General features: G+C 46.6%; 3 protein-coding genes across 3 annotated transcripts; all 3 read right to left on the minus strand.

The window, feature by feature from the left end:
* Positions 1-14,343: 14,343 nt before the first annotated feature.
* On the minus strand, positions 14,344-15,309 carry LOC135886144 (olfactory receptor 52B2-like). The gene has a single exon (XM_065414015.1). It carries the CDS (start codon positions 15,307-15,309, stop codon positions 14,344-14,346), a length of 966 nt encoding a protein of 321 aa, XP_065270087.1.
* Positions 15,310-40,820: 25,511 nt separating this feature from the next.
* Positions 40,821-41,819, minus strand: LOC135895538 (olfactory receptor 52R1-like). Its single transcript, XM_065423654.1, has one exon. It carries the CDS (start codon positions 41,817-41,819, stop codon positions 40,821-40,823), a length of 999 nt encoding a protein of 332 aa, XP_065279726.1.
* A 22,681-nt stretch (positions 41,820-64,500) lies between these two features.
* LOC135885660 (olfactory receptor 52B2-like) lies at positions 64,501-65,466 on the minus strand. The gene has a single exon (XM_065413505.1). It carries the CDS (start codon positions 65,464-65,466, stop codon positions 64,501-64,503), a length of 966 nt encoding a protein of 321 aa, XP_065269577.1.
* Positions 65,467-72,089: the final 6,623 nt, after the last annotated feature.

Genomic DNA, 72,089 nt, shown 5'->3' on the forward strand with positions numbered 1-72,089 from the left:
AAGAAAAACAGTAAAAGAACTAAAAAAGAGCCACCGTGGCTTAACAACCATGTAAAAGAAGCAGTGAGAGATAAAAAGACTTCCTTTAAAAAGTGGAAGTCAAATCCTAGTGAGGCAAATAGAAAGGAGCACAAACACTGCCAACTTAAGTGCAAGAGTGTAATAAGAAAAGCCAAAGAGGAGTTTGAAGAACGGCTAGCCAAAAACTCCAAAGGTAATAACAAAATGTTTTTTAAGTACATCAGAAGCAGGAAGCCTGCTAAACAACCAGTGGGGCCCCTTGACGATGAAAATACAAAAGGAGCGCTTAAAGATGATAAAGTCATTGCGGAGAAACTAAATGGATTCTTTGCTTCAGTCTTCACGGCTGAGGATGTTAGGGAGATTCCCAAACCTGAGCTGGCTTTTGTAGGTGACAAATCTGGGGAACTGTCACAGATTGAAGTATCACTAGAGGAGGTTTTGGAATTAATTGATAAACTCAACATTAACAAGTCACCGGGACCAGATGGCATTCACCCAAGAGTTCTGAAAGAACTCAAATGTGAAGTTGCGGAACTATTAACTAAGGTTTGTAACCTGTCCTTTAAATCGGCTTCGGTACCCAATGACTGGAAGTTAGCTAATGTAACGCCAATATTTAAAAAGGGCTCTAGGGGTGATCCCGGCAATTACAGACCGGTAAGTCTAACGTCGGTACCGGGCAAATTAGTTGAAACAATAGTAAAGAACAAAATTGTCAGACACATAGAAAAACATAAACTCTTGAGCAATAGTCAACATGGTTTCTGTAAAGGGAAATCGTGTCTTACTAATCTATTAGAGTTCTTTGAAGGGGTCAACAAACATGTGGACAAGGGGGATCCGGTGGACATAGTGTACTTAGATTTCCAGAAAGCCTTTGACAAGGTCCCTCACCAAAGGCTCTTACGTAAATTAAGCTGTCATGGGATAAAAGGGAAGGTCCTTTCATGGATTGAGAACTGGTTAAAGGACAGGGAACAAAGGGTAGGAATTAATGGTAAATTCTCAGAATGGAGAGGGGTAACTAGTGGTGTTCCCCAAGGGTCAGTCCTAGGACCTATCCTATTCAATTTATTCATAAATGATCTGGAGAAAGGGGTAAACAGTGAGGTGGCAAAGTTTGCAGATGATACTAAACTACTCAAGATAGTTAAGACCAAAGCAGATTGTGAAGAACTTCAAAAAGATCTCACAAAACTAAGTGATTGGGCAACAAAATGGCAAATGAAATTTAATGTGGATAAATGTAAAGTAATGCACATTGGAAAAAATAACCCCAACTATACATACAACATGATGGGGGCTAATTTAGCTACAACGAGTCAGGAAAAAGATCTTGGCGTCATCGTGGATAGTTCTCTAAAGATGTCCACGCAGTGTGCAGAGGCGGTCAAAAAAGCAAACAGGATGTTAGGAATCATTAAAAAGGGGATAGAGAATAAGACTGAGAATATATTATTGCCCTTATATAAATCCATGGTTCGCCCACATCTCGAATACTGTGTACAGATGTGGTCTCCTCACCTCAAAAAAGATATTCCAGCACTAGAAAAGGTTCAGAAAAGAGCAACTAAAATGATTAAGGGTTTAGAGAGGGTCCCATATGAGGAAAGATTAAAGAGGCTAGGACTCTTCAGTTTGGAAAAGAGAAGACTAAGGGGGGACATGATAGAGGTATATAAAATCATGAGTGATGTTGAGAAAGTGGATAAGGAAAAGTTATTTACTTATTCCCATAATACAAGAACTAGGGGTCACCAAAAGAAATTAATAGGCAGCAGGTTTAAAACAAATAAAAGGAAGTTCTTCTTCACGCAGCGCACAGTCAACTTGTGGAACTCCTTACCTGAGGAGGTTGTGAAGGCTAGGACTATAACAATGTTTAAAAGGGGACTGGATAAATTCATGGTGGCTAAGTCCATAAATGGCTATTAGCCAGGATGGGTAAGAATGGTGTCCCTAGCCTCTGTTCGTCAGAGGATGGAGATGGATGGCAGGAGAGAGATCACTTGATCATTGCCTGTTAGGTTCACTCCCTCTGGGGCACCTGGCATTGGCCACTGTCGGTAGACAGATACTGGGCTAGATGGACCTTTGGTCTGACCCAGTACGGCCTTTCTTATGTTCTTATGTTCTTATGTTCTTATGTTCTTATTCTGTACATAGTTTAGTCCTATTCAGTGTCTACTCGGCGCTTCTTGGCTTGTCTCTTGTATTCATTAAATGGAGCATCTCTTGTCACTGTCCAGCAATAGTCTGCAAGCATTGATGGGCTCCATTTGCCCTGATAGCGTTTCTCCATTGTTGCAATGTCCTGGTGAAATCGCTCGCCGTGCTCGTCGCTCACTGCTCCGCAGTTGGGTGGAAAAAAATCTAGATGAGAGTGCAAAAAATGTATCTTTAGTGACATGTTGCAACCAAGGCTTTTGTATGCCTTGAGGAGGTTTTCCACCAACAACCTGTAGTTGTCTGCCTTGTTGTTTCCGAGAAAATTTATTGCCACTAACTGGAAGGCTTTCCATGCCATCTTTTACTTGCCACGCAGTGCATGGTCGAATGCATCATCTCGAAGAAGTTCACGAATCTGAGGACCAACAAAGACACCTTCCTTTATCTTAGCTTCACTTAACCTTGGAAATTTTCCACGGAGGTACTTGAAAGCTGCTTGTGTTTTGTCAATGGCCTTGACTAAGTTCTTCATCAGACCCAGCTTGATGTGTAAGGGTGGGAACAAAAACTTCCTTGATTCAACAAGTGGTGGATGCTGAACACTTTTCCTCCCAGGCTCCAATGACTGTCGGAGTGTCCAATCTTTCTTGATGTAGTGGGAATCTCTTGCACGACTATCCCATTCGCAGAGAAAACAGCAGTACTTTGTGTATCCAGTCTGCAGACCAAGCAAGAGAGCAACAACCTTCAAATCGCCACAAAGCTGCTACTGATGTTGCTCATAGTTCATGCACCTCAAAAGTTGTTTCATGTTGTCATAGGTTTCCTTCATATGGACTGCATGACCAACTGGAATTGATGGCAAAACATTGCCATTATGCAGTAAAACAGCTTTAAGACTCGTCTTCGATGAATCAATGAACAGTCTCCACTCATCTGGATCATGAACGATGTTGAGGGCTGCCATCACACCATCGATGTTGTTGCAGGCTACAAGATCACCTTCCATGAAGAAGAATGGGACAAGATCCTTTTGACGGTCACGGAACATGAAAACCCTAACATCACCTGCCAGCAGATTCCACGGCTGTAGTCTGGAGCCCAACAGCTCTGCCTTACTCTTGGGTAGTTCCAAATCCCTGACAAGGTCATTCAGTTCACCTTGTGTTATGAGGTGTGGTTCAGAGGAGGAGGATGGGAGAAAATGTGGGTCCTGTGACATTGGTGGTTCAGGACCAGAAGTTTCATCCTCTTCCTCTTCCTCATCTGACTCAAGTGAGAATGATTCTGGTGCATCAGGAACCGGCAGTCCTTCTCCGTGGGTTACTGGGCGTATAGCTGATGGAATGTTTGGATAATGAACAGTCCACTTTTTCTTCTTTGACACACCTTTCCCAACTGGAGGCACCATGCAGAAGTAACAATTGCTGGTATGATCTGTTGGCTCTCTCCAAATTATTGGCACTGCAAAAGGCATAGATTTCCTTTTCCTGTTCAACCACTGGCGAAGATTTGTTGCACAACTGTTGCAGCATATGTGTGGGGCCCACCTCTTGTCCTGATCTCCAATTTTGCAGCCAAAAGAAAGGTGATAGGCTTTCTTAACCATAGTGGTTATACTGCGCTTTTGTGATGCAAAAGTCACTTCACCACAAACATAGCAGAAGTTATCTGCACTGTTCACACAAGTACGAGGCATCTCTGCTCACTTTGGCTAAACAGAAATGTGTCCCTTTGCAAAATCAAACACTGACAAATAAGAGAGCACGACACTGTATGATTTCTAGAGCTGATATAGGGCAATTTGTTCAGCAGAGTGATGTAAGCTTCGTTATGATTGCATCATCCATGACTTCTAGGAATAACATGATGCAATTCATATCATGTATGACGCAATACCAGCTTCAGATTGCATCATTCATTGTTTTGCCTAAAAAGCAAGTACTGTCCAAACCCAGTCATAGATTTATTCATAGATCCAGTCAAAGATGTATTTTAGTCATTTCTGGTTTAAATTGAGATCCCTTCCCTTTATAACTCACTTATCCTCCGCCATTCCCAAGTCAAGGGTCGTATATACTGACCCAATAGCATATCTTGAAAACTAGAGCCAATCAACAATTTTAAGCATCATTTTCGTTCTCAGTTATCCAGAATTAGTAAAGTTTGACTACATTTATTTCAGAAGCATTTGGCTTTAGAGCAGTGATATTAGAGAGACAAGGTAGGGGAGGGAATATCTTTTATTGGACCAACTTCTGCCTGTTCACCTTGAATGGTCTCTTAGAATAGGTGCAAACTACTCACACTAAACTATCTGTTCCACGTTTTTATAGCTGGGACACTCTGAGTACCTTTCCCACACCTGAAGAACTGCTCCATGTAGCTCGAAAGCTTGTCGCTCTATCCACCAGAAGTTGGTCCAATAAAAGATATCTTGCCCCCAAATTGTCTCTCTCTCTGTGTATATGTAAGACAGTAGGTGGTAGAGAGAGGGGGAATCAGGAGCTGCTCTTCCTCTCACTACACTAAAACAAGGGACATGCAAGGAAGTGAAAGGTGGCAAATAAAAACAAGGAAATACTTTCCCACAAAACAAGTAATTAAACTGTGGAACTCACCGCGGCAGGATTTTGTTGAGGCCAAAACCTTAGCAAAATTCAAAAAGGGTTTGGACATTTTTCTTGGTATCAAAAGCACCCAGAGTTACCAGAGTTAATGACCACACACATTTTGGAAGGGAGAGTGTCCCCCATGGCTCGGGGTTTAAGCCAATCTCTGTTAGAGATAAGGATGGGACACAGGGTGTGAGGGGAAGATTATCCCATATCCCCCTCATGAGAGATTCTCACAGCTTCTTCTGAAGCATCTGGTGCCGGCAACTGCTGGAGACAGGTTACTGGGCTAGATGGACCCGGCTCTGATCCAGTCTGGTGGTTCCCATGTTCCTCTACCAAGGAGCAGAGTTGACCTGCTGCACAGCCCCTATGTACTGTGAGAATTGACGTTTAACCACGAATGGAGCTGGCACTTTCCAAAAGTGAGCTGCTGATTTGGGAGGCCTCTTTTCTCTAGCCCCCACCTGGGACACACCTCAGCCAAGATTTCAAGAGGTGCTGAGCACTCGCAGGTACCACTCTCTGCCACTGGAGTGGCGGGAGCTCAGCAGCTGTGAAAATCCAGACCCTGGATGACTCAAGCTCAGCATCCAAACAGGAGCGGCGGATAGGGATGCCAACTTTCCGATTGCGGAGAACTGAACACCCTTGCCCTGCCCCTCCCCTTCTCCGAGGCCCAGCACCCCGCTCCCTCCATCCCTGCTCCCTCCCTCGCTCGCTCTCCCCCGCCCTTGCTCACTCGCTCATTTTCACCAGTCATGGCAGGAGGTTGGAGGTGCAGAAGGAGGTGAGGGCTCTGGCTGGGGGTGCTGGCTCCGGGGTGGGGCCAGGAATGAAGGGCTTGGAGTATGGGAGGGGACTCTGGGCTGAGGTAGGGGGTTGAGGTGCAGGACAAGTTTTGGGGTGCAGGCGGCACTTACCTCAGACGGCTCCTGGAAACGGCCCGCATGTCCCTCTGGCTCCTAGGTGGAGGCACAGCCAGGAGGCTCTGCCTGGTGTCTACTGTCCCAGTCCAGAGGCGCCAACCCCACAGCTCCCATTGGCCATGGTTCCCGGCCAATGGGAGCTATGGAGCTGGTGCTTGGGGCGGGGAGAACGCGGGGAGCCCCCTGGCCATCTCCCGCCTGTGGCCGGACATGCTGGCGGCTTCTGGAAGCCCTGCAGAGCCAGCGTAGGCAGGGAGCCCGCCTTAACCCTGCTGCACCGCCATCCAGATTTTTAATGGCCCGGTCAGAGGTGCTGACCGGAGCCACCAGATGGGCTGTCCTGATTGCTTCTGTCAGCGAGGGGCTAAGTCAGGTGTGTTGGAAGTCAGGCCCCTGGAAGCTGGGCAATCTGTTGTGGGGGACTCAGAGGGAGGGGAGTCTGGGGTGTCCGGCCTGGAGTCCTCCCAAGGTGGAGTTTGCTGAAAGTCACTGATTTCTGTGCTAACAAGTTCTGTTCTACATTCTGTTCTTTCGACAAATAAACCTGCTGATTTACACGCTGGCTGAGAGTTACGGCTGACTGCCGAGTCGGGGAACAGGGCCCTCTGGCTTCCCCACAAATGCCTCCTTCACCGTGGGGGTTTTCACCATGACCCGGATGATGCGGGGGTTGGCAGCGATCACTGGGCAGGCGAGGCTGATCTCTCAGGTAATGAAAGGCGTCGGCCATCACTTATGTGCAGGCAGCTGGAACAGCCTCACCTGGCCCCGAAGGCCTCAGCAAAAGTCACACACCCATATTCCTACCACCTAGGCATTGGTGCAGCACACGGGGAAACTGAGGCATACACAGTATTCATGCAAAACTGTAAGACTCAAATAGGCTCGCGTACAACATAATAAGGAGGAAAAACCCACTTTGTCTCTCTCCTGTCAGTCATGCTTTGTGAGGCTCAGGGAGGGCAAAGGAGAGCTGGAGTGCGGGGGGCCTGGGTTTGTTTCACTGTGGTGATATTTTTAGTATTGTTCTTGCTGCTGTGATCACAGATCTATGGGTGGTGGAGCAAGGTTCTCTAGCAGGCCCTTGGCAGAGCTTGGGGATAAAACCCAGATGTCCTGAGTCACAGTCCTGATTCAGAGCCTGTGGATTTTGCGGCATTTTATACCTTGAGGGAGCATCCTGTAACCCCCATATTCCTCATTTATATTTAATTGTGATCTTCCGTAAAAATCATGCCATGTGAGCTATCAAGGGAAAGGTTATGAACTGCTGAAAGCCACTGTTCTAGCTAAATATGCAGCTCTTTTGTGCATATGAAGTTAAGAGAATTGTGTTGTATGGTTGGGACTAAAACATGCTGTAAGTTGGGGAATGAGCCAGATATTAGCTCCCCAGAGACAACAACAAGGAAAGTAACCAACACATGGGCGGGGTGTGAAATAGCCCATCAATAGCCATTGTACAGCAAGGGAGCTACAATTCAATGACTCACCGGCATGACGCCACACCAGGGGAATTGCTCAACCTTGCCTGCTGGAAACCAATGCCCCCCAGACATGCCTGGACTTGTGTTCTCCAAGCACATGGGACTGAGGGTATAAAACAGGACACAGGGGCCCCATGCTTGGCCTTTCTCCTGCCCCCACCTATGCTACAAGAAACAAGGGCACTGAGAAGAATGAAGATGCCCACAGAGGGGACTGGGCCAGGTTTCAAGGGTGAAAACCTTTTCAAGGGTGGGCTGTATAAGTAGGAGAATTGCCAGCAGATGGAGGGACGTGATCATCCCCCTCTATTCAGCATTGGTAAGGCCTCATCTGGAGTACTGTGTCCAATTTTGGGCCCACACTACAAGAAGGATGTGGAAAAATTGGCGAGAGTCCAGCAGAGGGCAACAAAAATGATTAGGGGGCTGGAGCACATGACTTATGAGGACAGGCTGAGGGAACTGGGATTATTTAGTCTGCATAAGAGAAGAATGAGGGGGGATTTGATAGCAGCCTTCAACTACCTGAAAGGGGATTCCAAAGAGGATGGATCTAGACTGTTCTCAGTGGTTCCAGATGACAGAACAAGGAGTAATGGTCTCAAGTTGCAGTTGGGAGGTCTAGGTTGGATATTAGGAAAAACTTTTTCACTAGAAGGGTGGTGAAGCACTGGAATGGGTTACCTAGGGAGGTGGTGGAATCTCCTTCTTTAGAGGTTTTTAAGGTCAGGCTTGACAAAGCCCTGGCTGGGATGATTTAGTTGGGGTTAGTCCTGCTTTGAGCAGGGGGTTGGACTAGATGACCTCCTGAGGTCTCTTCCAACCCTAATATTCTATGATTGTGTGATTCTATGATCTGTGTATTATGAACTGCAATATCCAGTGGGGTGAGAAAAACTGCTTAATCTAGACGTTGCCCAGTCTAATAGGGTTGAGAATTTAGACAGTGTGCTTATATTTTATTTTATTTTGGTAACCAATCTGACTTTTTGCCTATCACTTAATATTACTTAAAATCTATCTTTTGTAGTAAATACATTTGTTTTACTGTTTATCTTTACCATTGAATTTGTATGAAGTGTGTGGCAAAACTGTCCACTTTCCATTGATGAAGTGGTGAACCAATTAATAAATTTGCACTGCTCATCTTGAGCAGTACAAGACAGTATATTCCTGAGGTGGAAGGCTGGGAGCTGGGGGGATCTGGCTGGTCCCTTTCCCTGTGTGATTCATGAGTGGCTCTGGGAGCATTCATGCAATCTAGCTGGGTGTGGGGCTCCACATGCAGTTGTGCTGAGTGATAACACCTGGGGGGGTTTCCTGCTGGTCAATAGCAAAGCATTGTGAGAGACCGGGGGCACAGCCTGACCAACCTGATTGCCTTCTATAATGAGATAACTGGCTCTGTGGATTTGGGGAAAATGGTGGATGAGATATATCTTTCAGAGGGGTAGCCGTGTTAGTCTGTATCAGCAAAAACAACGAGGAGTCCTTGTTACACCTTAGAGACTAACAAAGTTATCTGGGCATAAGCTTTCATGGGCTAGCACCCACTTCATCAGATGCATGGAGTGGAAAACACAGTAGCAGGTATATTTATACACAGCATATAAAAGGATGGGAGTTGCCTTACCAGGTGGGGGGTCAGTCTAATGAGACAATTTAATTATCAGTAGAATACCAAGGGAGGAAAAATCACTTTCGTAGTGGTAATGAGAGTGGCCCATTTCAAACAGTTGACAAGAAGATTTGAGTAACCGTAGGGGGAAATTAGTAAGGTAAAATTAGGTTTTGTAATGACCCATCTGTGTAGGGTTGGATCACAGAAACCCCCTTGGAAACTGCCAACTGATGTGCCAAGACTACTTCTGCCCCTGCTTTCCCTGCCTTCCCAGCTTGGGACCTCAGTGCCCTGTCTGGTTTGAGCCAGACCCACTAGCCTGCTGCAAGCCCAGACCCAGGTCTGAACCACATCCCCTAACAGCTTCAGGCTTAATTGAAAGCAGGTTAAGAAATGTTCCTGTCTTTAACACTCAGGCTAGGTCTACACTACAGCGGGGGTCCGACCTAAGATACGCAACTTCAGCTACGTGAATACCGTAGCTGAAGTTGCGTATTTTAGGTCGGCTTACCTGGCGGTGAGGACGCGGGAAAGTCGACCGCTGCCGCGCTGCCGCCGACTCCGCTGCCGCCTCTTGCCGAGGTGGATTTCCGGAGTCGACGGCAGAGCGATCAGGGATCGATTTTACCGCGTCTTCACTAGACGCGGTAAGTCGATCCCCGATAGACCGATTGCTACCCGCCGGATCGGCGGGTAGTGAAGACAAAGCCTCAGATGCTCAACTCCCAATGGGGTCCAAACCCCAAATAAATCCGTTTTACTCATAAATTTTTCGCCCTCTATAACACTGATAGAGAGATATGCACAGCTGTTTGCACCCCCCCCCCAGTATTAATACATACTCTGGGTTAATTAATAAGTAAAAAGTGATTTTATTAAATACAGAAAGTAGGATTTAAGTGGTTCCAATTAGTAACAGGCAGAACAAAGTGAATTACCAAGCAAAATAAAATAAAACACGCAGGTCTAAGCCTAGTACAGTAAGAAAACTGAATACAGATAAAATCTCACCCTCAGAGATGTTTCAATAAGTTTCTATCACAGACTGGACGCCTTCCTAGTCTGGGCACAATCCTTTCCCCTGGTACCGTCCTTGTTCCAGCTCAGGTGGTCGCTAGGGGATTTCTCATGACTGCAGCCCCCTTTGTTCTGTTCCACTCACTTATATATCTTTTGCATAAGGCAGGGATCCTTTGTCGCTCTCTGGGTTCCCACCCCTCCTTCTCAATGGAAAAGCACCAGGTTAAAGATGGATTCCAGTTCAGGTGACATGATCACATGTCACTGTAAGACTTCATTACCCACTTGCCAGCACACATATATACAGGAAGACTTACAAGTAAACAGAGCCATCTACAGTCAATTGTCCTGGTTAATGGGAGACATTAAGATTCCAAATCACCATTAATGGCCCACACTTTGCATAACTACAATAAGACCTCAGAGTTATCTTTCATATTTCTAGTTTCAGATACAAGAATGATACATTTATACAAATAGGATGAACACACTCAGTAGATTATAAGCTTTGTAATGATACCTTACAAGAGACCTTTTGCATGAAGCATATTTTAGTTACCTTATATTCACACTCATCAGCATACTTTCATAAAATCACATAGATTGAAACGTCACACAATCCATTGCCAGTCTTTATTCAGGCCTAATTTGATGGTGTCCAGTTTGCAAATTAATTCCAGTTCTGCAGTTTCACATTGGAGTCTGTTTTTGAAGTTTTTGTTGTTGCAGAATTGCCACTTTTAAGTCCGTTATTGAATGACCAGGGAGGCTGAAGTGTTCTCCTACTGGTTTTTGAATGTTGTAATTCCTGATGTCAGATTTGTGTCCATTTATTCTTTTGCGTAGAGACTGTCCGGTTTGGCCAATGTACATGGCAGAGGGGCATTGCTGGCACATGATGGCATATATCACGTTGGTAGATGTGCAGGTGAACAACCCCTGATGGTGTGGCTGATGTGGTTAGGTCCTATGATGGTGTCCCTTGAATAGTTATGCAGACAGAGTTGGCACCGGGGTTTGTTGCAGGGTTTTGTTCCTGGATTAGTGTTTTTGTTGTGTGGTGCGTAGTTGCTGGTGAGTATTTGTTTCATGTTGTGGGGCTGTCTGTAAGCGAGGACTGGCCTGTCTCACAAGATCTGTGAGAATAAGGGATCGTCCTTCAGGATAGGTTGTAGATCCTTAATGATGCGCTGGAGAGGTTTATTTGGGGGCTGTAGGTGACGGCTAGTGGCTTTAGATATCTTGACTTTAGAAAAGCTTTTGATACGGTCTCCCACGGTATTCTACCCAGCAAGTTAAAAAAGTATGGATTGGATGAATGGACTATAAGGTGGATATAAAGCTGGCTAGATCGTTGGGCTCAATGGGTTGTGATCTACGGCTCAATGTCTGGTTGGCAGCTGGTATCAAGCGGAGTGCCCCAGGTGTCTGTCCTGGGGCTGGTTTTGTTTAACATCTTCATTAATGATCTGGATCATGGGATGGATTGCACCCTCAGCAAGTTTGCAGATAGCACTAAGCTGGGGGGAGAGGTAGATACGGTGGAGGAGTAGGGTCCAGAGTGACCTAGACAAATTAGAGGATTGGGCCAAAAGAAATCTGATGAGGTTCAACAAGGACAAGTGCAGAGTCCTGCACTTAGGACGTAAGAATCCCATGAACGCTACAGGCTGGGGACAGACTGGCTAAGCAGCAGTTCTGCAGAAAAGGACCTGGGGATTACAGTGGACGAGAAGCTGGATATGAGTCAGCACTGTGCCCTTGTTTCCAAGAAGGCTAACGGCATATTGGGCTGCTTTAGTAGGAGCATTGCTAGCAGATCGAGGGAAGTGATTATTCCCCTCTATTCGGCACTGGTAAGGGCACATCTGGAGTAAGGGGTCCAATTTTGGGCCTCCCACTACAGAACAGATGTGGACAAATTGGAGAGAATCCAGCGGAGAGCAACAGAAATGATTAGGGGGCTGGGGCACATGATTTATGAGGAGAGGCTGGTTTGATAGCAGCCTTCAACTACCTGAAAGCGGGTTCCAAAGAGGATGGAGCTCGGCTGTTCTCAGTGGTGGCAGATGACAGGACAAGGAGCAATGGTCTCAAGTTGCAGTGGGGGAGGTCTAGGTTGGATATTAGGAAAAAATATTTCACCAGGAGGGAGGTGAAGCACTGGAATGGGATACCTGGGGAGGTGGTAAAATCTCTATCCTTAGAGGTTTATAAGGCCCGGTTTGACAAAGCCCTGGCTGGGATGATTTAGTTGGGGTTGGTCCTGCTTTGAGCAGGTGGTTGGATTAGATGACCTCCTGAGGTCCCTTCCAACCCTAATCTTCGAAACAAAGGGTAGGAATTAATGGTCCGTTTTCACAATAGAGTAAGGTAAACAGCGGGGTCCCTCATGGATCTGTATTGGGACCAGTGCTGTTCAACACATTCCTTAATGATCTGGAAAAGGGAGTGAACAGTGAAGTAGCAAAGTTTGCAAGGATACACAATTTTTCAAGATAGTTAAATCCAAAGTTGACTGAGAAAAGTTACAAAGGGATCTCACAAAACTGGATGACTGGGCAATGAAATGGACGATGAAATTCAGCATTGATAAGTGCAAAATGATGCAAACTGGAAAAAATCATCCTAACTACACATATATAAGGATGGGGTCTAAATTAGCTGATACCACCCAATAAAGAGATTGTGGAGTCGTCATGGGTAGTTCTTTGAAAACTTCTGCTCTATGCACAGCAGTGGTCAAAAAGGCTAACAGATTGTTAAGAACCATTAGGAAATGGATAGAAAATGTTATACTGCCACTATATAAATCCATGGAACACCCACACCTTCAATAGTGTGTCCAGTTCTGGTAGCCCCACCTCAAAAAGACATAGTATAATTTGGAAAGGGTCAGAGAAGGGTAACAAAGATGATTAAGGGTATAGAATGGCTTCCATCTGAGGAGAGACTAAAAAGACTTGGATTGTTCAGCTTAGAAAAGAAAGAGACAACTAAGGGAGGATATGACAGAGGTCTATAAAATCATGACTGTTGTGGAGAAAGTGAATAGAGAAATGTTATTTACTTATGCACACAATGCAAAAGCCAAGGGTTACCTGATGAAATAAATAGACAGTATATTTAATAAATACAAGAGAAAGTATTTTTTCATGGAGCACAGAGCTAACCTGTGGAACTCATTGCCAGGGGATGTTGTGATGGCCAAAGGATTAAAAAAGAATTAGATAAGTTAATGGAGGATAGGTCCATCAATGGCTATAAGCTGAGATGATTGGGGATGCAAACCCATGCTGCTGGTGTCCCAAAACCTCTGACCGCCAGAATCCAGGATGGGACGAGAGGGGATGGATCACTTGATGATTGTCCTGTTCTGTTCACCCCCATGAAGCACCTGGCACTGGCCACTGTTGGAAAACGGGACACTGGGCTAGGTGGACCTTTGGCCTGACCAAGTATATACCGTTCTTATGTTCTTATGAGACATTTCTTCTCAACAGCTGCAGGAATGGAAGGTGAGTATAAAAGGAAAGAAGATTCCCACAGCATTTCTGCTGGATGTTGTGTGACGTTAGCAGAAGGTCAAACAAGCCTCCAAGCCCCAGAAGGAGTCGTCATGTTATCCTCAGCATCAAAACATTCCTTTAGCACAGAGTAAGACACAGCTCATCACACACACATGATTCTATTCTCCCTCTCTCTCCCACAGTCGGGAGGACTGAAGAGCACGTGTAAATGAGCCGCTCGCCCAATGCACCAGGCCACAGCACCCCCGATCTCTCTCCCACCCAGCCACCCCTTTGAAGCCCCGAGTGTAGGGAAGAGTGCGAGATCAGCATGGGGAAGCCGGGCTCATCCATGCAAAATGTGTCATAAGGCAGCAAAACACAAGGTCCATGGGACGCAGGCCTTGGCTACGGAATGGGGGACTGAGGCCGGCAAAGCAGTGACCCTGAGAAGGATTTAGGAGTTTGAGAAGGAAAGAAAGTAACCCAAGGTGACACAGCAGGTCGGTGGCAGAACCAAGACTAGAGACCGTGTCTCTCAATGTGCAGCCCAGTGCACTTCCCACTGGCCTTTGGCATGGCCCCCTTGGCTGCTGCTTTCTGTTGCCATTAAGAGTCCAGCTCAGATGCAGCTTGTCAGACAGGAGATACACACACGGTGCTCTCTCTCATGCTGATGTTTACCTTTGTTCTTTCTTGTTTTTCTGTTTCCCTTCAACTTAGAACAAGATTCACTCGGTCTGGCTGCCTTCTGTGGCAGTGCGCAGTGCTGTTGTAGCCATGTCAATCCCAGGATACTAGACAGACGAAGTGGGGGAGTAAATAGCTTTCATTGGACCCAAATTCTGTTGGTGAGAAAGACCAGCTTTTGAGCTTACACAGTGTAAGTACATAGTAAAAACACCCCTAGAGTTCCAATGAAAACCTGGCTTTAATTTCCAAGTCCCAAAGCATTTTCTGTTGCCTCCTTTAGCTCAGCAGGGAGCTTCTGCTACAGCATCGATAAAACACATTGATCACCCGTTTCAGGATCTCTTTTGTTGTCACCCCATAAACAATGGGATTTAACATGGGGGGAATGAGCACATAGAGGTTGGCCAGTAGGTTGACAATATAACCTGGGATGATGTGCCCAAACTGGTGTGCTAAAGAGGAGAGAACAGCCGGCACGTAGAACATCAGTATGACACAGACATGGGAGCCGCAGGTGCGGAGAGCCTTGAGCCGGGCTTCCTTGGAGGGGAGCAGGAAGACGGCCCTGAGAATCAACCCATATGATACAGCAATGAGCACAATATCTAAACAAATTACTAAAATAGCCACAGCTACACCATACCAAACGTTGACGGTGATGTCGTCGCAGGCCAGCCGGGCTATGGCCATGTAGTCACAATAGGCGTGAGGCAGGAGGTTGGTTCTGCAGAACTTCAGCTGCTTCATGAGAACGATGAGAGGAAAAATGATACAGAAACTTCTTGTGACAACTGCCAGCCCCATCTTCCCGACCGCAGACTTGGTTAGTATGATGGTGTATCTCAGGGGATCGCAGATGGCAACGTACCGATCAAACGCCATGGCGAGCAGGATGGCCGACTCGGCAATAAAACTGACATGGATGAAAAACATCTGGGTCAGGCAGGCAGCAAAAGAAATTTCTCCCGCTCTAAACCAGAATACAGCCAGCATCTTGGGCACCGTAGTGGTAGATAACAGCAGATCAGCAGCGGCCAGCATGGACACTAATAGATACATGGGCTCATGGAGGCTTCGTTCTGTTAGTATGATGAATAGTAGGAGAGAGTTCCCAAAAAGTGATGCAACGTAAATCAGACAGAAGGGGATGGCAATCCAGAAATGAGAGTCCTCCGTACCCGGGATGCCGGTCAGGATGTAACTAACAGGGTCAAAAACAGTGTGATTGTCAGCTGGCATCATGTACTATCACTTGGATCTTCTATTCATTTTCCTGTAACTCACAGCAAAAGAGAAAATCAGTGAGAATTGTAGTGTCAGCTAGGACTGGAATGCATTTGTTGAGAGAATCATAGCTACCATCAAAAACTTCATTGTGTGACAACTGCCTGTTGTGTGTGACCGTAAATCCAGAAACACTCTCATACTGCGGAACTGTAGTAGGAAGAAACCCTGAGACATAAGCCCTTGTATTAGAGGCCTAGCATGAGGCCTGAGGCCTGGGCTAAAGTAACGGTCAAAGGCTTGTAGATATAAAACAAAATTAGTCTGGTAGCTAGAGGCAGGCCCTGCTCACAGAATCTGGCAAGCACAGGGCTGATATTTCAAAATCACACATTACTACGAGGTGCTGGGCACAGAGAACTCACGCAAACACAATTTCAGAAGGGTTGTATCAGAACAGCGCGATATAAGCACATTCCCTAAAGATAACAGGAAAATGGTTACCCATCCTAAAGATATGGTCAGGTTGACAGTGTGATGGATAGAGGTGTACGAGGTGATGGGTGGTAACCGGCTACGTCAGAGGGTGTCAATTAACTGCATTAGAGGGTCAGTATGTAACTTGTTTGTATTGATGTATAAAATGGAGCCTGAAAGTGAGTTTCTCTGTCTAGCCTACGGAGGAACGGAAAGTCCCACTGTTCACTGAGCTGGTTCATTATTACTGGCATACATGTATTTGTGTTCGTCTATAGTCTTCAGGATACTAGTACTGTGCTTCATCGACAATAAACCTGGCTGGGTGCCTTCGTACCTTAACGGATCTTGTGGTCATTGTGTGGTTCACTCGAGGTCTGCTATGCCAACTGTCTGTTCAGAGCTGGGACAGGACACAGAGAGAACACACACACACGCAGCTGAACATATTACCACACTGGTGACCCACAATAAGTTACGTACTGCCCATATGACATAACATCTCCATTCCAGAAGAGGGAAGATGGTTTGGATGGTTCTGGCCCCAGGTGAAGCAGGGCACGCCCTCCTGGTGTTGCTGTCCACAGCAGAATCTCTCCTCCGCACATTTGCTACAGTCGCTCTCAGGGCTCAAGCAGTGACTGTGAAAGTGAGTTAAAGCAGCTATATGACTGGTTCTTCTGGCACTTACACTGGTTTCACACTCACTACTGCGCAGTCACTCCCAGTTAGTAATGATGTGAGAGCAGAACCTCTTTCAGTCACAATCCCCCCGCTGGATCCTACTGGCTCTGAGGCCTTGACCCAACCAACACTCAAGCACACGAGTAAATTCATTCACAAGCAACTCCCACTGACTTTTATGAAAATACTCACCTGAGTAAAGTTGTAAGATTTTTCAGAATTTGGTCCTAAATATGTGGGACAATCTCAATTAAGCTCTGGTATACACTACAGACCTATATCGGGATAACTACGTTGCTCTGTGTTGTGAAAAATCCACACCCGTGAGCGACATAGATATACCGACCTGACTCCCTGTGTAGACATAGCTACCTCCTCTCGGGGAGGAGGATTAACTAATCTGCCGGGGGAGCTCTCCGCCGTCAGCACAGAGCATCTCCAGTAACGCACCACAGCGGTGCAGCTGCGCGGACGCAGTATTTTAAGCCTAGCCGAGCTGGTAGCTCTGCTCCAGAGAATTACAGCTGCAGTAGGTGGAGGGGGGCCAAACTTCCCATTTTTAAAGGGGCAGTCCCATATTTAAGCCCCCGTGCAGGTGTCCCAACTTTTTCTTCAAGCAGGCAACTTGTCCCGTATTTTCTATCTCCCCCCATCCGTACTCTCAGGTCCTGATGCTGGCCAGATCCCTCCTTCCCAGATGCCCGCCTACCAACGGTGAGTGGGGGAGTCTAGGCCCAACGATGGGTGTGGGTGTGGAAGGATGGTGGCAGAGCAAAGATGCAGCATACGGGGCCGGCTGCTCCCCCTGCTGCTCCCTCAGCGGAGCCCACCCTATGTGCCGGCTCTTGGCCATCAGGGCCCCACCCCCCGTCCCGTGTCCCACCATCACTGGCTGCACACTGTGAGCTGCAGTGGCCGGTGAGTGTGGGCAGGCACCAGGCCGTGGTTACGTGTCGCCTCTGCTGCCCACCCATCAGCCCTTTACATGCTCCTCCTCTCGCTGTCCTCTCCCTGCTTTCCCCTTTGCCCTCCCCAACCAGCCCCACTGCTCCTCCATGTCCCCCCCAGCGGGGCATGTCCCGCTCCCAGCGCTCTGCGGAGAACCAGCCCCTCGTCAGAGCACTCAGCTCACTAGCAGCCTGGCTGGCAGGCTCCTTCCTTCCCCCACTGCCCCTGCCTGGGCCGGCACCCCGGGAAAGCCCCAGACCTTCCGGCCCGAGGCGCTGGCCAGGAGGTGCTGAGACCTGCATGTGCCAAAGCCCCGCGCAACGCTGGCACGGGGAAGCCTCTCTGCCCCTCAGCTAAGCTGTGGAGTGGCGGCGGGGGGTGGAGGGGGAAGCAATTTCCAGCCTGCTCATGCCCCGACCCTGCAGGTTTCACAGCAGCCCCCAGGGCAGGGGCTTAGCCCCCTCTTCACCCCCCAGCCTGGATCCCGCCCCTGGGGGTGCTGGGCTGCTCCATCCTCTAGGCATCCTCCCCTGCTGAGTCACCTCTCTATCCTGGAGCACTGACGCCCCTGCAGTCAGCTTCCCTGGGCCCTGGGGCACAATGCAGCCTTAGGGCTTAACCCCTTCCTGCCCGTGCTGTAGCTGGGGGACAGGAGGCGGCTGGGTTACGTCGCGTGTTCAGCAGCAGCCTGGAGGATTAGATGCCTTTTGATACTGTGCAGGCAGGAAGGAACAAGCTGCTTCCAGCTAAGGGAACGCCGGGGGGCGGGGGGTTGAGGGGAGGGGAGAAGAGAAGAGATGCGCTCTGAAAAGACGTGAGCCAGGTCATCTTCACAGCTGAGGATGTGAGGGAGATTCCCAACCTGAGCCATTCATTTTAGGTGAGGAATCTGAGGAACTGTCGCAGATTGAGGTCTCATTAGAGGAGGTTTTGGAACAAATTGATAAACTAAACAGCAATAAGTCCCCAGGACCAGATGGGATTCACCCAAGAGTTCTGTAGGAACTCAAATGTGAAATTGCAGAACTACTAACTGTAGTCTGTAACCTACCAATTAAATCACCCTCTGCACCAGATGACTGGAGGATAGCTAATGTGATGACAATTTTTAAAAAGGGCCCCAGAGGTGACCCCGGCAATTACAGGCCGGTAAGTCTGACTTCAGTACCTGGCAAACTGGTTGAAATGATAGTAAAGAAGAAAATTGTCAGACACAGAGATGAACATAATTTGTTGGGAAGAGTCAACATGTTTTTTCTAAAGGGAAATCATGCCTCACCAATCTGCTAGAATTATTTCAGGGGGTCAACAAGCATGTGGACAAAAGGGATCCAGTGGATAGAGTGTACTTAGGTTTTCAGAAAGCCTTTGACAAGGTCTCTCACAAGAGGCTCTTAAGCAAAGTAAGCTGTCATGGGATAAGAGGGAAGGTTCTCTCATGGATTGGTAACTGGTTAAAAGATAGGAAACAAAGGGTAGGAATAAATGGACAGTTTTCAGAATGGAGAGAGGTAAATAGTGCTGTCCCCCAGGGATCTGTATGGGGCCCAGTCCTATTCAAGATATTCATACATGATTTGGAAAAAGGGGTAAACAGTGAAGTGGCAAAATTTGCAGATGATACAAAACTTCTCAAGACAGTTCAGTCCCAGGCAGAGTGCGAAGAGCTACAGAAGGATCTCTCAAAACTGGGTGACTGGGCAAGAAAATGGCAGATGAAATTCAATATTGATAAATGCAAAGTAATGCCCATCGGAAACCATCATCCCAACTATAAAAAGCAACAGAGGGTCCTGTGGCACCTTTAGGACTAACAGAAGTATTGGGAGCATAAGCTTTCGTGGGTAAGAACCTCACTTCTTCAGATCCCAACTATACATATAAAATGATGGGGTCTAAATTAGCTGTTACCACTCAAGAAAGAGATCTTGACATCATTGTGGATAGTTCTCAGAAAACATCCACTCAGTGTGTAATGGCCGTCCGAAAAGTGAACAGAATGTTGGGAATCATTAAGAAAGGGATAGAAAGCAAGACAGAAGATGTCATATTGCCTCTGTATAAATCTATGGTACGCCCCGTCTTGAATACTGCATGCAGATGTGGTCACCCCATCTGAAAAATTGATATATTGGAATTGGAAAAGGTACGGAAAAGGGCAACAAAATGATTAGGGTTATGGAACGGCTGCCATATAAGGAGAGATTGATAAGACTGGGACTTTTCAGCTTGGAAGAGAGATGACAAGGGGGGATATAATAGAGGTTTATAAAATCATGACTAGTGTGGAGAAAGTAAATAAGGAAGTGTTATTTACTCCTTCTTATAACAAAAGAACTAGGGGTCACCAATTGAAATTAATAGGCAGCAGGTTAGAAACAAAAAAGAGGAAGTATTTCTTTGTACAAGCCACAGTCAACCTGTGGAACTCTTTGCCAGAGGATGTTGTGAAGGCCAAGACTATAACAGGGATAAAAAAAGAACTAGATACATTCATGGAGGATAGGACCATCAATGGCTATTAGCCAGGATGGGCAGGAATGGTGTCCCTAGCCTCTGTTTGCCAGATGCTGCGATTAGGTGACAGGTGATGGGTCACATGCTGATTCCCTGTTCTGTTCATTCCTTCTGGGGCACCTGGCATTGGCCACTGTCGGTAGACAGGATACTGGGCTGGATGGACCGTTGGTCTGTCCCAATCTGGCCGATCTTATGCTCTAATCCCTTCCCCGTCCCTCCTACTCCCCGGCAACTGGAAGCAGCTCCTGTCCCTTCCCTCCCGCTCTGTGCTGAAAGGCAGCTGCTGCACACATTCTGGTGTGACCCTGGCAGAAATCTGGGGGGGAGGTGGTATGTGACCTTGCATCCCTCCTCCCCCCCACAGGTTGCCTTGCAAAGACACGGCGCAAGGTAGCAGAAGAGGCAGGTCCATCCCAGGGTCCCAGACAGGCATGAAGGGCATAGCGTGCCAGAGAGAGAGGGTCAGGTTGGTTGGTCGGTAACCCCCCCTCTGTGAGAGAGGTGTACAGGAGGGTGTGTGTGTGAGCTCTCCCCGTCTGTGTGTGTGTGTGGGGGAGGGCTGTGTGTGTCACCCCTCCCTGTGTGAACCCTAAAGCCTTAAAGAGAAGAAGGTAGTTAAAAAGAATCCAACTATGCCGTAGTTGTTTTTAACAGGGGCTCAGTCAACTTGTTGTTAATTTGAACATTTGTACTGTATAGTTCTGATTGATTGCGGTGGAACTCGCTTGAATATGGGTAATTTTACCAGGTGTCCCGTATTCAGAGTAGGGAGATCTGGTCACCCTAAGAAGCTGGAACATCGGTATCAAAGCAGCCCTTATAATCAGCTGCTCCTGGGTCCTACAGTTCGGACATTCACAGCTATGATCCTTGAAACCAGCTAATTTCTGCCAACCGGAACAGACTCAGTCCTGGGGTCCTTATGGCATCAATGGAAGTGTTGCCTGAGTGAAGGCCTCGGAATTTGGGGTGTAGTATATTACAGGGCCTGAGTAGATTTACTCTGAACAGTCATGTAACCAAGAATGGCCCAGTCCAGGGCCCACTGAGATCAACAGCAAGACCCCCAGTGACGTCCGTGGAAGTGGATCAGGGTAACCCGGTGACTTCTTCCTAAAACTGAACCTCAGCGCAATCACAGGAGCATTATCTCAGTGCCCCGGCTCCCGTCCTGCCCCTGCACTCAGAGTTACGCACCCCCATTCTATCCAACTCCAGCTCAAACACTGCACAGTTTTCATGTGTTTCCATTCGCCCCTTCACAGCTTCATTCCATGCAAACGACTCACCAGGCTCCGGCCCCAGCTGGGGAGGAGGAATCTCTGCCTGTGACCGGGTCAGGGAGCTGCAGGTGGTGGGGAATCTGCACTGACTGGGGCTGAGGTACAGGGATATTTATACTGCTGCCCTGTGAATCCCGGGGGGCGGGGCTCAGAGCCAGCACAGAGCCCCAGGGACCTGCCTCTGTGACTGGCTCAGGTGGGGAAGAGCAGCAGAGAATTAACCCTTTCCTCCTCTCACTTGTTTGATCTGATCATTTCTCCTTTTGTACGTTATTTACAAAGGTCCTTGTGACACTGAGGCCCCCAGCAAAGAGCTCCCTCTTCCTTGCAAACAGCTCACATCTCAGGGCTGACAAACTCACTACACCACACACAAGGCTTATGGAATATTTACCCATAAAGAGTAGCATGTAAGGTGTGTGCGGAAAGCTCGTAACTTGCCAAGCTTCACAACTATTGCAAAACGCATGTCTGGGTAATAGTTAACAAGTAACATATTGATATTGACAATGAGTTTTATGGACTTGGAGTAGAAGTTAGTCACCAGGTCATAGTGTGTCTTGGTGATGGCCATTCCAGGAGGGCATTGTCACCCCGCCCTGGTTAGCCAGGGATGTAATGCCAGGCTCAGTTCTCCACCCTTGCTGCAGCCCAAGATTATCAATGGAAAACCATCAGAGACAACTGTAAACAATGAAGGAACACTACAACAGACAGGATTACGCTGCCTATGAACAGAGACAAAAGACTGTCTCATGATAACACAGAGTGAGGAGCGGCCGTCTGGATCCTTTCACAGAGGAGACATCTCCTGGTGCGGGGACATCTCCTGGTGCGGGGACATTCTTATGAAAAATTGGATCCTGGAGTCAGGGGGTAACCGGGTGACTCACAGTGCTGGGAGCCGTGAGAACCATCACAGTCGTTTTTACAGACAGCCTTTAGTCTCACTTACTGCAACCATCCTGAAAACCTATATGTGTGTGTGCCATGTCGTTGTAGCTCCGTCAGTCCCAGGATATTAGAGAGACAAGGTGGGGGAGGGAATATCTTTTACTGGACCAACTTCTGTCGGCCTGTTCACCTTGAATGGTCCCTTTGAACAGGTGCAAACTACTCACACTAAACAATCTGTTCCACCTTGTATTTAGTAGGGACATCCCGAGTACCTTTCTCAGACCTGAATATCTGCTCCATGTAGCTCGATAGCTTGTTGCTCTCCCCAACAGAAGTTGGCCCAATAAAATATATCACCTCCCCCGCCCCTTGTCTCACTCTATGTGTATATGTAAGATGGTAGGTGGTAGAGAGAGGGGAAATCAGGAGCTGCTCTACCTCTCATTACACAGGAACAAGAGACATGCAAGGAAAGTAAAAGGTGGCAAATAAAAACCAATACAAGGAACTACTTTCCCACAAAACAAGTAATCAAACTGTGGAACTCACTGCTGCAGGATTTTGTTGAGGCCAAAACTTTAGCAAGATTCATAAAGGGATTGGACATTTATCTGGGTATCAAAAATACCCAGAGTTACCAGACCTAATGACAACACACATTTTGGAAGGGAGAGTGACCCCCAGGGCTCAGGGTTGAAGCCAATCTCTGTTAGAGATAAGGATGGGACCCAGGCTGTGAGGGGAAGATTATCCCATATCCCCCTCATGAGAGATTTTCACAGCTTCTTCTGAAGTATCTGGTGCTGGCCATGGGCTACTGGGCTAGATGGACCCAGCTCTGATCCAATCTGGTGGTTCCCATGTTCCTCTACCAAGGTGCAGAGTTGACCTGCTGCAGCCCCCAACCTGGGACTCACCTCAGCCAAGATTTCAAGAGGGGCTGAGCTCTCGCAGCTCCCACGCTCTGCCACTGGAGTGGCAGGTGCTCAGCGGCTGTGAAAAGCCAGATCCTGAATGACTGAAGCTCAGCATCCAAACAGGAGGGGGAGAAGCTCCAAAAAGTGTGTGTGGCGGGGGGGCCCACCGGTGCCTGAACTGTGGCCTGCCCCCCCCCGCACTGCCCCTTTCCCCAAGGCCCCGACTTGCCCCGCCTCTGCCCCTGAAAACCCACCTCACCCCTCCTCCCCTAGCCGCTGCCTGCACCGCCCCTCCCCCTGAGGCCCACCCTCACACGGCCCCTTCCCCTGAGGCCCCATCCCACCCCTACTCCCCGAGCCCCCATTCACTCCTCTCTGCCCCCTTCCACGTCGCTCGCCCTTCTGGCTGGTAAACATTGGGAGGACTTAGCCCTCCAACTTTTAAAAGTGATGGGGCCAAGGCCCTTCGTCCGCCTCATTCCGGTGCCCCGGTGTCCCATCCTGAAACCCTTTAAATCAGCAGCCACTTTGGAAAGTGTCTAGGATTATCACTGGGTAATGTCCCCTAGGGATTCCGGGTCCGGTGGGCTGTCCTGATTGCTTCTGTCAGCGAGGGGCAGAATCAGAGAATTTGTCTTCTCAGTCCAGACTTGACTGGCAGCAATAGTAAAGGGCGCCAGGAGAGAAGGCTGCCATCGGCCTGTTTGACTCTGTCTCCATTACTGTCTGAGTGTCAGGGACCACAGGTCTTGAACATCAGTCTACAGGGCCCTTTGGCGCTAGTACACACCTGTGAGACAGTGGGTTTTTCCTCCTTATTATGTTGTACACAAGCGTATTTGAGTCTTACGTTTTTGCATGAATACTGTGTGTGCCTCAGTTTCCCTGTGTGCTGCACCAATGACTAGGTGGTGGGACTAAGGGTGTGTGACTTTTACAGAGGCCCTCTGGGCCAGGTGAGGCGGCTCCAGCTGCCTGCACGTAAGCGACGGCCGGTGCCCTCCGTCACCTGAGACCAAAGAGGGAGTGTGATGTTGCACTCCATATGCTTTATGAAAATACACTTATAAATGTAAATATGATGTAACTGGAATATGCTTTATGCAAAAGGTCTCTTGTAAGGTATCATTACAAAGCTTATCATCTACTGAGTGTGTTCATCCTATTTGTTTGCATGTATTATTTCTATGTCTAGAGTTAGGAGAATAAGGCCTTGTCTACACTACACAGCTTTTAGTGACAAGGCTTGGGGAGCAAACAGCTGTGCATATCTGTCTATCAGTGTTATAGAGGGTGGACATTTTATGAGTTTATCCTGTATAAGTTTTATACAGAGTAAAACAGATTTATTTGGGGTTTGGATGCCATTGGGAAATGGTTGTCAGGGTGCTAGAGAGGTAATTTGCTGAGCTGTTTTTGGTTAAAGTCTGCAGCTTTGGGGGCGTGGCCTAGACCTGGGTCTGAGTTGCAGCAGGCTGGCGTATCTGGCTCAACAAGGCAGGGTTCTGGAGTCCCAGGTGATAGTCCCAAGGAGGTCTCTGTGATCCAAACCATCAAAGGGGGATGCAACCAGGTGACACTTTGCCCGGGAAGCGAGACAAACAACAGTAGGAGGAGCAACAGGCATGTCAGACGTCGGGCCTCTGGAAGCTGGGCAGTCTGCTGTGGGGCACTCGGAGAGAGGGGAGTCCGGGGTGTCCAGCCCAGGGTCTCCCAAGATGGACTTTGCTGAAAGTCACTGATTTCTGCACTAACAAGTTCTGTTCTACATTCTGTTTCTTCGACAAATAAACCTTTTGTTTTACACGCTGGCTGAGAGTTACGGCTGACTGCAGAGTCGAGGTGCAGGTCCTTCTGGCTTCCTCACAAACGCCTCCTTCACCGTGGGGGTTTCCACCGTGACTCGGATGATGTGGGGGTTGGCGGGTGAGGGTGATCTCTGGGCAGGTGAGGGTGATCTCTCCGCTCTCAGCCATGCTTAGTGAAGCTCAGGGAGGGCCGAGGAGAGCCGGAGTGAAAGGGAGCTGGGTTTACTTCACTGTGGTAATATTCTTAGTCTTGTTCTTGCTCCTGTTATCACAGATCTACGGGTGGGGAAGCAGAAGAAGGGAACCGACCTCCCCTGCCCTGCGTAATGCCAGAATCCAGGCCCAAATCATGCATACCAGCCCCCACTTCTCTACTCCCTGCCAGCTGGGCCGACTGTGACATCACCAATGACATCTTTGTGAGCAGCGATGGCATTGGCAGCCCCTACCTCCCTGCTCCCCGAAATGGGCAGACCCCAGAAAGATGCTGATCCATTGGAGAGGGCTCAGAGAAGAGCCACGGGAATGAGTAAAGGATTAGAAACCCTGCCTGATAGTGACAGGCTCAAAGAGAACAATCGGTTTAGTTTAACAAAGAGAAAGTTACGTCTGTTCCCAGTGTGTAAGTATCTACACAGGGAACAAACATTTAACAATGGGCTCTGCTCCCTAGCAGAGAAAAGTCTCACACTATCCAATGCTGGAAGTGGAAGCTAGACACATTCAGACTGGAAATAAAATGGAGATTTCTAACAGCGAGGGGAATTAACCATTGGAACAATTTACAAGGGTTATGGTGGATTCTCTATCACTGACTATTGTTCAATCAAGACGGGATGTTTTTCTAAATGTTCTGCTCTGGGAATTATTTGGGGGCAGGTCTCCAGCCTCTGAGGTGCAGGGAATCAGACTGGATGAGCACAATGGTGCCTTCTGGCCTTGGAAATAATAAATCTGAGAATAATGGGGATGTGAAGCCAGCAATGGGCCAGCTCCCTGTGTTAGGCCTGGTATACACTATGAGTTTAGGTCAAATTTAGCAGTGTTAAATCGAATTAACCCTGCACCCGTCCACACAACGAAGCCCTTTACTTTGAAATAAAGGGCTCTTAAAATCGATTTCTGTACTTCTCCCCAACGAGGGGAGTAGCGCTGAAATCGACATTGCCATTTCGAATTAGGGTTAGTGTGGCCACAATTTGACGCTATTGGCCTCCGGGAGCTATCCCACCATGCACCATTGTGACCGCTCTGGACAGCAGGGATCTTCCCTGATACCAGCCACACGGTGGGGGGAGGGATAAAGCAATCATCACAGAGAATTGGATGGGGGGGGGGTTAGTTTGGTTTCTGCTGCTGCACGTTAACAGGAAAACCGCAGCACTCAATGGGCTTTGCTTGGTATGTGGGAAAGGAGGGCGCTGCTTTTAGGAAGGTTGCAGAAGCCGAAAGACAGTGGCTTACCATGGCCGCATGCAAGCCGAAATCTGTTGCCCGGACCTGTGTCTGTGATCTCTAACACCAAAGCCACAGGCAAACAATATTAAGATGCAAAATGCGACCTTGTATCGAAATCACATGTGCTATATAATGTGAATAGTGTTGTTCACTGTGAAAGAGTATAAGCATTGTTCTGTAAAATGTATCTTTTTAAATACTTCTCTCCCTTTTTTCCCAGCTGCAAATTTTTCAAGCCTCCCTCCTCCGTCCCGAAGGCTATCTCAGATAAGGCGGTGAAAAAAAAGGACGCGAGATGAAATGTTCTCTGAAATCATGGAATCGACCCGCAATGAAAGAGCTCATCTGAATGAGTGGAAGGACACGGTATCAAAGTACAGGAAAGATGCCAGTGAACGTGAGGCCATGAGGGACGCTCGAGATGAGAGGTGGCAGGCTGCAATGCTGGGGCTGCTGTGTGATCAAACGGACATGCTCTGGCGTCTGGTGGAGCTTCAGGAACAGCAGCAGGATCACAGAGTGCCGCTACAGCCCCTGTATAACCACCCTCCCCCCTCACCATGTTCCATAGCCTCCTCACCCAGATGTGTAAGAATGCGGGGGGGGGGGGGGGAGGGGGGAGGCTCCGTGCACCCGCCCACTCCACCCCAGTGGACAGCCCAAGCAAAAGGTTGTCATTATTTTGAACTTTTTTAGTGGCCTTTTCCTTCCCTCCTATCCTCCTCCCAAACCCCACCCGGGCTACCTTGTCAGTTCTCTTCCTATGTTTATAATCAATTAATGAAGAATACATTATTTTTAAATGATAGTGACTTTATTTCCTTTGAAAGCAAGCTGTGATCGAAGGGGGGAGGGTGGGTTGCTTACAGGGAATGAGTCAATCAAGGGGGCGGGTTTTCATCAAGAAGAAACATACAGAACTTTCACACCGTAGCCTGGCCAGTCATGAAACTGGGTTTCAAAGCTTCTCTGATGCACAGCGCTTCCTGGTGTGCTCTTCTAATCGCCCTGGTGTCTGGCTGTGCCTAATCAGTGGCCAGGCGATTTGCCTCAGCCTCCCACACTGCCATAAAGGTATCCCCCTTACTCTCACAGAGATTGTGGAGCACACAGCAAGCAGCAATAACAATGGGAATATTGGTTTGGCTGAGGTCTGAGCAAGTCAGTAACGTGCACCAGTGACCCTTTAAATGTCCAAATGCACATTCTACCACCATTCTACATTTGCTCAGCCTGTAGTTGAACAGCTCCTGACTCCTGTCCAGGCTGCCTGTGTATGGCTTCATGAGCCATGGCATTAAGGGGTAGGCTGGGTCCCCAAGGATAGCTATAGGCATTTCAACATCCCCAATGGTTATTTTCTGGTCTGGGAAGTAAATCCCTTGCTGCAGCCATTTAAACAGATTAGTGTTCCTGAAGACGCAAGCATCATGGACTCTTCCCGGCCATCCCACGTTGATGTTGGTGAAACGTCCCTTGTGATCCACCAGTGCTTGCAGCACCATTGAAAAGTACCCCTTGCGGTTTATGTACTGGCTGCCCCGGTGCTCCGGTGCCAAGATAGGGATATGGGTTCTATCTATCACCCCACCACAGTTAGGGAATCCCATTGCAGCAAAGCTATCCACTATGACCTGCACATTTCCCAGAGTCACTACCTTTGGTAGCAGCAGCTCAATGATTGCTTTGGCTACTTGCATGACAGCAGCCCCCACAGTAGTTTTGGCCACTCCAAATTGATTCCCAACTGTCTGGCGTTCAAGCTTCCACAGGGCTATCGCCACTCGCTTCTCAACTGCGAGGGCTGCTCTCATCTTGGTATTCTGGCGCTTCAGGGCAGGTGAAAGCAAGTCACAAAGTTCCATGAAAGTGCCCTTATGCATGCAAAAGTTTCACAGCCACTGGGAATCGTCCCACACCTGAAACACTATGCGGTCCCACCAGTCTGTGCTTGTTTCCCGGGCCCAGAATCCGCGTTCCACGGCTATAACCTGCCCCATTAACAGCATGATCTCCAAAGCCCTGGGGCCCATGGTTTCATAGAATTCCATGTCCATGTCCTCATCACTCTCGTCGCCGCGCTGCCGTAGCCGACTCCTCCTCGCCTGGTTTTGCAGGTTCTGGTTCAGCATAAACTGCACGATAACGCATGAGGTGTTTACGATGTTCATGACTGCTGTCTTGAGCTGAGCAGGCTCCATGCTTGCTGTGGTATGGCGTCTGCACTGTTCACCCAGGAAAAAAGGCATGAAACGGTTGTCTGCCGTTGCTTTCCCGGAAGTGGTGCGCCACTTCCCACAGCTCCCATTGGCTGGGAACAAGGAACCGCGGTCACAGGGAGCTGAGGGGCTCCATGCCTGCAGATGCTCCAGGTAAACAAAATGTATCGCCAACGGCTTACCCTGACAGGCCGGGAGCCAAAGTTTGCCAACCCATTTATTGATGTCAATACTGCAGCCTTTTAAAGTTGCACAGGCTTTGTTTTGTGGACTAGATTGGCTTGAAATGGACCTCATAAGTCTCGAGCCAACATGAAAATATAAGGTGCAGAATCGATGGAATCTCTAATAAAATTGAAATAGCCTGTTATTCCTACAGACCTGCCAATCTACAGGGCTGCTTTGAAATAAACAAAGAACAATAATAATTTGACAGTGATAAAGCAGGTGACATTCCTATATAAAGTCCTACAAAATCTGTAACTATAATAATAATAATAATAATCTATTTTCATACTAGTATGTAAAATGAACAACGGTGAAATCAAAAGAAAAAGGTCTTCTTATCATGCAGCGTTCAAACTTAAAGTTGTTGAATATGCAGAAGCAAACAATAATTGTGCCGCTGCTCATGAATTCTGTATCAATGAGAAGCAAGTAAGAGAATGGTGAAAAAATAAAACAACACTAAAAGACATGCCAAGAAGCAAGAAAAAATGTCCAATGATGTGCACTTCATTTCCTGAACTAGAGAAAGATCTCAATAATTGAGTTGCTGAATGTCGACAAAATGGGTACATTGTCACTAGAACTGGAATTTGTCTGCGTGCTCTGCAAATGTCGAAAAATGACAAATACATGTCAGTAAAGCCGTCAATGTTTGTTGCATCAGCGGGTTGGTGTACTCACTGCATGAACTGTCATAGTCTCTGTCTTTGTCAGTGAACAAAGTGCAAAAGCTGCATAGAGATCTGGAAGAAAAAACTTGAATCTTTCCAAAGGTTTATTATAAAATATCGAAAGGAATATGCATTTGAACTGTCACAAATATGGAATATGGACGAAACACCAATGACATTCAATCTCCCAAGCAACAGAAGGTAACCGGTGTTGGTGAAAAAACAGTTTTAATTAAAACCAATGGCCATGAAAAAATCCATTTTACAATGGATTTATCATGTTTGGCAAATGGATCAAAGCTCCCTCCTGTTGTTATTTCTAAAAGAAAAACCTAGCCTAAAAAGATGAAATTTCCTGCTGATGTCATCGTACTTGCACACGAAAAGGGATGGATGGATGAAAGTGGGACTATTGAATGGCTGGAAAAAGTGTGGAATAAGCGACCAGGAGCACTTTTCAAGAAACCTGCAATGTTTGTTTGTGACATGTTCAGGGCACACAAGATGGATGAGGTGAAAAATGTGGCCAAAAATATGAAAACTACTTTGGCTGTAATACCTGGAGGCTTAACTTCAGTTCTACAACCGCTTGACGTCTGCCTGAACAAACCCTTAAAGACAGGCTACGCAAAATGTGGTCTGAATGGATGTGCTCAGGCATGGCGAAGTTGACAAAAGGCGGGAATCTTATGAAGACAGAAATCAATCTGGTCGCCCAGTGGATCAAGGACGCGTGGGTGTCCATTCCCTCAGAATTGGTAGAAAAATCATTTAGGAAATGCTGTATCATGATGGGTCAGAAGATGATGCCAAATTTGATGATGACACAACAGAGGCTGATGATGAGAAGGAATCTGACTTCCTGCAGCTCCCATTGGCTGGGAACGGCAAACTGCGGGCACTGGGAGCTGAGGGGCTCCGTGCCTGCAGACGCTCCAAGTAACCAAAACATCCCGACCCGCCAGCGTCTTACCCTGACGGGCCGGGAGCCAAAGTTTGCCAACCCCTGAAATATAGGGTCAGCTTATGAAAGGGTCATACAGTTTTTGCTATTTTTACCTAACCATCTTGGGGGGTCGGCTTATAAACGAACAGGCTAATGAACGAGTATATAGAGATTCTATGGTATAGTTTGGTTCAATTAAGATTTTTACTTCATATGATTTTATGCTTTCTTTCATGTATAGTGCCACTCCCCCACCAGCACGACCTGTTCTGTCCTTCTGATATATTTTGTTCCCTGGTATTACTGTGTCCCATTGATTATCCTCATTCCACCAAGTTTCTGTGATGACTAGTTGTAGCGAGCGAAGACTCACCGGCACGGTACCTCCTGCTGGTCATCTTGGGAATTAGTTCAACTCCAGCTCCGGAGCGCCCTCTGCTCACCGGTGGCTCACCTGCCTCAGGCCCCGTGTGCCTCCCGGACCCTGGTGCCCCTTTACCTCAGTGTTGTGCCCCAGCAGTACCCCCACATGCTGGGTCTCCCCTCCCAGGGGAACCCCCAACCCTCTACACTCACCTTGCCTCAGTGACTTCTGCCAGTCATCATCTAGCCCCCACTCACTGGGGCAGACTGTAAAGGCCACTCATCATTGGCAAGGGGGTTGGACCAGTTGCCTCTCCCTAACCTCGGGCTACAAATCTGCAACCCCAGTACCTGCTTTGGCCTTAGCAAGGCCCGCAGCCTGGGGATTTGCCAGGCTGCAGCTCCCCAGGTCCTCTTGTCTTTCCCCAGCACAGCTCCTAGGCAGCCAGGTCCTTCTCTCTTCACAGCTAGAGAGAGACTGCTTGCCTTCTGGCTCTGCAGCCCTTTTATATGGTCTTTCCTGATTCACTCTAAGCCCCAGCCCTTTCCAGGGCTGGCTTTTAACCCTTGCTGGGCAGGAGCGGGGTGACTGTCCCACTACACTAGTATATCAATATCCTCATTTAATATGAGGCACTCTAGTTCACCCTTTTTTATTATTTAAACTTCTGGTATTTGTATATAAGTACTTTAAAAATTGTCACTTTTTAACTGTCTGCCATTTCATGATGTAACATGGTTTCTGTAAAGGGAAATCATGTCTTACTAATCTATTGGAGTTCTTTGAAGGGGTCAACAAACATGTGTACAAGGGGGTTCCAGTGGGCATAGTGTACTTAGATTTCAAGAAAGCCTTTGACAAGGTCCATCACCAAAGGCTCTTACGTAAATTAAGTTGTCAAGGGATAAGAGGGAAGATCCTTTCATGGATTGAAAACTGGTTAAAAGACAGGGAACAAAAGGTAGGAATAAATGACAAATTTTCAGAATGGAGAGGGGTAACTAGTGGTATTCCCCAAGGGTCAGTCCTAAGACGAATACTATTCAACTTATTCATAAATGATCTGGAGAGAGGGGTAAACAGTGAGGTGGCAAAGTTTGCAGATGATACTAAACTGCTCAAGATAGTTAAGACCAAAGCAGACTGTGAAGAACTTCAAAAAGATCTCACAAAGCTAAGTGATTGGGCAAGAAAATGGCAAATGAAATTTAATGTGGATAAATGTAAAGTAATTGCCATTGGAAAAAATAACCCCAACTATACATACAATATGATGGGGGCTAAGTTAGCTACAACTAATCAGGAAAGAGATCTTGGAGTCATCGTGGATAGTTCTCTGAAGACGTCCACGCAGTGAGCAGCAGCAGTCAAAAAAGCAAACAGGATGTTAGGAATCATTAAAAAAAAGGATAGAGAATAAGATGGAGAATATCTTATTGCCCTTATATAAATCCATGGTATGCCCACATCTTGAATACTGCATACAGATGTAGTCTCCTCATCTCAAAAAAGATATACTGGCATTAGAAAAGGTTCAGAGAAGGGCAACTAAAATGATTAGGGGTTTGGAATGGATCCCATATAAGGAGAGATTAAAGAGAGTAGGACTTTTCAGCTTGGAAAAGAGGAGACTAAAGGGGGATATGATAGAGGTATATAAAATCATGAGTGGTGTGGAGAAAGTGAATAAGGAAAAGTTATTTACTTGTTCCCATAATATAAGAACTAGGGGGCCACCAAATGAAATTAATTGGTAGCAGGTTTAAAACAAATAAAAGGAAGTTCTTCTTCACACAGTGCACAGTCAACTTGTGGAACTCCTTGCCTGAGGAGGTTGTGAAGGCTAGGACTATAACAGGATTTAAAAGAGAACTAGATAAATTCATGGAGGTTAAGTCCATTAATGGCTATTAGCCAGGATGGGTAAGGAATGGTGTCCCTAGCCTCTGTTTGTCAGAGGGTGGAGATGGATGGCAGGGGAGAGATCACTTGATTATTACCTGTTAGGTTCACTCCCTCTGGGGCACCTGGCATTGGCCACTGTCGGAAGACAGGACACAGGGCTGGATGGACCTTTGGTCTGACCCAGTGCGGCCGTTCATATGTTCTTATGAATGGGATTTTTTTTTTCATTTGAGTGTTTCTCATGAGATCCTACCTGTATTTTATCTTCCATGCTCTCCTCCTTACTAGTACATAGAGCATCTCCATTAACAGATCTTCCGCTAAGGGATGCCTCTGTCTGAACCATGTGGTCCTCCGCACCGGTCAGCTTTCCCCCAGCCCTTAGTTTAAAACTGCTCTATGACCTTGTTAATTTTAAGTGCCAGCAATCTGGCTCCATTTTGGTAAGCTCAGAGAGCTGATAGGTAAGGTCCCATGGGAATCAAGACTGAGGGGAAAAACAACTGAGGAGAGTTGGCAGTTTTTCAAAGGGACACTATTAAGGGCCCAAAAGCAAGCTATTCCGCTGGTTAGGAAAGATAGAAAATGTGGCAAAAGACCACCTTGGCTTAACCACGAGATCTTGCATGATCTAAAAAATAAAAAGGAGTCATATAAAAAATGGAAACTAGGACACATTACAAAGGATGAATATAGGCAAACAACACAGGAATGCAGGGGCAAGATTAGAAAGGCAAAGGCACAAAATGAGCTCAAACTAGCTACGGGAATAAAGGGAAACAAGAAGACTTTTTATCAATACATTAGAAGCAAGAGGAAGACCAAAGACAGGGTAGGCCCACTGCTTAGTGAAGAGGGAGAAACAGTAACAGGAAACTTGGAAATGGCAGAGATGCTTAATGACTTCTTTGTTTCGGTCTTCACCGCGAAGTCTGAAGGAATGCCTAACATAGTGAATGCTAATGGGAAGGGGGTAGGTTTAGCAGATAAAATAAAAAAAGAACAAGTTAAAAATCACTTAGAAAAGTTAGATGCCTGCAAGTCACCAGGGCCTGATGAAATGCATCCTAGAATACTCAAGGAGCTAATAGAGGAGGTATCTGAGCCTCTAGCTATTATCTTTGGAAAATCATGGGAGACGGGAGAGATTCCAGAAGACTGGAAAAGGGCAAATATAGTGCCCATCTATAAAAAGGGAAATAAAAACAACCCAGGAAACTACAGACCAGTTAGTTTAACTTCTGTGCCAGGGAAGATAATGGAGCAAGTAATTAAGGAAATCATCTGCAAACACTTGGAAGGTGGTAAGGTGATAGGGAACAGCCAGCATGGATTTGTAAAGAACAAATCATGTCAAACCAATCTGATAGCTTTTTTGATAGGATAACGAGCCTTGTGGATAAGGGTGAAGCTGTGGATGTGGTATACCTGGAGTTTAGTAAGGCATTTGATACGGTCTCGCATGATATTCTTAGCGATAAACTAGGCAAATACAACTTAGATGGGGCTACTATAAGGTGGGTGCATAACTGGCTGGATAACCGTACTCAGAGAGTTGTTATTAATGGTTCCCAATCCTGCTGGAAAGGCATAATGAGTGGGGTACCGCAGGGGTCTGTTTTGGGACCGGGTCTGTTCAATATCTTCATTAATGACTTAGATATTGGCATAGAAAGTACGCTTATTAAGTTTGCGGATGATACCAAAATGGGAGGGATTGCAACTGCTTTGGAGGACAGGGTCATAATTCAAAAGTATCTGGACAAATTGGAGAAATGGTCTGAGTTAAACAGGATGAAGTTTAACAAAGACAAATGCAAAGTGCTCCACTTAGGAAGAAAAAATCAGTTTCACACATACAGAATGGGAAGAGACTATCTAGGAAGGAGTACGGCAGAAAGGGATCTAGGGGTTATAGTGGACCACAAGCTAAATATGAGTCAACAGTGTGATGCTGTTGCAAAAAAAGCAAACATGATTCTGGGATGTATTAACAGGTGTGTTGTGAGCAAGACACGAGAAGTCATTCTTCCGCTCTACTCTGCTCTGGTTAGGCCTCAGCTGGAGTATTGTGTCCAGTTCTGGGCACCGCATTTCAAAAAAGATGTGGAGAAATTGGAAAGGGTCCAGAGAAGAGCAACAAGAATGATTAAAGGTCTTGAGAACATGACCTATGAAGGAAGGCTGAAAGAATTGGGTTTGTTTAGTTTGGAAAAGAGAAGACTGAGAGGGGACATGATAGCAGTTTTTAGGTATTTAAAAGGGTGTCATAAGGAGGAGGGAGAAAACTTGTTCACCTTAGCCTCTAAGGATAGAACAAGAAGCAATGGGTTTAAACTGCAGCAAGGGAGGTCTAGGTTGGACATTAGGAAAAAGTTCCTAACTGTCAGGGTGGTTAAACACTGGAATAAATTACCTAAGGGGGTTGTGGAATCTCCATCTCTGGAGATATTTAAGAGTAGGTTGGATAAATGTCTATCAGGGAAGGTCTAGACAGTATTTGGTCCTGCCATGCGGGCAGGGGACTGGACTCGATGACCTCTTGAGGTCCCTTCCAGTCCTAGAATCTATGAATCTATGAATCTGGTTTCACTTTGGTTTACATGGATACCAGCCTTCCTGTATAGGTGTCTTCTTTCTCAAAAGGTTCCCCAATTCCTAATAAAACTAAATCCCTCCGCCCTACACCATCATCTCATCTATGCATTGAGACCCTGCAGTTCTGCCTGTCTATCTGGCTTTGTGTGTGGAAGTGGAAGCATTTCAGAGAATGCCACCATGGAGGTCCCGGACTTCAATCTCTTTTAAATTTGGCCTCCAGTACTACACATAAGTCTATCTAGATGTCTCAAGATATTCGCATCCTTCTGTCAAAGTCAGACTCAGGACTCACAATTTTCAGACCACTCTGTTTATTAGCAAAAGCGATCTGCTAATACACCCAGGTAATGTGAGTGCCATGCAAGGCCCAAACTACCTTATTTATACAGATAAAAAGGGCACAAACATAACAAGATGACAAAGGGAGCAGAACTGATAAGTTTACCTGGGGCTAGACACACATATCTTATTTTCTTATTAACTCTTACCGATCTCCTGTTAATATCCCACCATCAGCTTAACTGGACCCATTGTTCAATACCTTAATGTTTCTCTTCCTGTCACGTTTATCTCAACATTCCTCATTCCTGCTTAAAGGAACATACAGCATTTCTTTAAGCCATTCTACTTTTACAATATAATTCATTTTACTTTCACAATCCCTACTTTTGGTCAAGCTATGCAATGACCAGCCATTACTGGGTTTTACATATTAACCGTTCTTTGTCTCTTTGTTCATCAGCGATATTTAAAAGCATTATATTAGCACTCTGCTTTGGGGTAGCTACCTGCGTGGCATGTTGTCAAGGCTCCTTCTCCACTCTGAACTTTAGCGTACAGATGTGAGGGCCTGCATGAAAACTTCTAAGCTTAACTACCAGCTTAGTTCTGGTCCACTGCCACCACTCCCAATGGGCCAACTCCCTTCCCTGGGTAGCCTTGAGAGACTCTTCCACCAACTCCCTGGTGAACACTGATTCAAAACCCCTTGGATCTTAAAACAAGAAGGAATTAATCATCCCCCCTTCCCTTTCCCCCCACCAATTCCTGGTAAGTCCAGATCAATCCCCTTGGATTTTAGAACAAGGAAAAAGCAATCAGGTGCTTAAAAAGAAGGATTTTAATTAAAGAAAAAGGTAAGAACCATCTCTGTAAAATCAGGATGGAAAATAACTTTACCGGGTAATCAAACTTAAAGAGCCCAGAGGAACCCCCTCTAGCCTTAGGTTCAAAGTTACAGCAAACAGAGGTAAACACCCTAGGAAAAGGTACATTTACAAGTTGAGAAAAGAAAGATAAAACTAACACGCCTTGCCTGGCTGTTACTTACAAGTTTGAAATATGAGAGACTTGTTCAGAAAGATTTGGAGAGCCTGGATTGATGTCTGGTCCCTCTTAGTCCCAAGAGCGAACTCCCCCCCCCCCAAAAAAGAGCACAAACAAAAGCCTTCCCCCCCACCAAGATTTGAAAGTATCTTGTCCCCTTATTGGTCCTTTGGGTTAGGTGTCAGCCAGGTTACCTGAGCTTCTTAACCCTTTACATGTAAAAGGATTTTGGAGTCTCTGGCCAGGAGGGATTTTATAGTATTGTACACAGGAGGGCTGTTGCCCTTCCCTTTATAGTTATGACACATGTCTTACACAATTTTGGATACAACAGGAGATTAACTGAAAACATACAAAAATTATTAGGATTCCAAACAGGATAGTCAGGGCTCCCTGAAACAACCAGCCTCCTATGCCACAGAAATTGAACAGGTTACTTAGCCACTTCCATAACGAACTCGGCTCTTCATGGGGAAGATATGTCATTTGTTTTAAGTCGCTAGCACGATTTATTACCTCATTGGTGTTGTCAGGTATATACACACAACATTCTTTTCCAATGAGAGCACAGGTTCCTTCTTTGGCCGCCAGCACTATGTCCAATGCCTGACGGTTTTGGATGGCCATCTCTCGGACCGCCCCTGTTTCTTTGGCCAGGGCTCTTAAACTTTCTTCGGTTTTATTTGCCATTATTTTAACTACTGCTTGTAGCCTCAGGAGCCTTTTTGCATGGTGTATTACTCCCCCGGTGGGATAAAGGAACTGCCAATGGCCTTTTTCCAAGTTAAGGGGCTTATGTTATTTACATACCATTGGGCATCTGATAAGTCCCTTTTTTTTCGCCTGAAATTACGGAGGCGTTCTCGTGGGAAGGACCCTAGCACTCGGAATTTTGGGAAGAGTCGGGTGGGATAACAGATACCTGACCAGTTAGCTGGTAACGCAGTATAAGCTTTGGTCCCACAAACCCAATGATGGCCTATTAAGACCGGAAGGGTCGGTTGCACTGATTTGTCACATAGGTGCCTGCAAAGGAGGAGTAATATCCCTCAAAGGGCACATGGTAATTCTCCTTAGGAGGAGTGGTGTTATTTGCATGGCATTGAAAGACTATTGTTTTCACTAAGATTACTGTAGGGGGAACATGAGATTGATTTCTCTGTTTGATCGCAGGCTGAGAAAAAAGTCATATCCCCATACCTGACCCACCACTTTTTAGTTTTGTTCGAATAATCCCATACACCATTGGCCACAATATGCTGAAGGCAACAGCTCCTTCCCAGATCCAGCCCTGTCCCATTACACACCCAACACCAATGACCTTTTCCCTCCACCACACTTATCCATTTAGGTACATTTAGTCCCACTGCTTCCCAAGTGTCATTGCTGTTCCATGTTTTGTTAAATTGATGAGGTCCTCCAGTGAGGTCTGGGGAATTGAGTGGGATTGCCAGGACAGGAACACCAGCTTGAGAGTGGGCTGGGATGTGGCTGCAGACCCAGCAATTAGAGATATTAAGGGTCTGAGCTATCCACACTTGCTGCTGGATAAAAGAATTGTCATTGAGGACTCCCCAGACCTTAAGACACCAGCAGCCGAGGAACAGGCGCCACCAGAGGCACATGTTGGAGGCAAGGCCCTTCTGTTTCTGACAACCTCAACTGAGGGAACCGCAGTCACGGTTTTATGTCCACGAGGCAGCAGGCGCTATGCTCACTACTGCTTCTTCTTGGGCTTTGCTTTAGGTCATCGGCTGCTTCTGGCATCCCTTACGAGAGCGTAGATTGTAAGGTATTGCAGACTGTTTCTCTACGTCTTCTTCTGGAGTCAAAATTGACTCTGTGTGGTCCTGAGGTGATGATTGGTTCGCTGGGGGTGGTGCCTTCTTACACTGAGAAGCATGTATCCACGCTGCGATGCCAGATAGTTTAACAGCTGTCTGGGTAGTAAGCAGTACCTGATGAGGACCCTTCCACCGGGGTTCCAAGGTGTGTTTTCGATGATGGTGCTGTACGTAGACCCAGTCACCTGGTTTGAGGTCGTGGCAAGTGTCAGAGGTGGGTTCCATCGGCCAGGCGGCTCAAACCTGTGAATGGAAGTGACTTACGGCTTGCATTAGTCCCTTGCAATATTGAAGGAGCGTACTGTGAGTCAAGTTCAAGTCTGGGACTGGAGTAATGGTAGCCATAGCTCACATAGGGAATTCCATAACAATTTCAAAAGGACTCAATTTATGTCTTTGAGATGGAGTGGATCGCATTTCCATAAGGGCCAGTGCTAAAGCAGCTGGCCAGCTTAATCCTGTAGAGTCACAAATCTTAGCAAGCTTATTCTTAAGTACACCATTTCGTCTTTCAACTGCACCTGCGCTCTGTGGGTGGTAGGGACAGTGCAACAGGTGTGTGATATGTAATACACAATGCAGGTGTTGAACAAGTTGTCCGGTAAAATGTGTACCCCGGTTACTGGACAAAGTGGCAGGAATTTCCTTGGCAGGCATAATATGATTTAACAAACATTTGGCAACAGACAGTGAGTCAGCCTTGCGACAAGGAAAGGTTTCAATCCAACCAGAAAATAAACATACCGTAACCAAAATATATTCATATTGTTGACTCTTAGGCATTTGTACAAAATCAAGTTGCCAATGCAAGAATGGTGCCTGGGGCAGGCCCCGGAACCCCTGAGCCACTTTTACAGGTTTACCAATATTGTGGCTTTGGCAAGTGGTACAGGCGGCACAGTGGCGGGCTGCAAAAGAGCTGAAATGGGGGGCCCACCATCCTGCCTTAGTTAGAGCAGAGACCATCCCCTCCTTTCCAACATGCGAAACACCATGTAGCAGGGTGGCCAGAGACAGGTAGAGTGAAAAGGGGGCCTCAAAGGTGACGGTAGGTGAACGCCAAAGGGAATCGGGATGTAGAGAGCAACCTTGGGCAACCTAAGAGTCTTTTTCAGCTTGTGGGGCAGAGTCTTGGAGCAGGGTGAGGTTAGTGAGGGACGGCGGTGGTATAGAAACAGAAAGGGAACCTAGAAATGCATCTGGGGAAGGTTCTATGGCAGCAGCATGTTTAGCAGAGGCGCCAGCAAATGTGTTACCCGTACAGTTCTCCCAGTCATCGCAAACCCAGCCATCTATGTTTCTAATGCCCCAAAACTATTACCTGTCTCCCCCTGTGTAGAATCCCCTCTACAAGATGGAGTTTTGGAGTCACCTAGGCAAGTCACATGTCCATGCATGACTTTTAGTTCTCTACAGGAACATTCCCAGGAAAGCTCAGATGAGGATTGGTGTCTATCAAAGTCTATTGTCAGCTTAAGTGATTCTTGATTGGGCAATTACTGAGAAAAGTCTTTTCTCAAGAAGCTGACCAAATGCTTCACTGATCCTACTTAAAATCAAACAAGTACACAGCCAATATTCATAACTTTGAATACAAAAATGACACATGCATACAAATAGGATGAATATATTCAGTAGATCATAACCTTTTCAGAGATATGTTACATGACATATGTAGCATAAAACATATTCCAGTTATGTCATATTTATACTCCTAAGCATATTTCTGTAAAGCATTATGGGGTGCAACATCACAGCCTGGCTCAGGGCAAAAGTCTCCCAGCCCATCCCCATTGCAGGGACCCTGCCGGACTTTGTAGCTGAGATTTAGGGCCCACAAGCTGTATCATGCACAGGCTTGCTCACCTTCCACCCAACCCTGCACCCAACCCTCAGTTGCTTTTATACGTCTTCCTGGATTCCCGCTCTGCTCCTGATTGTCCTATTGGCCCCAGTGCTGCATACACTGCAGGCTACTTGTCAGGCTGCAGCAGCTCCTGTCCCAGACCCGGAGGAGAGGGAACTCAGCTGGGGGCTGGGGGGAGGGAGGTGGAGATGATCTAGCGACTGAGTGGGGATGGGGAGAAGAGCAGTGAGCAACAAGGGTGAGCTTTGGAGGAAAATGCAGAACAGAGACAGGGCCTTGCTGGAAGAAGTAAAAGGGGGCAGGGCTTTGGGGGAATAGGCAGGGCCAGGCACGGGCCCTCAGGGGTCCAGTTATAATCAATTAGAAAGGTGGGAACCCTTTGTTAATGAGCTGTACACAGACCGATTCCCCAGTCTGTCATGGTGACACAGCACAGTAAGGCCAGGAAAGGATTCAATGTCACTTTGACTGTCTAGTAAGTGATTCAGGGAAGAGGGCCCAGCACCATCTCACCAGCCAGATCTGAATGCAGGTCGGTCTGACAGCTAGAGCACCAGGAGAAAAATTCAGATGTCTTTATGACTAAAGAGCTGGAGCAGCCTGTCCCGGATCTGTTTGGTCCTCACACCGTAGATGATGGGGTTTAGCATGGGGGGCACCAGGAGGTTCACGTTGCCAATGAGAACACGGAAATGCAGGGGCACATTCTGGCCAAACCGGTACGTGAGGGAGAAGAAGAGACCTGGGATGTAAAAGACTAAGATGGAACAGAGATGGGAGCTGCAAGTCCCAAAAGTCTTGAGATGGGCATCCCTTGTGGGGAGACTGAAGATGGCCCTGAGGATCTGGATATAGGACACAGCAATAAAAACCATATCCAGACCCTTCACAGAGAATAGCACAAAGAGGCCGTAGTAACTACTGATGTGGGTATCGGCACAAGCCAGCTTCACCACGGCTATGTGCGTGCAGTGTGTGTCAGGGATGTTGTTGCTTTTGCAATATGGCCATTGCCTCGTCAGGAGGGGATAGGGCAGTACGAGCATGCCACCGCGCAACACCACAGCCAGGCCAATCTTGGCCACCATGGGGTTTGCCAGGGTGGTGGAATGTCTCAGGGGATTGCAGATGGCCACATAGCGATCAAAAGCCATGGCCACGAGAATCCCAGACTCCACCACTGAGAAGCAGCGAATGAAGTACATCTGGGTGAGACAGGCACTGAAATTGATCTCCCTGGAATTGAACCAGAAGATGCTCAGCATTTTGGGCAGCATGGATGTAGACAGGACCAGGTCAGTGATGGACAGCATGCAGAGGAAATAGTACATGGGAGAATGGAGGCTCGGCTCCCTCTTCACGACAAACAGGATGGTGAAGTTCCCCAAGATGGCTGTGATGTACATGGTGCAGAAGGGGATGGAGAGCCAGACATGGGCCGCCTCCAGGCCAGGAATCCCCAGCAGGATGAAGGTGGAGGGGTTGGTGAAGTCGGTTGTGTTGGAATCTGACATGGAGTAGGGGAGAAGGTGTCCAACTCTGAGGCAGAACGGTGCCTCCTGCATGTACCGTATGTTCCCCTGACTTCCTGTATGTGCCAAGGGTCTAGGGTTATGGTCGCAGTAGAAATACCTGAATGGAGAGACAATGTTAATATGAGACACTACATGCACTACTGGAAGCTGTTCTCAAGGGTGAAGCAGATTTTTCACTCTTCACACATAACAAAATGACATTTTCACTATTCAGAGAAATAAATTATGAACAACTGACCATACTAATGCCAATTCCATATTTTATGGTGTTCCATACATCAAGAATTCCTACATATCTTGGTATGTAGGAATTAATGTACCTTAATAGGCACCAGTGGGAAACATGAGTGTGGATACTGGCTATTCCTCATTGTTCCTTAATACAATGAAACCCAAGCTAGAGAGTCCATTCTGCAGGGAGTTCCCTATTCACCCTATTGCTCGAAATCTAACAATGGAAAAGAAACAAAGCTTTGACAAAACACGTACCAGAGGGAAAAAACTAGAAAAAAGCCCAACTAGAAAGAAAACCCAACAAACAAAACCCCAAACAAACCCAACTAGAAACAAACTCAGGGAAAAGACCTGGGCGTCATTGATAGGAGCTCCATGAAAACAGTTGCTCATTCACAGCCATGGTGAAAACAAAGACAATGTTCGTATGCCTAAGCAATGGGGGTGAAGAATAACCTGCTCTGGACACGTGCTCAGTTGTGGACACTCAGTCTCTATGAAGGATATAGCAGATAGAAAGGGGATTTCTGAGACAGGCTATGAGAAAGGGGGAGGCTGCCATATGTGGACAGACTGAAAAGTCTGGGACTGTTTAGTTTAGAGAAGAGACAAAGAAGGGGGCATATGATAGAGGAGAGCAAAATGAAGAAAGAAGTGATTACATTCAAATGGACAAACACAGAACAGTTCCCAACCAGTAACATCTATAGACACTTAGTGTTTCAAAAGGCCTAATATTCCCAAAGGAGATGCAAAATATCAATAAACTGATTGGGAGGAAAAAATTGAAGAGAAAAAATGAGAATGAAAATTGGGAGTTCTTGAAGAAGAGTTTATTAGATTGGCAAAAGGCCACTATTCCACTATCAAGAAAGTAGAGAACTTTGGACCAAAACCCGGTTTACTGATAAAGTGAAGGCAGCAATTGGGGAGGGACAGGATGGGAAGCAATATATAACAAATGGGGAAAAGGGAAAATAGAGAGAGAAAATAATACAAATTGGAATTTATGAAAATTGATAAGGGATGCTAAAAACATCATGGAAAAATCCATGCTTCGCAGGTTTAAGGATAACAAAAAGGAGGTTATGAAAATATATTAAGAAAAAAAGAAATCTTAGAAAAGGTTTAGGCCAACTCTTTGAGGGAGAAATGAAGTTTGTTAATGTTGCAGAAAAGGTAGACGTGGTCAAGAAATAGTTGAGTTCTGCATTTGGAAAGAAGCAGTATAAGGTTCTCATATCACATGAGGTGATGAAATAGTTTCCAGTCCATTAACAGTCAAACATGGCGATAAACAGCATCTACAATTGAATCTTAGAGTTTCAAACACCAGAGTTACGAACTGACTGATCAAGTGCACAACTCACTTGGAACCAGAAGTATGCAGTGAGGCAGCTGGAGAGACAAAAGGGGGAAAAAAAGGGTGGAGGTGGGAAACAGGGCAGTTCTGCGTTAAACGTAAAGTATTCAGTAAAAAAGGGAAAGTTTTTTTAAAAAGATTGTACAAAATTAAGAAAGAATGGAAAAGCTGGTCTAGGATTAGTTAAAAAAAAAAAGTCGTAGGATTATAATTAATGCCGGTCAACAACATGGTTTATGGAAAACATGTCTTGTCAAATAAACCCAATTTCATCCTTAAATAAGAGTACACTTTTGAGTGATCAAGGGAACCAAGCAGATGCAATAGAGTTTGATTTCTCTGAGGCATTTCTTTTAGTAGGGGAAAAAATAAGATAAAAAAATGCACACTATACAATATCAGTAGAGCACATGTAAAGTGGACTAAAAACTGGCTAATTGATAGATCTTAGAAAGCAGTTCAGTATATTCATCAATGACCTCGAAGCAAATGCAGAATCACTGTAGATAAAATTTACAGATGACCCAAAGATTGGCAGATTGGTTACAATGAGGAGGCCAGGACAGGCATACTGATTGATCTGGAACATTTGCTGAGCTGGGCCCATGCAAACAAAATGTTTTATTACAGACAAATACAAAGGGATCCTCTTGGAACAGGGAATGCAGGCTCGACCCACAGACCAGGGAACTGTATTATGGGACGCAGGTACCCTGAAAAGAATGTCAGGTCATTGTAGACAACTAACTCATCGTGAGCTCCCAATGTGATGCTGTGGCCAAAAACACTGTGGTGATATGTGCCGACTAACCTAGTGAGGAGGGCTTTAAACTAGGTTTGACTGGGACAGGTGAGCAAAGCCCACAGGTAAGTGGGGAACATGTAGACCTGGGATATGGGTCGGAAATGAGAGGGAGTGTGGGCTATATTGGCAGAGAGAAAGGAGGGTCAGGACAAAACTGGGAGGAAAGATCAAACCAGTATCTTAGATGCCTATATACAAATGCGAGAAGTATGGGTAATAAGCAGGAAGAACTGGAAGTGCTAATAAATAAATACAACTATGACATTGTTGGCATCACTGAAACTTGGTGGGATAATACACATGATTGGAATGTTGGTGTGGATGGGTACAGCTTGCTCAGGAAGGATAGACAGGGGGAAAAGGGAGGAGGTGTTGCCTTATATATTAAAAATGTACACACTTGGACTGAGGTAGAGATGGACATAGGAGACGGAAGTGTTGAGAGTCTCTGGGTTAGGCTAAAAGGGGTAAAAAACAAGGGTGATGTCATGCTAGGAGTCTACTACAGGCCACCTAACCAGATGGAAGAGGTGGATGAGGCTTTTTTTAAACAACTAACAAAATCATCCAAAGCCCAAGATTTGGTGGTGATGGGGGACTTCAACTATCCGGATATATGTTGGGAAAATAACACAGCGGGGCACAGACTATCCAACAAATTCTTGGACTGCATTGCAGACAACTTTTTATTTCAGAAGGTTGAAAAAGCTACTAGGGGGGAAGCTGTTCTAGGCTTGATTTTAACAAATAGGGAGGAACTCGTTGAGAATTTGAAAGTAGAAGGCAGCTTGGGTGAAAGTGATCATGAAATCATAGAGTTTGCAATTCTAAGGAAGGGTAGAAGGGAGAACAGCAAAATAGAGACAATGGATTTCAGGAAGGCGGATGTTGGTAAGCTCAGAGAGCTGATAGGTAAGGTCCCATGGGAATCAAGACTGAGGGGGAAAACAACTGAGGAGAGTTGGCAGTTTTTCAAAGGAACACTATTAAGGGCCCAAAAGCAAGCTATTCCGCTGGTTAGGAAAGATAGAAAATGTGGCAAAAGACCACCTTGGCTTAACCACGAGATCTTGCATGATATAAAAAATAAAAAGGAGTCATATAAAAAATGGAAACTAGGACACATTACAAAGGATGAATATAGGCAAACAACACAGGAATGCAGGGGCAAGATTAGAAAGGCAAAGGCACAAAATGAGCTCAAACTAGCTACAGGAATAAAGGGAAACAAGAAGACTTTTTATCAATACATTAGAAGCAAGAGGAAGACCAAAGACAGGGTAGGCCCACTGCTTAGTGAAGAGGGAGAAACAGTAGCAGGAAACTTGGAAATGGCAGAGATGCTTAATGACTTCTTTGTTTCGGTCTTCACCGAGAAGTCTGAAGGAATGCCTAACATAGTGAATGCTAATGGGAAGGGGGTAGGTTTAGCAGATAAAATAAAAAAAGAACAAGTTAAAAATCACTTAGAAAAGTTAGATGCCTGCAAGTCACCAGGGCCTGATGAAATGCATCCTAGAATACTCAAGGAGCTAATAGAGGAGGTATCTGAGCCTCTAGCTATTATCTTTGGAAAATCATGGGAGACAGGAGAGATTCCAGAAGACTGGAAAAGAGCAAATATAGTGCCCATCTATAAAAAGGGAAATAAAAACAACCCAGGAAACTACAGACCAGTTAGTTTAACTTGTGTGCCAGGGAAGATAATGGAGCAAGTAATTAAGGAAATCATCTGCAAACACTTGGAAGGTGGTAAGGTGATAGGGAACAGACAGCATGGATTTGTAAAGAACAAATCATGTCAAAGCAATCTGATAGCTTTCTTTGATAGGATAACGAGTCTTGTGGATAAGGGATCAGCTGTGGATGTGGTATACCTAGACTTTGGTAAGGCATTTGATACGGTCTCGCATGATATTCTTAGCGATAAACTAGGCAAATACAATTTAGATGGGGCTACTATAAGGTGGGTGCATAACTGGCTGGATAACCGTACTCAGAGAGTTGTTATTAATGGTTCCCAATCCTGCTGGAAAGGCATAATGAGTGGGGTTCCGCAGGGATCTGTTTTGGGACCAGCTCTGTTCAATATCTTCATTAACGACTTAGATATTGGCATAGAAAGTACGCTTATTAAGTTTGCGGATCATACCAAACTGGGAGGGATTGCAACTGCTTTGGAGGACAGGGTCATAATTCAAAATGATCTGGACAAATTGGAGAAATGGTCTGAGTTAAACAGGATGAAGTTTAACAAAGACAAATGCAAAGTGCTCCACTTAGGAAGAAAAAATCAGTTTCACACATACAGAATGGGAAGAGACTGTCTAGGAAGGAGTACGGCAGAAAGGGATCTAGGGGTTATAGTGGACCACAAGCTAAATATGAGTCAACAGTGTGATGCTGTTGCAAAAAAAGCAAACATGATTCTGGGATGTATTAACAGGTGTGTTGTGAGCAAGACACGAGGAGTCGTTCTTCTGCTCTACTCTGCTCTGGTTAGGCCTCAGCTGGAGTATTGTGTCCAGTTCTGGGCACCGCATTTCAAGAAAGATGTGGAGAAATTGGAAAGGGTCCAGAGAAGAGCAACAAGAATGATTAAAGGTCTTGAGAACATGACCTATGAAGGAAGACTGAAAGAATTGGGTTTGTTTAATTTGGAAAAGAGAAGACTGAGAGGGGACATGATAGCAGTTTTCAGGTATCTAAAAGGGTGTCATAAGGAGGAGGGAGAAAACTTGTTCACCTTAGCCTCTAAGGATAGAACAAGAAGCAATGGGCTTAAACTGCAGCAAGGGAGGTCTAGGTTGGACATTAGGAAAAAGTTCCTAACTGTCAGGGTGGTTAAACACTGGAATAAATTGCCTAGGGAGGTTGTGGAATCTCCATCTCTGGAGATATTTAAGAGTAGGTTAGATAAATGTCTATCAGGGATGGTCTAGACAGTATTTGGTCCTGCCATGCGGGCAGGGGACTGGACTCCATGACCTCTTGAGGTCCCTTCCAGTCCTAGAAATCTGTGAATCTATGAATCCTTGGATTCATAAACAGGGGAGTGGAAAGTTGGAGAAGGTGAAGGATTTTACGTCTCCACATGGTATTGGTGAAACCGACTGCATCCAGTCCTGGGATCCACATTTCAGAAATAATGTTGAAAAACTGGAGAAGGCACAGAAAACAGCGACTAAAATGATTGGAGCTTCATTTATTCATCTTAAATACTAATAACGTGCTCTTTAGTCTAGTAAAGAAAGGCAGAGCAAGACCTAATCACTGGAATCTGAAGGCAGACAAATTCCAGTTGGAGATAAGGGCCAAGTGTTTAGCACTCAGGGCAATTAACATTTGGAACACACTGAGAAGGGAAGTGGTGGATTCTCCAACTCCGCATGTCTGCAGATCCAGACTGGATGCTTTTCTGGAAGATCTGCTTGAGGGTTTCTCTACATTTAAAACGCTACAATAGTGCTTCCATAGAGCTTCAATGTGGACAGTACTTACACCGACAGCAGGGGTTCTCCTGTCAGTGCAGTTAATCCACCTTCCCAAGAGGTGGTAGATAGGTTAACAGAAGAATTCTTCGATTGACCTAATGCCTTCTACACCAGGGTTAGGTTGACATAGCTACATCTCTCAGGGGTGTGGATATATTCAAAAAACGCAAATGCAATATTAGGTTGTAATAACGGAAGCATAACATGTAAATCATGGGAGGTGATAGTACTCATCTACTTGGCACTGGTTAGGCCTTAGCTGGAGTATAGTGTCTAGTTTGGGTCACCAATGTATAGGAAGGATGTAGAGAAACTGGAAAGGATCCAGAGGCAAGAGACAACGATGATCAAAGGGATAGAAGGCAAGCCATATGAGCAAGGGCCGAAGCAACCATTTGTGTTTTGTTTGGAAAAGAGGAGACTGAGGGGGAGATGGGAGCGATCTTCAGATACTTCAGATACGGAGCGGCGAACAGCAGAGGCTAACAGAGGGAGTTTGCCTGGGAGCTGTCCGAGAGGAGGTACGCTAAGTGCTGCATTAGGGGGGCTGTGTTGGTGAGTATCTGAGTGTCTGTTGCTGGGACAGTTTGTCAGTTTGACCGTGTGCTTGATTGCTTGCTTGTTTGTTTGAAAAGTGTGAATTGGGAGCGCTTTGTTCCAGGTGGGCCTTGAGTGGGCATGACTGGTATATAAGGGCAGTCAGCAGCGAACCAGCTGAGCGGCGAACAGCAGAGGCTAACAGAGGGAGTTTGCCTGGGAGCTCGCCTGGGGAGAGCTCACTGAGGCTTTCATCTGCAGGTTTCTCTGAGTAGTTCTTGCAACAGCTGAGGAAGCTCTTAAGAGGAAGGTGATATGGAAGGCGAGCGATCAGCTGTTGTAACCTGCACAGGTTGTGCCATGTTTGTCTTTCTTCCACAGGACAGAAGCGACTTTGTCTGTACAAAGTGCAAGCTGGTCTCCATATTGGAAGAGAAGGTTCAAGGTCTGGAGAAACGAGTATCGACTCTGCGTTGCATAAGGGAAAATGAAGATTTCCTGGACAGACGTCAGGAGATGCTTCTACGGCCACAATGTTCTGAAGATTCAGAGCAGGCGCAGCAGGGACAGATGGATTATGAAGAAGTTTGGCAGCATGTGACCTCCAGAAGGAGAAAGAGGAGCATCCATGTACCAGCAATGGAGATACAGGTGAGCAATCGTTTCCATGTTCTCTCTACAGGTACTAATGCGGAGAGTGGAGTAGATGACCCATCTGAGGGAAGGGAGCAGAAGGAGACTCCACCGATTGGAAGGCAAAAGATGCATTGTCCTAGGGATGGGGGTTCCACGACCACCACTCCCAAGAGGAGGAGGAGGGTGGTGGTGGTCGGCGACTCCCTCCTCAGGGGGACTGAGTCATCTATATGCCCCCCCGACCGGGAAAACAGAGAGGTCTGCTGCTTGCCAGGAGCTGGGATACACGATGTGACGGAGAGACTGCCGAGACTCATCAAGCCCTCGGATCGCTACCCCTTCCTGCTTCTCCACGTGGGCTTCTCCACCAATGATACTGCCAAGAATGACCTTGAGCGGATCACTGCAGACTACGTGGCTCTGGGAAGAAGGATAAAGGAGTTTGAGGCGCAAGTGGTGTTCTCATCCATCCTCCCTGTGCAAGGAAAAGGCCTGGGTAGAGACCGTCGAATCGTGGAAGTCAACGAATGGCTAGGCAGGTGGTGTCGGAGAGAAGGCTTTGGATTCTTCGACCATGGGATGGTGTTCCAAGAAGGAGGAGTGCTGGGCAGGGACGGGCTCCACCTAATGAAGAGAGGGAAGAGCATCTTCGCCAGCAGGCTGGCTAACCTAGTGAGGAGGGCTTTAAACTAGGTTCACCGGGGGAAGGAGACCAAAGCCCTGAGGTAAGTGGGGAAATGGGATCCTGGGAGGAAGCACAAGCAGGAGAGCGCAAGAGGGGAGGACTCCTGTCTCATACTGAGAAAGAGGGACAATCGATGAGTTATCTTAAGTGCCTAGACACAAATGCAAGAAGCCTGGGAAACAAGCAGGGAGAACTGGAAGTCCTGGCACAGTCAGGGAACTATGATGCGATTGGAATAACAGAGACTTGGTGGGATAACTCACATGACTGGAGTACTATCATGGATGGATATAAACTGTTCAGGAAGGACAGGCAGGGCAGAAAAGGTGGGGGAGTTGCGTTGTATGTAAGAGAGGAGTATGACTGCTCAGAGCTCCGGTATGAAACTGCAGAAAAACCTGAGTGTCTCTGGATAAAGTTGAGAAGTGTGAGCAACAAGGGTGATGTTGTGGTCGGAGTCTGCTATAGACCACCAGACCAGGGGGATGAGGTGGATGAGGCTTTCTTCTGGCAACTAGCAGAAGTTGCTAGATCGCAGGCCCTGGTTCTCATGGGAGACTTTAATCACCCTGATATCTGCTGGGAGAGCAATACAACGGTGCACAGACAATCCAGGAAGTTTTTGGAAAGTGTAGGGGACAATTTCCTGGTGCAAGTGCTGGAGGAACCAACTAGGGGCAGAGCTTTTCTTGACCTGCTGCTCACAAACAGGGAAGAATTAGTAGGGGAAGCAAAAGTGGATGGGAACCTGGGAGGCAGTGACCATGAGATGGTTGAGTTCAGGATCCTGACACAAGGAAGAAAGGAGAGCAGCAGAATACGGACCCTGGACTTCAGAAAAGCAGACTTTGACTCCCTCAGGGAACAGATGGGCAGGATCCCCTGGGAGAATAACATGAAGGGCAAAGGGGTCCAGGAGAGCTGGCTGTATTTTAAAGAATCCTTATTGCGGTTGCAGGAACAAACCATCCCGATGTGTAGAAAGAATAGTAAATATGGCAGGCGACCAGCTTGGCTAAACAGTGAAATCCTTGCTGATCTTCAACGCAAAAAGGAAGCTTACAAGAAGTGGAAGATTGGACAAATGACCAGGGAGGAGTATAAAAATATTGCTCAGGCATGCAGGCATGCAGGAGTGAAATCAGGAAGGCCAAATCACACTTGGCAACCTAGTGACCGAGGATGTGGAAAAAGCTAATGTACTCAATGATTTTTTTGCCTCTGTCTTCACAAACAAGGTCAGCTCCCAGACTGCTGCACTGGGCAGCACAATATGGGGAGAAGGTGACCAGCCCTCTGTGGAGAAAGAAATGGTTCGGGACTATTTAGAAAAACTGGACGTGCACAAGTCCATGGGGCCGGATGCGCTGCATCCGAGGGTGCTAAAGGAGTTGGCGGCTTAGATTGCAGAGCCATTAGCCATTATTTTTGAAAACTCATGGTGATCGGGGGAGGTCCCGGATGACTGGAAAAAGGCTAATGTAGTGCCCATCTTTAAAAAAGGGAAGAAGGAGGATCCGGGGAACTACAGGCCAGTCAGCCTCACCTCAGTCCCTGGAAAAATCATGGAGCAGGTCCTCAAGGAATCAATTATGAAACACTTAGAGGAGAGGAAAGTGATCAGGAACAGTCAGCATGGATTCACCAAGGGGAAGTCGTGCCTGACTAACCTAATTGCCTTCTATGATGAGATAACTGGCTCTGTGGATGAGGGGAAAGCAGTGGATGTGTTATTCCTTGATTTTACCAAAGCTTTTGATACGGTCTCCCACAGTATTCTTGCTGCCAAGTTAAAGAAGTATGGGCTGGATGAATGGACTGTAAGGTGGATAGAAAGCTGGCTAGATCGTCGGGCTCAACGGGTAGTGATCAATGGCTCCATGTCTAGTTGGCAGCCAGTTTCAAGCGGAGTGCCCCAAGGGTCGGTCCTGGGGCCGGTTTTGTTTAATATCTTTATTAATGACCTGGAGGATGGAGTGGACTGCACTCTCTGCAAGTTTGCCGATGACACTAAACTAGGAGGCGTGGTAGATACACTAGAGGGTAGGGATCGGATACAGAGGGACCTACACAAATTAGAGGATTGGGCCAAAAGAAACCTGATGAGGTTCAACAAGGACAAGTGCAGAGTCCTGCACTTAGGACGGAAGAATCCCATGCACTGCTACAGACTAGGGACCGAATGGCTGGGTAGCAGTTCTGCAGAAAAGGACCTAGGGGTCACAGTGGACGAGAAGCTGGATATGAGTCAACAGTGTGCTCTTGTTGCCAAGAAGGCTAACGGCATTTTGGGCTGTATAAGTAGGGGCATTGCCAGCAGATCGAGGGACGTGATCATTCCCCTTTATTCGACATTGGTGAGGCCTCATCTGGAGTACTGTGTCCAGTTTTGGGCCCCACACTACAAGAAGGATGTGGAAAAATTGGAAAGAGTCCAGCGGAGGGCAACAAAAATGATTAGGGGTCTGGAGCGCATGACTTATGAGGAGAGGCTGAGGGAACTGGGATTGTTTAGTCTCCAGAAGAGAAGAACGAGGGGGGATTTGATAGCTGCTTTCAACTACCTGAAGGGGGGTTCCAAAGAGGATGGAGCTCGGCTGTTCTCAGTGGTGGCAGATGACAGAACAAGGAGCAATGGTCTCAAGTTGCAGTGGGGGAGGTCTAGGTTGGATATTAGGAAACACTATTTCACTAGGAGGGTGGTGAAGCACTGGAATGCACTACCTAGGGAAGTGGTGGAGTCTCCTTCCTTGGAGGTTTTTAAGGCCCGGCTTGACAAAGCCCTGGCTGGGATGATTTAGTTGGGAATTGGTCCTGCTTTGAGCAGGGGGTTGGACTAGATGACCTCCTGAGGTCCCTTCCAACCCTGATATTCTATGATTCTATGATTTTATGAAGGCTGTGATAAGAAAAATGGAGGCAAGTTATTCTCCCTTGCCACAGAGCACAGGACAACAGGCAGTGGGTTCAAACTCCAGCATAGCAGATTTAGATTTTATCTGAGAAAAAACTTCCTAACTGTATGAACAGGGGGACAATGGAACAGATGCCTTGAGAGGCTGTGGAAGCCAAAGGTGGCAGGACACCCAATTTTCTGGGATGGTTTAGATACAACACATCCTGCATCTGGGCAGGGGGTCAGTCTAGCTGACACTTGCATTCCTTTCTAACCCCATAGCTCTATGATTCTATAATGTAAAATCCTAGAGTGGAACTGGTCTTAGTCACACATAAGTTATGAAGCTTGAATCAGGGGTAGCTGGGTAAATTTTAATGGTCTGTGTTACACAGGATGTCAGGCTGGATGATAAAATGGTTCCTTCTGACCTTAAATCATATGAAGCTATCAACAAAGAAAGTAGATCAGGCATTTGTATTTAGTCTGTTTCACAACACACAAACAAGGGAACATTCAATTACATTGAAAATCTGACCATATAACACTGAGAAAAGAAAATTGTCAAAATACTTCATATTTGGCCTGTTGTACTCCTTGCCACTGACATTATTGGAGCAAACAGTTTAGCTTAATAGGATTCACAAATGGATCGGCCATTGTAGGTGGTTCTGGGGGCACCCTTAGTTAAGTCTGTCTGACACCTTCAATTAGGAGACCTCATTTTCAGTTCTTTATATGTTTGCCAAACTCTAACCATGTGGACTTATATTTGCAATGCTGGGTGTCTGCTTCTGGCTGAATTGTGTTTTGAAAATTTCAGGCATAACAGTTCAGCCAACGTCTCAAATGAAGCTAGGAGAGAAGATGTCTTGCCCATGTTGAAAAATTCTTATAGTTATTCCAGTGAGGAGCCCTAGCACCTCCATGCTTTCCAGCAGATAAAATTAAGGTAACTCCTCCCTGACCCCCCGCGTTAAGAGCCAGAGCCCTGAAATGCAAGAGGAGGAGGTGACAGTGTCTCTGCATTAACACACAGCTGGCTCCTGAGGTCTTTACTCAGTTCTTACTCCATGGAGAATTTTCCCTCAGTGGGGCCTGAGCAAAATACAGGGCATAGCTTCTGAATTTGGCCTTGTATTGTACATCTACTAACACTTTTCATTATTAAGGATCCACTGTGCCACTAAAATGCAGGCGCCTCAGGGCTTGAGGCTATTGGCAGGGGTGGGTGGGTATCTACTGAAAGGAATGGCATTTTGGACAGTGATAAAGGAGCAAACTCACCCCTGTGGCAAGGACCCTGGGATGTTTAATGGCTGTGCAGAGCAGAAAGGAAAACAGACCTATTCTCTATCCCATTACGCCCATGTTACACTGGGTTTGTTGAGCAGGTGAGCTCCTCAGCAAGAGATGGGTACCTGGGAATCCTGAGACAGAAGTGTCTTTCCTGGGAATCCCCGTCAGGTAGCCGTGTCCCACACTTCTCTCACCCCAGCATCTGCATCAACATCCCACGCCGAAGCCAAACACAGGGTGTGCACCATTTATAATAGAGCTCTGTGCAATCCCAGTGGGGTTCGTTCAGCCTCTAGGGGCGAAGCGGCATCTGGATGTAAACAGGCTGGAGACCGGAGACACTCTAGCCTGTGTCTCTCTTTCCATGTCTGCACTTCTGTGGTTTTTGTCCAGCTTTAGGAGTAAACAGTAATTAACGGACCTTCCCAAAGGGAGATGAAAACTGTGGGGCTCTCTGCGGAGTCAGAGAGGAATTGGCTGCTCTGTGTATTTGTGTATATTTAAAAATTATAGTTGATTAGGAAGAAAACTGGGGATAATAACTTGGCCTCCATAGAGTCTGATACCCTGTAAATGCCCACGATGTGTAGGTAGATAGTAGAAAGACAGATCTGCGGAAAGATGACTGAGGGGAGACATGAGCACTTTCTGCAGGCATAGGGGGCTGTCGCTAAGACATCAAAGATCAGTAAATCTCATCAAGAACTATCATCATACAATGCTGCACCTTTCATTAACGGATCCTGAAAACACCTAGCTAGGTAAAGTCCCTATGAACATATCCCCATTATACAGATAGGTAAACTCAGGCAAAGGGAGACGTGACTTGGCGTAGGTCCCACAGAGAATGACAGACAGAACTCATGAGTCCTGACTCACCTACTGTAACAACCACCTCTCCTTCAGTAAATGAGCGCATGACAACTGGGAAATGGACTCATTGTCTAGGAGGACTTGTTCGTTGGGTGGGTGTGATGGAATTCTGCGGGGTATAACCTGGAACTGGGATACCGCTGAGCCCTCTGGCTTACCAATCTGGGCTCCCTCTCACACTGTGAGGTTATGGGAAACCGCTATCCTCTCCAGGTCTTGCACTTACACAATCATACACAGACAGGGACACACCCAGCTGCAGTTACATGAATGCTTTCACTAGCCATCCATGAACCAACAATAGAAAGGTCCAGCCAGTTCCCCCCAGCTCCCCAGGCTATGACCCCAGAGCTGTACTGTCTTGCCCTTCTCAAAAGTCTGACCAGTGTAAGTTTATTACCCAGTCTGTCCCTCTCTCAATGTAGAGAGGACAATGCACCAACTCCATTTCCTGAGGAGATTTCCCTTTTGCATTTCAAACAACACTCTGTTTTAGGAATAGATTTTAAGTGACTATAAGTAAGAGCGTAGTGATCAAGGTTCGTTACCTCAGAAATAAACAATATTACAATGTATGTTCTATACACTAGACAGAATTTTAATCAATCCGTTTCTCACCCTGATGGTACAAACATCCCACCAGTCTTCCATACCCCTTCAGCCTGGGACCACAGCCACAGTTCAGTCCTTGTTCCTAAGCTGCTTCCACATGTTGAGTTGTGGATGGAGTGAGACCATGTGGAGGGAACTTCATTTTTTAAAGCAAAAGCCCCCAGCACAATTAGTGGGAAAGTACAGCATAAAATGGAGTCCAGTGTCACATGAGCTGGTCACATGCCCTTGCCTGCTTCGATGAGTCATAGCAGGGGCCATTACCATTATCCTGGCTACAGTGTTCACAGGAAAGTCGGTCAGGTGCACCTAAACTTCTAAGGCCTATTGTGATTCTTAATGGGCCATTACCCTGAATGGTACATCCACAATGTGCTGGCTAGACTGGACGTAAACTGTATTGTGAATGTTACCCAGGAGCAAACACACTTCAAATACTGGTACTACGTCAATATTCATAACTTTAGGTACAAAAATGATACATGCACACAAATAGGGTAATCCTATTCAGCAAATCATAACTTTTCCATTGAAACCTTACATGACATACCTTAGATAAAACACATCATAATCATATCACCTTGGTAAATATGGGGGTACCAGGGTGCAGCTCTGGGGCACAGAATGTCACACCTCCCCCCTTAGTGTTAGACACTGATTACTGCGGAGGCAGTGTGCCAAAGCCCCCTTTAGCTTTTGACCATACAACTCCCAAGTTTTGCAAACATTGTAGTCAAGTATCAGAGGGGTAGCCGTGTTAGTCTGAATCTGTAAAAAGCAACAGAGGGTCCTGTGGCACCTTTAAGACTAACAGAAGTATTGGGAGCATAAGCTTTCGTGGGTAAGAACCTCACTTCTTCAGATGCAAGTAATGGAAATCTCCAGAGGCAGGTATAAATCAGTATGGAGATAACGAGGTTAGTTCAATCAGGGAGGGTGAGGTGCTCTGCTAGCAGTTGAGGTGTGAACACCAAGGGAGGAGAAACTGCTTCTGTAGTTGGATAGCCATTCACAGTCTTTGTTTAATCCTGATCTGATGGTTTCAAATTTGCAAATGAACTGGAGCTCAGCAGTTTCTCTTTGGAGTCTGGTCCTGAAGTTTTTTTGCTGTAAGATGGCTACCTTTACATCTGCTATTGTGTGGCCAGGGAGGTTGAAGTGTTCTCCTACAGGTTTTTGTATCTTGCCATTCCTGATATCTGACTTGTGTCCATTTATCCTCTTGCATAGTGACTGTCCAGTTTGGCCAATGTACATAGCAGAGGGGCATTGCTGGCACATGATGGCATATATAACATTGGTGGACGTGCAGGTGAATGAGCCGGTGATGTTGTAGCTGATCTGGTTAGGTCCTGTGATGGTGTTGCTGGTGTAGATATGTGGGCAGAGTTGGCATCGAGGTTTGTTGCATGGGTTGGTTCCCGAGTTAGAGTTGTTATGGTGTGGTGCGTGGTTGCTGGTGAGAATATGCTTAAGGTTGGCGGGTTGTCTGTGGGCGAGGACTGGCCTGCCTCCCAAGGTCTGTGAAAGTTAGGGATCATTGTCCAGGATGGGTTGTAGATCACTAATGATGCGTTGGAGAGGTTTAAGCTGAGGACTCTAGGTGATGGCCAGTGGAGTTCTGTTGGTTTCTTTTTTGGGCCTGTCTTGTAGCAGGAGGCTTCTGGGTACACGTCTGGCTCTGTTGATTTGTTTCTCTATTTCCTTGTGTGGGTATCGTAGTTTTGAGAATGTTTGGTGAAGATCTTGTAGGTGTTGGTCTCTGTCTGAGGGGTTGGAGCAGATGCGGTTGTACCTCAGTGCTTGGCTGTAGACGATGGATCGTGTGGTGTATCCGGGGTGGAAGCTGGAGGCATGAAGGTAGGCGTAGCGGTGACAATATATACCTCCAGACCAGTGGCACCGCCATGGGCACCCGCATGGCCCCACAATATGCCAACATTTTTATGGCTGACCTGGAACAACGCTTCCTCAGCTCTCGTCCGCTCACGCCCCTTATGGAATACAAGCTGTCAGGAACAGTATCCCTGATGATGACACAGCACAGCTTGTTGCTGAGCTCTGTGACTTTATCCTCACGCACAATTATTTCAAATTTGGTGACAATATACACCTCCAGACCAGTGGCACCGCCATGGGCACCCGCATGGCCCCACAATATGCCAATATTTTTATGGCTGACCTGGAACAATGCTTCCTCAGCTCTCGTCCGCTCACGCCACTTCTCTACCTACGCTACATTGATGACATCTTCATCATCTGGACCCAAGGGAAGGAGACCCTGGAAGAATTCCACCATGATTTCAACAGCTTCCACCCCACCATCAACCTCAGCCTGGACCAATCTACATGGGAGATCCACTTCCTAGACACCACAGTACAAGTAAGCGATGGCCATGTTAACACCACGCTATACCGAAAACCCACCCACCGCTACGCCTACCTACATGCCTCCAGCTTTAATGACTCACCGGGATGATGTCACACCAGGGGAATTGCTCAAGCTTGCCTGCTGGAAACCAATGCCCCCCAGACATGCCTGGACTTGTGCTCTCCAATCACATGGACTGAGGGTATAAAACAGGACACAGGGGGCCCATGCTTGGCCTTTCTCCTGCCCCCACCTATGCTACAAGAAACAAGGGCACTGAGAAGAATGAAGATGTCCACAGAGGGGACTGGCCCAGGTTTCAAGGGTGAAAACCTTTTCAAGGGTGGGATGTATAAGTAGGAGAATTGCAAGCAGATGGAGGGACGTGATCATCCCCCTCTATTCAGCATTGGTAAGGCCTCATCTGGAGTACTGTGTCCAATTTTGGGCCCACACTACAAGAAGGATGTGGAAAAATTGGCGAGAGTCCAGCAGAGGGCAACGAAAATGATTAGGGGGCAGGAGCACATGATTTATGAGGACAGGCTGAGGGAACTGGGATTATTTAGTCTGCATAAGAGAAGAATGAGGGGGGGTTTGATAGCAGCCTTCAACTACCTGAAAGGGGATTCCACAGAGGATGGATCTAGACTGTTCTCAGTGGTTCCAGATGACAGAATAAGGAACAATGGTCCCTAGTCACAGTGGGAGAGATCTAGGTTGGATATTAGGAAACATTATTTCATTAGGAGCGTGGTGAATCAGTGGAATGGGTTACCCAGGGAGGTGGTGGAATCTCCTTCCTTAGAAGTTTTTAGGGTCAGGCTTGACAAAGCCCTGGCTGGGATGATTTAGTTGGGGTTAGTCCTGCTTTGAGCAGGGGGTTGGACTAGATGACCTCCTGAGGTCTCTTCCAACCCTAATATTCTATGATTGTGTGATTCTATGATCTGTGTATTATGAACTGCAATATCCAGTGGGGTGAGAAAAACTGCTTAATCTAGATGTTGCCCAGTCTATTTGGGTTGAGAATTTAGACAGTGTGCTTATATTTTATTTTATTTTGGTAACCAATCTGACTTTTTGCCTATCACTTGATATTACTTAAAATCTATCTTTTGTAGTCAATACATTTGTTTTACTGTTTATCTTTACCATTGAGTTTGTATGAAGTGTGTGGCAAAACTGTCCACATTCCATTGATGAAGTGGTGAACCAATTAATAAATTTGCACTGCTCATCTTGAGCAGTACAAGACAGTATATTCCTGAGGTGGAAGGCTGGGAGCTGGGGGGATCTGGCTGGTCCCTTTCCCTGTGTGATTCATGAGTGGCTCTGGGAGCATTCATGCAATCTAGCTGGGTGTGGGGCTCCACATGCAGTTGTGCTGAGTGATAACACCTGGGGGTTTTTCCTGCTGGTCAATAGTAAAGCATTGTGAGAGACCGGGGGCACAGCCTGACCAACCTGATTGCCTTCTATAATGAGATAACTGGCTCTGTGGATTTGGGGAAAATGGTGGATGAGATATATCTTTCAGAGGGGTAGCCGTGTTAGTCTGTATCAGCAAAAACAACGAGGAGTCCTTGTTACACCTTAGAGACTAACAAAGTTATCTGGGCATAAGCTTTCATGGGCTAGCACCCACTTCATCAGATGCATGGAGTGGAAAACACAGTAGTAGGTATATTTATACACAGCATATAAAAGGATGGGAGTTGCCTTACCAGCTGGGGGGTCAGTCTAATGAGACAATTTAATTATCAGTAGAATACCAAGGGAGGAAAAATCACTTTCGTAGTGGTAATGAGAGTGGACCATTTCAAACAGTTGACAAGAAGATGTGAGTAACCATAGGGGGAAATTAGTAAGGTAAAATTAGGTTTTGTAATGACCCATCTGTGACGGGTTGGATCACAGAAACCGCCTTGGAAACTGCCCACTGATGTGCCAAGACTACTTCTGCCCCTGCTTTCCCTGCCTTCCCAGCTTGGGACTTCAGTGCCCTGCCTGGTTTGAGCCAGACCCATTAGCTTGCTGCAAGCCCAGACCCAGGTCTGAACCACATCCCCTAACAGCTTCAGGCTTAATTGAAAGCAGGTTAAGAAGTGTTCCTGTCTTTAACACTCAGATGCTCAACTCCCAATGGGGTCCAAACCCCAAATAAATCCGTTTTACTCATAAATTGTTCGCCCTCTATAACACTGATAGAGACATATGAACAGCTGGTTGCCCCCCCCTCCCCCCCAGTATTAATACATATTCTGGGTTAATTAATAAGTAAAAAGTGATTTTATTAAATACAGAAAGTAGGATTTAAGTGGTTCCAATTAGTAACAGGCAGAACAAAGTGAATTACCAAGCAAAATAAAATATAACACGCAAGTCTAAGCCTAATACAGTAAGAAAACTGAATACAGATAAAATCTCACCCTCAGAGATGTTTCCATAAGCTTCTATCACAGACTGGATGCCTTCCTAGTCTGGGCACAGTCCTTTCCCCTGGTACCGTCCTTGTTCCAGCTCAGGTGGTCGCTAGGGGATTTCTCATGACTGCAGCCCCCTTTGTTCTGTTCCACTCACTTATATAGCTTTTGCATAAGGCAGGGATCCTTTGTCCCTCTCTGGGTTCCCACCCCTCCTTCTCAATGGAAAAGCACCAGGTTAAAGATGGATTCCAGTTCAGGTGACATGATCACATGTCACTGTAAGACTTCATTACCCACTTGCCAGCACACACATATACAGGAAGACTTACAAGTAAACAGAGCCATCTACAGTCAATTGTCCTGGTTAATGGGAGACATGAAGATTCCAAATCACCATTAATGGCCCACACTTTGCATAACTACAATAAGACCTCAGAGTTATCTTTCATATTTCTAGTTTCAGATACAAGAATGATACATTTATACAAATAGGATGAACACACTCAGTAGATTTTAAGCTTTGTAATGATACCTAACAAGAGACCTTTTGCGTGAAGCATATTTTAGTTACATTATATTCACACTCATCAGCATACTTTCATAAAATCACATAGATTGAAACGTCACACAATCCATTGCCAGTCTTTATTCAGGCCTAATTTGATGGTGTCCAGTTTGCAAATTAATTCCAGTTCTGCAGTTTCACATTGGAGTCTGTTTTTGAAGTTTTTTTGTTGCAGAATTGCCACTTTTAAGTACGTTATTGAATGACCAGGGAGGCTGAAGTGTTCTCCTACTGGTTTTTTAATGTTGTAATTCCTGATGTCAGATTTGTGTCCATTTATTCTTTTGCGTAGAGACTGTCCGGTTTGGCCAATGTACATGGCAGAGGGGCATTGCTGGCACATGATGGCATATATCACGTTGTAGATGTGCAGGTGAACAATCCCTGATGGTGTGGCTGATGTGGTTAGGTCCTATGATGGAGTCCCTTGAATAGTTATGCAGACAGAGTTGGCACCGGGGTTTGTTGCAGGGTTTGGTTCCTGGATTCGTGTTTTTGTTGTGTGGTGTGTAGTTGCTGGTGAGTATTTGTTTCATGTTGTGGGGCTCTCTGTAAGCGAGGACTGGCCTGTCTCCCAAGGTCTGTGAGAATAAGGGATCATCCTTCAGGATAGGTTGTAGATCCTTGATGATGCGCTGGAGAGGTTTATTTGGGGGCTGTAGGTGACGGCTAATGGCTTTAGATATCTTGACTTTAGAAAAGCTTTTGATACGGTCTCCCACAGTATTCTACCCAGCAAGTTAAAAAAGTATGGATTGGATGAATGGACTATAAGGTGGATATAAAGCTGGCTTGATCGTTGGGCTCAATGGGTTGTGATCAATGGCTCAATGTCTAGTTGCCAGCTGGTATCAAGCGGAGTGCCCCAGGTGTCTGTCCTGGGGCTGGTTTTGTTTAACATCTTCATTAATGATCTGGATCATGGGATGGATTGCACCCTCAGCAAGTTTGCAGATAGCACTAAGCTGGGGGGAGAGGTAGATACGGTGGAGGAGTAGGGTCCAGAGTGACCTAGACAAATTAGAGGATTGGGCCAAAAGAAATCTGATGAGGTTCAACAAGGACAAGTGCAGAGTCCTGCACTTAGGACGTAAGAATCCCATGAACGCTACAGGCTGGGGACAGACTGGCTAAGCAGCAGTTCTGCAGAAAAGGACCTGGGGATTACAGTGGACGAGAAGCTGGATATGAGTCAGCAGTGTGCCTTTGTTTCCAAGAAGGCTAACGGCATATTGGGCTGCTTTAGTAGGAGCATTGCTAGCAGATCGAGGGAAGTGATTATTCCCCTCTATTCGGCACTGGTAAGGGCACATCTGGAGTAAGGGGTCCAATTTTGGGCCTCCCACTACAGAACAGATGTGGACAAATTGGAGAGAATCCAGCGGAGAGCAACAGAAATGATTAGGGGGCTGGGGCACATGATTTATGAGGAGAGGCTGGTTTGATAGCATCCTTCATCTACCTGAAAGCGGGTTCCAAAGAGGATGGAGCTCGGCTGTTCTCAGTGGTAGCAGATGACAGGACAAGGAGCAATGGTCTCAAGTTGCAGTGGGGGAGGTCTAGGTTGGATATTAGGAAAAAATATTTCACTAGGAGGGAGGTGAAGCACTGGAAGGGGATACCTGGGGAGGTGGTAAAATCTCTATCCTTAGAGGTTTTTAAGGCCCGGTTTGACAAAGCCCTGTCTGGGATGATTTAGTTGGGGTTGGTCCTGCTTTGAGCAGGTGATTGGATTAGATGACCTCCTGAGGTCCCTTCCAACCCTAATCTTCGAAACAAAGGGTAGGAAATAATGGTCCGTTTTCACAATAGAGTAAGGTAAACAGCAGGGTCCCCCATGGATCTGTACTGGGACCAGTGCTGTTGAACATATTCCTTAATGATCCGGAAAAGGGAGTGAACAGTGAAGTGGCAAAGTTTGCAAGGATACACAATTTTTCAAGATAGTTAAATCCAAAGTTGACTGAGAAAAGTTACAAAGGGATCTCACAAAACTGGATGACTGGGCAATGAAATGGCCGATGAAATTCAGCATTGATAAGTGCAAAATGATGCACACTGGAAAAAATCATCCTAACTACACATCTATAAGGATGGGGTCTAAATTAGCTGATACCACCCAATAAAGAGATTGTGGAGTCGTCCTGGGTAGTTCTTTGAAAACTTCCGCTCTATGCACAGCAGTGGTTAAAAAGGCTAACGGATTGTTAAGAACCATTAGGAAATGGATAGAAAATGTTATACTGCCACTATATAAATCCATGGTACGGCCACACCTTCAATAGTGTGTCCACTGCTGGTAGCCCCACCTCAAAAAGGACATAGTATAATTTGGAAAGGGTCAGAGAAGGGTAACAAAGATGATTAAGGGTATAGAATGGCTTCCATGTGAGGAGAGACTAAAAAGACTTGGATTGTTCAGCTTAGAAAAGAGACAACTAAGGGAGGATATGACAGAGGTCTATAAACTCATGACTGTTGTGGAGAAAGTGAATAGAGAAATGTTATTTACTTATGCACACAATGCAAAAGCCAAGGGTTACCTGATGAAATAAATAGACAGTATATTTAATAAATACAAGAGAAAGTATTTTTTCATGGAGCACAGAGCTAACCTGTGGAACTCATTGCCAGGGGATGTTGTGATGGCCAAAGGATTAAAAAAGAATTAGATAAGTTAATGGAGGATAGGTCCATCAATGGCTATAAGCTGAGATGATTGGGGATGCAAACCCATGCTGCTGGTGTCCCAAAACCTCTGACCGCCAGAATCCAGGATGGGACGAGAGGGGATGGATCACTTGATGATTGTCCTGTTCTGTTCACCCCCATGAAGCACCTGGCACTGGCCACTGTCGGAAAACGGGACACTGGGCTAGGTGGACCTTTGGCCTGACCAAGTATATACCGTTCTTATGTTCTTATGAGACATTTCTTCTCAACAGCTGCAGGAATGAAAGGTGAGTATAAAAGGAAAAAAGATTCCCACAGCATTTCTGCTGGATGTTGTGTGACGTTAGCAGAAGGTCAAACAAGCCTCCAAGCCCCAGAAGGAGTCGTCATGTTATCCTCAGCATGAAAACATTCCTTTAGCACAGAGTAAGACACAGCTAATCGCACACACATGGTTCTATTCCCCCTCTCTCTCCCACAGTCGGGAGGACTGAAGAGCACGTGTAAATGAGCCCCTCGCCCAATGCACCAGGCCACAGCACCCCCGATCTCTCTCCCACCCCCACAAAGCCACGAGTGTAGGGAAGAGTGCGAGATCAGCATGGGGAAGCCGGGCTCATCCATGCAAAATGTGTCATAAGGCAGCAAAACACAAGGTCCATGGGACGCAGGCCTTGGCTACGGAATGGGGGACTGAGGCCGGCAAAGCAGTGACCCTGAGAAGGATTTAGGAGTTTGAGAAGGAAAGAAAGTAACCCAAGGTGACACAGCAGGTTGGTGGCAGAACCAAGACTAGAGACCGTGTCTCTCAATGTGCAGCCCAGTGCACTTCCCACTGGCCTTTGGCATGGCCCCCTTGGCTGCTGCTTTCTGTTGCCATTAAGAGTCCAGCTCAGATGCAGCTTGTCAGACAGGAGATACACACACCGTGCTCTCTCTCATGCTGATGTTTACCTTTGTTCTTTCTTGTTTTTCTGTTTCCCTTCAACTTAGAACAAGACTCACTCGGTCTGGCTGCCTTCTGTGGCAGTGCGCAGTGCTGTTGTAGCCATGTCAGTCCCAGGATACTAGACAGACGAAGTGGGGGAGTAAATAGCTTTCATTGGACCCAAATTCTGTTGGCGAGAAAGACCAGCTTCTGAGCTTACACAGTGTAAGTACATAGTAAAAACACCCCTAGAGTTCCAATGAAAACCTGGCTTTAATTTCCAAGTCCCAAAGCATTTTCTGTTGCCTCCTTTAGCTCAGCAGGGAGCTTCTGCTGCAGCATCGATAAAACACATTGATCACCCGTTTCAGGATCTCTTTTGTTGTCACCCCATAAACAATGGGGTTTAACATGGGGGGAATGAGCACATAGAGGTTGGCCAGTAGGTTGACAATATAACCTGGGATGATGTGCCCAAACTGGTGTGCTAAAGAGGAGAAAACAGCCGGCACGTAGAACATCAGTATGACACAGACATGGGAGCCGCAGGTGCGGAGAGCCTTGAGCCGGGCTTCCTTGGAGGGGAGCAGGAAGACGGCCCTGAGGATCAACCCATATGATACAGCAATGAGCACAATATCTAAACAAATTACTAAAATAGCCACAGCTACACCATACCAGACGTGGACTGTGATGTCATTGCAGGCCAGCCGGGCTAGGATCATATGCTCACAATAGGTGTGAGGCAGGAGGTTGGTTCTGCAGAACTTCAGCTGCTTCATGAGAACAATGAGAGGAAAAATGATACAGAAACTTCTTGTGACAACTGCCAGCCCCATCTTCCCGATGACAGACTTGGTTAGCATGATGGTGTATCTCAGGGGGTCGCAGATGGCAACGTACCGATCAAACGCCATGGCCAGCAGGATGGCCGACTCGGCAACAAAACTGACATGGATGAAAAACATCTGGGTCAGGCAGGCAGCAAAAGAAATTTCTCCCGCTCTAAAAAAGAATACAGCCAGCATCTTGGGCACCGTAGTGGTAGATAACAGCAGATCAGCAGCGGCCAGCATGGACACTAATAGATACATGGGCTCATGGAGGCTTCGTTCTGTTAGTATGATGAATAGTAGGAGAGAGTTCCCAAAAAGTGATGCAACGTAAATCAGACAGAAGGGGATGGCAATCCAGAAATGAGACTCCTCCGTACCCGGGATGCCGGTCAGGATGTAACTAACAGGGTCAAAAACAGTGTGATTGTCAGCTGGCATCATGTACTATCACTTGGATCTTCTATTCATTTTCCTGTAACTCACAGCAAAAGAGAAAATCAGTGAGAACTGTAGTGTCAGCTAGGACTGGAATGCATTTGTTGAGAGAATCATAGATACCATCAAAAACTTCATTGTGTGACATCTGCCTGTTGTATGTGACCGTAAATCCAGAAACACTGTCATACTGCGGAACTGTAGTAGGAAGAAACCCTGAGACATAAGCCCTTGTATTAGAGGCCTAGCATGGGGCCTGAGGCCTGGGCTAAAGTAACGGTCAAAGGCTTGTTGATATAAAGCAAAATTAGTCTGGTAGCTAGAGGCAGGCCCTGCTCACAGAATCTGGCAAGCACAGGGCTGATATTTCAAAACCACACATTACTACGAGGTGCTGGGCACAGAGAACTCACGCAAACACAATTTCAGAAGGGTTGTATCAGAACAGCTCGATATAAGCACATTCCCTAAAGATAACAGGAAAATGGTTACCCATCCTAAAGATATGGTGTCATAACTATAAAAGGAAGGGTAACAGCTCTCTGTGTACAGTACTAAAATCCCTCCTGGTCAGAGACTCCAAAATCCTTTTACCTGTAAAGGGTTAAGAAGCTCGGGTAACCTGGCTGACACCCGACCCAGAGGACCAATGAGGGGACAAGATACTTTCAAATCTTGGGGGGGGAAAGGCTTTTGTGTGTGTCCTTTGTTTAAGGGGTTGTTCGCTCTTGGGACTGAGAGGGACCAGACATCAATCCAGGTTCTCCCCATCTTTCTAAACAAGTCTCTCTTATTTCAAAATTGTAAGTAAAAGTCAGGCAAGGCGTCTTAGATTTACTTTGTTTTCTCAACTTGTAAATGTACCTTTTACTAAAGTGCTTATCTTGTTTGCTATACTTTGAACCTAAGACAGAGGGGATTCCTCTGAGCTCTTTAAGTTTAATTACCCTGTAAAGTTATTTTCCATACTGATTTTGCAGAGATGATTTTTACCTTTTGCTTTAATTAAAAGCCTTCTTTTTAAAAACCTGATTGATTTCTCCTTGTTTTAAGATCCAAAGGGGGGTTGGATCTGTATTCACCAGGAGTTGGTGAAAGGAAGGAGGGGGGAAGGGTCAATTTCTCCTTGTTTTAAGATCCAAAGGGGGTTTGGATCTGTATTCACCAGGAGTTGGTGAAAGGAAGGAGGGGGGAAGGGTCAATTTCTCCTTGTTTAAAATCCAAGGAGTTTGGATCTGTATTCACCAGGGAATTGGTGAAAGGTTTCTCAAGGCTTCCCAGGGAGGGAATTCTTAAGATGGTGGCAGCGGACCAGAGCTAAGCTGGTAGATAAGCTTAGAAGTTTTCATGCAGTCCCCTACATTTGTACCCTAAAGTTCAAAGTAGGGATACAGCCTTGACATGGTGGCACAGCGGTGGGATCGTTTTAAACCCAAAAGCCAGTAAGAGATTTTTTTTTCCTTCTAGCTGCTTGGAGAGCAGAGCTGAAGGTAGATGCATATCTTATCTCTCCTTGCCTGAAGGCAGAGGTGTTAAGTTTTTTTTAACAAGGTCCTTTGTTAAGAGAACGGTTCAATCAGTGAGCAAACTTTGATCTGGTAAAGGTAATTTACAATCTGAATTGTGTTTTTTTTCTTTTTACATCCTCGGGAGTAGCTTGTTAGAAAGTCTCTGTTAACTCAGCAGCACTCAGCAGGAGCCTGAGCTAAATACATCCCAGTTTCAGTCAACTGCAGAGGGGTGTGGCCCAGCACAGGAAAGCAGGAAAATGACTACCAGTGAAGCAGCTAGCAAACTAGAACTGGCCAGACTAGAAGCAGAAGAAAATGAGAAAAAACATCAGAGACTACTTCAAATTAAAAAACTCGAGAAAGAAGCCAAAGAGGAGGCCCACAAGAGAGAGATGGAGCTGGAAAAAGCCAAACATGACAGAGAAGAGAAAGCCAAACAGGAGGCCCATGAAAGAGAAGAGAAAGCCAAACAGGAGGCCCATAAAAGAGAGATGGAACTGGAAGCAGCAAGGACTAGGCAGGGTGCATCAGACCATCCTAACAACTCCTCTCCAGGTACCACTTCCCATCCCAGGAAATTCCCCACCTACAAGGCAGGCGATGATACTGAGGCCTTCTTAGAAAATTTTGAAAGGGCCTGCCTTGGATACGACATCCCTCCAACCCAGTACATGGTAGAGCTGAGGCCGCAGCTCAGTGGACCCTTAGCAGAGGTGGCGGCTGAAATGCCTAAGGAACACATGAACAGTTATGAACTTTTTAAAAACAAGGCCAGAATCAGAATGGGGCTAACACCTGAGCATGCCCGTCGGCGGTTCAGAGCCCTAAGGTGGAAACCTGATGTGTCATTTACCCGACATGCCTACCACATTGGGAAAAATTGGGATGCCTGGATATCAGGAGCAAATGTTAAATCTACGGAAGAGTTGCCCTTCCTATTGCAAATGGAGCAGTTTTTAGAGGGTGTTCCTGAGGAAATAGAAAGGTACATCCTAGATGGGAAGCCCAAAACTGTAACCGAGGCGGGGGAGATTGGAGCCAAATGGGTGGAGGTGACAGAAAAGAAAAAAGCTAGTAGCAGTTGGAGCGAATATCAGAAGGGGCAAACCGAAACAAAACCTTATCACCGGGGACAACCCAAGGCCCCACCCACATCCCAAGGGAAACCCCAGACGCCTTCTCACCCCACCACACCAGTCTCCATCAACCAACATCGCCCCGGTGATACCTTAGCAGGGCGATGTTTTAAATGTAATGAACTGGGGCATATAAAGGCTCACTGCCCCAAGAACCCCAACCGATTACAGTTCATTACACCCCAATCACACCAAAGAACCCCAGACCCAGATGCCTCTCTCATACCCTCGGAGCGAAGGGAAACCTTGAGAGTGGGCGGAAAGAAGGTTATCGCTTGGAGGGACACTGGGGCACAAGTGTCAACTATTCACCAATCCCTAGTGGACCCCAAACTCATCAACCCGGAGGCTACAGTGACAATTCAACCCTTCGTGTCACAGTCTGTAACCTTGCCTACAGCCAAGTTGCATGTCCAGTACAAGGGCTGGTCAGGAATGTGGACTTTTGCAGTCTATGACAATTATCCCATTCCCATGCTACTGGGGGAAGACTTGGCTAACCATGTGAAGCTAGCCAAGAGGGTGGGAATAGTCACCCGCAGCCAGGCTAAGCAAGCTTTCACCCCCATCCCTGTTCCTGAGCCGTCCACCAGGACCCCGTCTGTGTTACCGGAGACCCAACCACAGGTGGTGGAACCGAATCCCCTGCCAACGACTGCAACAGCCGTAGTGGATCCAATCCCAGAGACCCAGCCAAAGCCAGTCCCAGAACCGGAACTGGCAACGCAACCAGCACCAGAACCATTGCCAGCACTGAGTCCAGCGCTTGCAACCCCGTCTACAACTCCAATGCCAGAGGACACCAGCGAGCCTAAACTGGCGGAAGCAGCAGATAACCCTACCCAAGAGGCTCAGCCAGAGCCTGAAATACCACATAGTGCACCAGCGGACAGCGGTTCACAGTCAATGGAAAAAGCCCCAGCACCTACATCGCTTCCAGAGGGACCAAGCCCCAGTCCACAGTCCAAGGAGGAACTGATGTCTCCAGCATCAAGGGAACAGTTCCAGGCCGAGCAGGAAGCAGATGACAGCCTTCAGAAAGCTTGGGCGGCGGCACGGAGCACCCCACCGCCTCTCAGCTCTTCTAACCGATCCCGGTTTGTTGTAGAACAAGGACTTTTATACAAGGAGACTCTTTCTGGTGGGCACCAGGAAGACTGGCATCCTCAAAGACAGTTGGTAGTTCCCACTAAGTATCGGGTAAAGCTCTTGAGCTTAGCCCATCATCATCCCAGTGGCCATTCTGGGGTGAACAGAACCAAAGACCGGTTGGGGAAGTCCTTCCACTGGGAGGGAATGGGCAAGGACGTTGCTAATTATGTCCGGTCTTGTGAGGTGTGCCAACGAGTGGGAAAGCCCCAAGACCAGGTTAAAGCCCCTCTCCAGCCACTACCCATAATTGAGGTCCCATTTCAGCGAGTAGCTGTGGATATTCTGGGTCCTTTCCCAAAGAAGACACCCAGAGGAAAGCAGTACGTACTGACTTTCATGGATTTTGCTACCCGATGGCCGGAAGCTATACCCTTAAGCAACACCAAGGCTAAAAGTGTGTGCCAGGCATTAGCAGACATTTTTGCCAGGGTAGGTTGGCCCTCCGACATACTTACAGATTCGGGAACTAATTTCCTGGCAGGGAACATGAAAAACCTGTGGAAAGCTCATGGGGTGAATCACTTGGTTGCCACCCCTCATCACCATCAAACCAATGGTCTGGTGGAGAGGTTTAATGGAACTTTGGGGGCCATGATACGTAAATTCGTAAATGAACACTCCAATGATTGGGACCTAGTGTTGCAGCAGTTGCTTTTTGCCTACAGGGCTGTACCACATCCCAGTTTAGGGTTTTCACCATTTGAACTTGTGTATGGCCGCGAGGTTAAGGGGCCATTACAGTTGGTGAAGCAGCAATGGGAGGGGTTTACGCCTTCTCCAGGAACTAACATTCTAGACTTTGTAAGCAACCTACAAAACACCCTCCGACACTCTTTAGCCCTTGCTAAAGAAAACCTAAAGGATGCTCAGGAAGAGCAAAAGGCCTGGTATGATCAACATTCCAGAGAACGGTCCTTCAAAGTAGGAGACCAAGTCATGGTCTTAAAGGCGCTCCAGGCCCATAAAATGGAAGCGTCGTGGGAAGGACCATTCACGGTCCAGGAGCGCCTAGGAGCTGTTAACTATCTCATAGCCTCCCCCACCTCCAACATAAAGCCTAAGGTATACCATGTTAATTCTCTTAAGCCCTTTTATTCTAGAGAATTAAACGTTTGCCAGTTTACAGCCCAGGAAACTGATGACGCGGAGTGGCCTGCAGGTGTCTACTATGAAGGAAAAAGGAATGGTGGCGTGGAAGAGGTGAACCTCTCCATGACCCTGGGACGTCTGCAGCGACAGCAGATAAAGGAGCTGTGCACAAGCTTTGCACCGATTTTCTCAGCCACTCCAGGACGGACCGAACGGGCATACCACTCCATTGACACAGGTAATGCTCACCCAATTAGAACCCCACCCTACCGGGAGTCACCTCATGCCCAAGCGGCTATACAAAGGGAGATCCAGGACATGCTACAGATGGGTATAATCCGCCCCTCTACCAGTGCATGGGCATCTCCAGTGGTTCTAGTTCCCAAACCAGATGGGGAAATACGCTTTTGCGTGGACTACCGTAAGCTAAATGCTGTAACTCGTCCTGACAACTATCCAATGCCACGCACAGATGAGCTATTGGAAAAATTGGGACATGCCCAATTCATCTCTACTTTAGACTTAACCAAAGGGTACTGGCAAGTACCACTAGATGAACCCGCTAAGGAAAGGTCAGCCTTCGTCACCCAGGCAGGGGTGTATGAATTCAATATACTCCCTTTCGGGTTGCAAAATGCACCCGCCACCTTCCAAAGACTTGTAGATGGTCTCCTAGCAAGATTGGGAGAATCTGCAGTTGCCTACCTCGATGATGTGGCCATTTTTTCTGATTCATGAACAAAACACCTGGAGCACCTGAAAAAAGTCTTCGAGCGCATCCGGCAGGCAGGACTAACTGTTAAGGCTAAAAAGTGTCAAATAGGCCAAAACAGAGTGACGTACCTGGGGCACCAGGTGGGTCAAGGAACTATAAATCCCCTACAGGCCAAAGTGGATGCTATCCAAAAGTGGCCGGTTCCAAAGTCAAAGAAACAGGTCCAGTCCTTCTTAGGCTTGGCCGGATATTATAGGCGATTTGTACCACACTACAGCCAAATCGCCGCCCCGCTGACAGACCTAACCAGAAAGAAACAGCCAAATGCAGTTCAGTGGACTGATAAGTGTCAAAAGGCCTTTAACCAGCTTAAGGCAACACTCATGTCTGACCCTGTGCTAAGGGCCCCAGACTTTGACAAACCGTTCCTAGTAACCACAGATGCTTCCGAGCGAGGCGTGGGAGCAGTTTTAATGCAGGAAGGACCAGATCAAGAATTCCATCCTGTCGTGTTTCTCAGCAAGAAACTGTCTGAGAGGGAAAGCCACTGGTCAATCAGCGAAAAGGAATGCTACGCCATTGTGTACGCGCTGGAAAAGCTACGCCCATATGTTTGGGGACGGCGCTTCCAACTACAAACAGACCATGCTGCGCTACAGTGGCTTCATACCGCCAAGGGGAATAACAAAAAACTTCTTCGGTGGAGTTTAGCTCTCCAAGATTTTGATTTTGAAATACAACACATTTCGGGAGCTTCTAACAAAGTGGCTGATGCACTCTCCCGGGAAAGTTTCCCAGAGTTAACTGGTTAACAATTGTTTTTGAAATGAAACATATTGTTAGTTTTTATATAATCAGTAGTATGTCTAAAGGTACGTGTGTCTTATTAACTCTGTTTTCTCCTAGAGCTCCAGGAAAGAAATCACAGCCAGTGTGGAACCAAACGTCCAACACTATCTGTGATTTGGGGGCGTGTCATAACTATAAAAGGAAGGGTAACAGCTCTCTGTGTACAGTACTAAAATC

The sequence above is a fragment of the Emys orbicularis genome, chromosome 1 (assembly GCF_028017835.1).
Source record: "Emys orbicularis isolate rEmyOrb1 chromosome 1, rEmyOrb1.hap1, whole genome shotgun sequence".
NCBI classification, from domain to species: domain Eukaryota; kingdom Metazoa; phylum Chordata; order Testudines; family Emydidae; genus Emys; species Emys orbicularis.

What these genes read in the sequence shown, in the direction of transcription:
- LOC135886144 (XM_065414015.1), bottom strand. Translation starts at nt 15,309, where the DNA reads ATGATGCCAGCTGACAATCACACTGTTTTTGACCCTGTTAGTTACATC.
- LOC135895538 (XM_065423654.1), bottom strand. Translation starts at nt 41,819, where the DNA reads ATGCAGGAGGCACCGTTCTGCCTCAGAGTTGGACACCTTCTCCCCTAC.
- LOC135885660 (XM_065413505.1), bottom strand. Translation starts at nt 65,466, where the DNA reads ATGATGCCAGCTGACAATCACACTGTTTTTGACCCTGTTAGTTACATC.